The following is a 72,089-nucleotide window of genomic DNA, read 5'->3' on the forward strand; positions in this document are numbered from 1 at the left end:
GAATTCCTCTATTTTCCCTCTTACCGCTAACTGATTGATCGACTTCTTATGTACCAGTTTCTTGCGTTCCCTCCTCAAGTCTAGGCTTATTCGAGTTCTTACTATCCTATGGTCACTGCAGCGCACCTTGCCGAGCACGTCTATATCTTGTATGATGCCAGGGTTCGCGCAGAGTATGAAGTCGATTTCATTTCTAGCCTCACCATTCGGTCTCCTCCACGTCCACTTTCGGCTAACCCGCTTGCGGGAAAAGGTATTCATCATCCGCATATTATTCCGTTCTGCAAACTCTACGAATAACTCTCCCCTGCTATCCCTAGAGCATATGCCATATTCCCCCACTGACTTGTCTCCAGCCTGCTTCTTGCCTACCCTGGCATTGAAGTCGCCCATCAGTATAGTGTATTTTGTTTTGACTTTACCCATCGCCGATTCCACGTCTTCATAAAAGCTTTCGACTTCCTGGTCATCATGACTGGATGTAGGGGCGTAGACCTGTACTACCTTCAAATTGTACCTCTTATAAAGTTTCACAACAAGATCTGCCACCCTCTCGTTAATGCTATAGAATTCCTGTATGTTACCAGCTATATCCTTATTAATCAGGAATCCGACTCCTAGTTCTCGTCTCTCCGCTAAGCCCCGGTAGCACAGTACGTGCCCGCTTTTTAGCACTGTATATGCTTCTTTTGTCCTCCTAATCTCACTGAGCCCTATTATATCCCATTTACTACCCTCTCATTCCTCCAATAACACTGCTAGACTCGCCTCACTAGATAACGTTCTAACGTTAAACGTTGCGAGGTTCAGATTCCAATGGCGGCCTGTCCGGAGCCAGGTATTCATAGCACCCTCTCCTGCGTCACAGATCTGACCGCCGCCTTGGTCACTTGCTTCGCGGCTGCTGGGGACTGAGGGCCGGGGTTGGAATATTGTATTCATTTGATTGTTGTGTTCAATAATACCAAGCATTTGACTCGCAAACCATACTTAGTTCAAGGGAATTTTCCACGTCTCAATAATTTCTCTCGTCGTATTAGAGTGCTGATTGCCATGTTATGGGTTGTTCACGAAACTTTCTCTCAAGTCTCTAAAAATTTAAGACATTTTGTCGTGTGCGTATCATGACCACGCACGCTTATATCTCCGTCCGTTTCTCTACGGCGGTTGCGCTTTAAAATCACGGCGCTGCAATTATGCTTCAGAAATTTTCCTTTCTTCTTCTCCTCCCTTAAATTCGGTCTCTGAACTACTACACGCAGCGACAAAGCAAGAGCGCTCGCATTTCTTCCGATATATGAGATGAATATATATATGTATACATATACATATATATATATATATATATATATATATATATATATATATATATATATATATATATATATATATATATATAGAGAGAGAGAGAGAGAGAGAGAGAGAGAGAGAGAGAAAATTATCAGTCATAGCACTCATAGTCCAGCCCTCTCGGCCGTTCTCTGTCCGAATAATCCAGCTCAAATCGAAGCAATATGCTATCTGGCATGGATCATTTTTAGACATTGCAGAAATCTTTAAAACGATCAGCCCGAAGATTCCAGTATTATTGTATGATCTGCTTAATTAGTTTGTAACTACGTATGGCCTTAATGACAAACAACAGCCGCAATCTTTCAGTGGAGCTTAGCAGCAGCGACCATTTCTTGCACAAAATATGTTTCTGCGGTTTTCCTGTAATTATGTTTCGGTAATGCAGATGAACTTGAACCGGTTTGATCGCGTTTGAACCGTTATTTCTTCGCTACGGAGTTGAACCGCAACTGAATTCTTCGGTGTGAACCGAAACGAAAACCGGAACAAAAAGTTTCGGGGCACTGTGCTCTCGAAGCCCCAAAATACGTAGATTTCCGCGCACATGAGGGAGGCGATTGGCGCCGAGCGAGCCTCCCTCGACATGGTGCCCATCGCAATGACTGGAGCTGTGCTGGATCACATCTTTGCCCGAGAAATCAGAAACTTTAGACCTCACAGGTATGCATGCGCCGTACTTCTCTCTGCATCACCCTATGCTCGTCGCCAGCAACGACACAGAAGTTGCGCAGCTGTCTACTAGGGCTGTGTAATCGATGGGCATTTCGTCCTATACTGTACAGATGTAAAGAGCATACATTTCCACGCGTACATTCAAACGTGCAAGGTTGTTCTTTAAATATGTATTAGATAGCTGCTAAACTAGAGGAAAATAAATTCTGCTTAGCTCGATGTCGCAGATTCGACGACTCCATTTCAATGGAGGCGTAATGCTATTATACATTTATTAAAAAAATACTAGTATAACAGTGTTTGAACTTCAAACATTTTTCAACTTAATATATCACACAAACCTGTCTCTGGCTTGTCAATTTCACCATCACAAGCACTCATCATGAATAGGCGATATTTGCACACCTGTCACGAGGAAGAATATTAATGTAATTGCCGGCGCGAATCATGTCTTAATACGCCGCCAATATTCTTTTTCTTCGCCAGGTTCACGATTACGGCGTGTTGGGACGTGGTGGCAAGACAGAGCGATGGTACATGTTTTCGAGAAATACTTCACGCTTGGCCATGTCAAAGCAGCGGCTGTCGAAGCATGCCACAAGTGTGTCACTAGAATGCCAAGTGTACTTTGCTCCCCTTGGAAATATAGTTTATCCCCAGAAAGGTTCACTCTCACCCGCCGCAGTAGTTTTGTGGCTGTGGCATTGCGTATATCGCGGGGCTCCAGGTCGCCGGTGAAATCTGGCTGGCGGCAGCGACGCTTCAACGGAGGCGGAAATGCGGAAACGCTCATGTGCTTACATTTCCGTGCACGGTGAGGGAGGCCAGGTGGTCGAAATTATTCCGGAGTCCCCCTCTACGACGTGCTACAAATTACGATCGCAGTTTTGCCATGTAAAGTCACATCATTTTTTTATTTAACTAATTAGGATTTCGCGCTTGCTGTCCGTGTCAGCGCAGGCTTTTGACTTCGCCTTTGTCACGATGTTCTTGGAAGAGCTGTTGAGGCCTCCGCCAACTGCATGGTGTAAACCACTGCGAATGAGTGGGCTTAGAAAGCCCCAGGCGGTCAAATCTGCCTGTATGGGGTGCCTCATAATCGGATGGTGTTTTTGGCGCGTAACTTCCGCAACTTCTTTGATGCACATGACGGGGTATGTTTATGTGGATGACCGGGGTGGTTGGAGAAATATGGGAGAGGCCTTTGCCTTGCAGTGGGCGTAACCAGGCTGCTGATGATGATGATGTTTATGTAGAACATCTGAGAGGAATCGTCATAACAGTGAAGTTTCGTGTTTCTACGTTTACAAGTGGCCACGTGGACCGAAACAACAACCGACAAATGATTCCTACAATTTAACTTATTGCACACATGGCACGGCGAAGCGCAGCTCGTACTTCAACCTATCTGGGATGCAGTGGGGCAGAGTAAAGAAAAACTCGCCGTAGCGCGATACATCAGCCTGTGTGAAACTGCGAATGGCAGTGAGCTCTTAAGAAGAAGCCACTGCGATGGCGGCTTCATTTTACGCCACGCTTTTACGTCACAGAGGTGTCGGACGAAGTTCCGTGCTTCGCGTTGACGCATGCGTAATTACACAAATATAACGAATTATTTCACGCCAGTAAATACAGCGAAGCGATACAGGGCTAGCCGATACGTCCGTCCTTCGATCTATCGTCTGTGCGCCGAAAAGTCCTCCGGCGCAACCCCATGCGCATGGGCGGAAAAAAAAAGAGGCGCAAGATTGTCTACGACAACAGTGACGTCGTTGCTGTCCGTCGCAGCCGAGCGCGCGTGCAGCAGTTTCTCTCTGGCTCCGAAATGGGTAGCCCACGCGTCATACGTAGTCCTGAGGAGCAGGCAGCTTTCCGTCAGCATCACCGTGAGCATCACCGCGAGCAGAACCGCGAACGAGCTCCTCTGCGCCATCCCGATGCTGCAGCCCGTGCTCAAGAACGGGCTCGTGAAGCCGAGCTCAAGCAGCAACTGCGCACCGAAGATCCGGCAGCCTACCAAGCCGTCGTTTAATGAACTGTCCGGATTAACCGAGCGACAAACATCGGGGCAGCACGTTTAGCTTCGCTGTGTGACCATCTGTACGGAGTGCTTGGGCGGTGATGTTTTGTCCTACATCGCCATTTCTAGATGAAGAAACCTACAAGTAGACTATTACGTCGATTGCCTGGACCATTCTGTAAACGAACGCTTAAAGAATGTTGTTTGATATTCTTGGTTCAATGTTGGTTCCTATTTGGTTGTAGAATGTATAATGTACGCATTGCAATTATTATTGGCCTTTAAGGGCCATATGTTGCGTGCGAAGAGTAAGAATTATACACGAAGTCTTCTATTGGCAGCGAATGCTCAAGTTCGGTAATAAATGGCTGTTTGCGTATGTCATATCGCAGAAAATCCCAGGACGAGACAGCGGCAACCATACCGGCGAACCTGCTGCTCGTGAGTCCAATGAAGCCCTGGGAGGGAGCCAGAAGCGCTTCCTTGCTGTCTTGGGAAATTGTGCAAGCTAAGCTGCCGTGGAGCGTCATTTTACTGATTGGCAGCGGGTTCTCCATCGCCGAAGGCATGCGAGGGAGGAGCACTTGGCAATTTGCAGATGCGCTGCATGCAACGCTATTGTGACGCCTATGGCGCCGCCTACTGATGATATTGCATTTTTATTAATGCGACGGCAAGGGTCGCTTTGTGAAATATCAATTCATAAGACTACCTTTGATGTTAAGCATGTCAAGAAAAAAAAATCACATTACCCTTCTACAGTAACTCTTCATTTTTTCGAACACGTACAGCTCAAAAAAATATTTACATTTGTGTATTATTTGTCTAATACTGAAGAAAACGTGTCTTTACCTTGGAACTTTCTAGAAAAAAATGAAACTTGCAACAGCTCTAAGCCCTGTATCCATATGAAGATGACAATGTGAAGACATTTTGGCAAATATTGGCGGCTAACCAAGTTCCATAAAGTCCATATATTATATGGAACGTATAATAACAAACATCGTCGTACCACACAGAGAAGTATATTACCTCTCCCATGCACAATTTACTTGGCCAATGAAGATGTCCTATGACAGCTGCCTAGCGTGCTCTCACAGCAGCTTCAGTTTTGTGAAACTGCGCTCTCCTGGGCGCCCGGCAGCTAAGATTGTCGCTGACGAGATGGTGACGTACGAGTATGCCTGCGTCCTCGTGTTACAGCAGTAACGGTGCGCTTATTCGATGACCCGCCAATACCGATGTACGCCGTACGAAACGATGGAAAGGACATTTATTTTACTCAGTTTTTCTTTTATATAGGGACATGTAGCTATCTAACACACAGACGGATGAAGATATCGTGGTGATTGAACCGGCTGACTAAACATGGCTGTTTACCGTAAACAACGCCAACGGTGCAAGGGGATAACAACAGCACGGGACGTGCTGCTATGGCACTGTTCACGCTGAATATAGATTACTAATCACCGGACTCATCAACCTTACTAAAGACAGCTGGTGAATTATAATGCATCCTTGATTCTGTTCTAGTCACGGCCTTCAAGCTGCAACAGATGGGGTGCTTTAACGTAAAGCAATTCCAATCCGCCTCTATTCTTTCTCTGTCATTAGCCCTTCCCACTTAGTCAAACACCTCGGGGTCATGCCGAAGCCTGTCTCGCGATGTCACGAAAACTACGAAGACAGTTTTCTGATATTAGGTTGCAAAGGGATTACCTATGATGAGGCCTGAGAAATAAAAAAGAATGATTTCCGATTCGCCTAAATTAGATAAATTAGGGATCCGCTACCACACACTACACGGAGACAAATGGGACATACCCAAGGAAATAAGGGCCAAGCTCACGGTACCCCCTTATCCAAGAATATGCATCCTGTACACCACGATGGCAGAAGAAAGATCAGGGCAAAAAACATGGCGAAGAACTACGGAAGAAACAAGCACGCGTTCTTTGTCGACGCTGCACGTTACAAACACAAACGAAGCTTCGTCCCAGCAGTACATAACCACCACAGGCAATGCTGCACAAGCTCGACTATAAACATGACCCGCTTCGAAACGGCGGAGGAAGTGGCTGTAACGTTAGCCATAGCACAAACCAACGCATACTATATAATCAGTGATTCCCAGACGGCAGTACGCAACTTCACGAACGGCCGGATCTCAGCTGAGGTGCGAAACAAACTCGGAAAACACAAACTAACAAGGGAAGACAGATGCGTCCAAATCCTACGGGTACCAGCCCACAACGCCGACTCAACGGGAGAGGACAACCCTAACGCGGCGGCACACAACCTAGCTCGAGGAGTCATTTCCGACCTGCGACGAACGTAGACCTCTCGACAGGGCCCTCTGAAGTATGGCAATGGGAAGACTGAATGGCCATGTTCAACGACGTCACCAACCATGACAACATGCAAGGATGCACTCATCCACCACCCCATTCACAACTCACTAGATCGCAAGCTGTGCAGTGGCGACAACTACAAACCAAATCATACAAGCGTCCGATGCTAATGCACGCTATTTATCCAGACATATACACCGCAGATAGATGCAAATTGTGTGGCTCCAGAGCCACGCTAGAACACATGCTATGCGAATGCCAGGGAGTAATACAGGACAATGAAAGCGAAGCCTCCATCGACAGCCTCCGCGCGCAATTGCAGGCCGCGCTGCTCAGCTAGAACCTGGAAGACCAACTCTGGGCAGTCCAGCGGGCCAAGGAAGCCGCCGAGAGGCAAGAACTCTTGGCCGTAACCTCGGCGGATTCCCCAGTCCACTAACTCGCCGGACGTGAATCGTTCTGATTTGAAATGAAGTTTTCTCACTCACTCCCTCTATGCCCTTTCCCTCTTAGCTCTCTGCTATAGGTCAACAATTCTGTGGCTGCACCCAGTTCACCTGATTGCCACGCGTCATCACAACACCGCGAGAACTCCCCACGTCAAAGAGACGTGTACACTGTAAAAATGCATTAATGTACCAAGCAAAACTACAATATTTTCAGAATAGCCGGAAATATCCCTGCTACAGAAAGGAATTGCAGATGCCTGCCTTTGATCGATCTGGCACTGGCTACTTGTAGCTGCCAGAAAGCATGGACTTCATTGTTTAGGATAAATATTTGGGTGGCGGAATAACGTTGTCGAGTGTTTCGGCACTGTTATGCCATCATTCTGTCAACTCTTCTTTGCGAAACATCCCTTTTATAGGCGATTTACCTCCCCGCTGCATATTGCCGCAATTTTCGACCAGCCCCCGCAACCTAAGGAAGGGGAAATTGTCCAATAATCAACGCCGGCACTACTCCCATGACTCGCTTATCTGCTTTCACTAAACTAGCGCGGCTCCACGGACATCCTCTCCACTTCTTAGCGCTTTCATGCCTCTTGTCAAAAAATTAGATAAGAAAATCCTGCCAAGGTGGGGAATGCTATATTCGGTTTGAAATCAAACTAAAGTGACGTTTTATCGGTGTAGACAGCGTTTTATTGGCCAGCTCAAACAACGCTGTGGGTCACCGCCCGATGTTTGGGAAAGCGTTTACGTAAATTTCGTGTCAGTCGATTGCAATAAAATAAAAATGGGATAGTTTTACGTTATAGGGCCCATGCTTTGCAACGCGTTGAAGCTTCAGCGTGTCATTTTATGCGTTTTCTTTATAACACTTCAGCTTCGAATAGAATGGCTTCTTTGGGTCCTAGCTGTAAAGAAGTTCGAAAGAGTGGCACCTTTAAATTCGTCATCTGCGCGCAAAATTGGCGGACGCATAATTGCCTTAGAAGGTGCAGTCATTTGGGAATATAATGTTAACAGCTGATCTTTTTCTTTCTTTTCTTACAGCGTCTGCATCTCAAGTGAACCAAGAGCTAGAATGCAGGTGATGACAATGCAATTTTGCAAACGTAGTGGCTGACTTAACGGGCATTCATTTCCTGCACGTTACAATTCATCTCTTGTAGCGCTCTCTAGATTCGGGCCCTTTCCAGTGGTGTAGAAAATAACCTGTAAATAGCGGAGGACGCTTGGAACAGTCAGACGTAGGCTTCTGTAAACATAGTGGCAACCACTGTTACATCAAAGGCAGTGCGCGCGCGATGAAGGCCCGGCCGCGGCTGCAGCGTTTCTTTGAGCGCAAAGTGCTTGAACATTGTGTACCTGCGCATTTGGTGCACGTTAAAGAGCCCCACATGGTCGAAATACTACGCCACTACGGCATGCATCATCATCATCATATAGCGTTCATGGTACGTAAAACCTCAAAATGCATTTTTTTTTTCAAGGCCAGTGGGCATAATTTACAATAGCTCAATACATCGCGCAATGCCGCTGGCAAGCGAGCAGCTGCAGATTGCGATGCACATTTCACTTAGCACACTATCCGTTTACCCGAAATCTTCGAATTTCACCCATGCCGTCGAGCGTACTGGCCGGCATCGCATAGGCGATTGGTTAGTTACGTGGCGTGAAATTGTTCGTTAAGTTTACCTAATCGCCCATGCCGCACGGCGAAGGAGAGAACTTTGTCCAACCCTTCTGTGACATAAAAATGTGGCGTAAAATGAAGCACCGCCCTCTTCCCACGTGCTCATTCCAATTCGCGGTTTGCGGAACTCGTGTTTGGGCGCTAAGTCACTTGAGCACCAGGGGTGAGACAGAGAGATTTATCGCACTAGAGCGAGTTTTTCTTCTACGCTACCCCAGTACGTATCAAGTAGGTTGAAGTACGAGCTGCGCTTCGTGGTGCCTTGTGCGTAATCAAATGAACTGGACGAATGATTTGACGCTCGTTATTTCGGTCCAGGTGGCCACTTCTAAGCGTAGAAACACGGAACTGCACTGTTATGACGATTCCTCTCAACACTTCACTATGAACATATGCCGTCAAGTGCAATAGAAAATTAAGTTATTGGGTGTTACGCGCCAAAAACGCCAGCTGATTACAAGACACCACATAGTGATAGGTTTGAGTGCCTGGGGCTCTTCAACGTGCACCGAGTGTGCGGTACGCGGGCGTTTTGTCCGGGATTCGATCTCGCGACCTCGTGCTTAGCAGCGCAACGCCGTAGCCACTACGCCACCAAGGCGGGTGCCGTCAAGTGCGTAGCTAAGAAGCTAATATAATGTAACTTTATTAATCTCTTGGTGCCTGATTTCTTTTAAATTCGTGCAGCAATTGCAAACTTTGTGGTTTATTTGGATTTTACCATTTTATGACAAACTACACTGGAAAACTTCATTGCAATGCCACATTTATCAAAATTGGCATCTCCTGAATTCTCGACACTGGCCATTTGTTCCATCTCTAGCCAATGGCAAAAATTTATTCATACAGGAACGCACTTAACTAAAGCCTGGTTCTTGTCTTCTGAAACACTTTTCATCTTAATAAAGCTTATAAAGTCGCTGTTACAGGTCACAAGTGCTCATCAATATTGGGCATGGAGTTCTTGCGTTTACTGAGGCTGAGTAGGGCACTGCACTTGGAGCATACGAAAACCATCTGTTCGTTACAGCTGGTCTGCACCTCTGTCGCGTGCCTTTCTGTAAGTGCCCCGTGGCCCGCATGCTTATGCTAGCGTCCCAAGTTGGCGCTGGCTTCATGAGATGCATCGTCGATGTCACTAAACTCTTTTCGTGGCCGCTGTTTTGATGAAGGAGCCGTCTGTGGAGAACACGCGAAGATCAAAACTGGCCCGTGATTTCCGTGAGGTAACTTGTAGTCGAAAATTATGCGGTATGTCGTGGATACTACAAACTCGGTTAATTAGTAAATGGGTCAATTTGGTTTCTCTTAAGCATTTATTAAGTGAACCCGGAAAAAAAAGGAAACTATATACAGTTGAAACTTGATTTAACGAAGGTATTACCACGCTCGAGTTATTTTGTTAAGTCGAGAAGTTTGTAAAGTAGGGAAAGGAATTTTTTGGTCCTTCGAAATCTAAAAGTGTAAGGCAGCGTCACGCAAAAGCTACCGCGGCATCGTATTTGCCGAAAATCCAGTCACCTGCTGCATAAACAATAAACTAAAAGCAACCACCGCCACCCCTACAGAGGCGGTTTAGCAGTTCCTTGCATGGGTGCGGCTCGCATCCCCGTCAAAATAAAGCTTTGGCCGCGAATAGAGCACCCAGATATTATAACGCGTTATCTTTAGAGCGCACGGTCGAAGAAAAACCCGTCTATATCAAAATTAGAAAGAAATCACTGCTTCTTTAACTAATCCGTTTCAGGAAAAAGTTCGTTAAATAGAATTCGGTCAAGTTAGTTTGGTTAATTCTTGTTGATGACAACATTAAACTCTAGGGGCACCGTCCGCGGAATGGAAATTTCTTCATTAGATTGGGAACTTTGTAAAATCGGGTTTCGTTAGATCGAGTTTTAACTGTATACTAAAGCACTACAGGACGACACTACAATTGCTCGTTTGCAGTTCCGCCAGACAGCGTTTTGGACTTGATATTAGTCATTCAGTTGGCAAAAGAACACAGAGAACACGCTATTAAGTCTTTTAATGAGCAAGTGAATGACTATTTCAAGAAGAGGCCGTATTATAAGGATGATAGCCCTGCCGTGCTCGCAAGTCTCCAGGTGGTGGTTCACTGATTCCAAGGCGACCTTTGGTGAGCAGCCTGACACTTTGTTGGGGCAGTGGACCAGCGAAGCAAGCGATCACCTTGGTCACGAGAGGAACCACAGGTACCACTTGCAACACCGGGATCTGTCGGCGACACAAGGAATAGTTGCCAGATCAGGGAGTCATGCGAGCCAGCCATAGACGCAGATGGAGCAGAAGACGTGTCGGCAGGGGCATACCACACACCAGCTCCGGCCGTGGCCTGGGCTCGAAGTTCTCCACGGAGTAGACGGCCGGCTCACTCGGCATATCGGTGCGCTGGGTCGATCTCCGGCTATGACACGGCGCGGCCGGCGGTTGAGGAGCTAAATTGCCGAACTGGTCCCGTTCAGATGAGCCCATTGCCCAGGTGCCGTTACATGAATGGGAGCTGCTAAACGCCGAGTTGTGGAAAGATCCCAGTCTCCAATACTGTGATGCAGAGCGCAGCTTACGGGGCTCTTCGTCGCCGGCATTCCGTGGTGAGGACGTGATCCGGCGTTGGAGAGGCGCGCCCGGTCTTCGGTCGGCTTGGGCAGTTGCGGGTACTGGAGTGCACCGTACGTTGGACACGCCTGGTCGAACCGAACATTCCATGACAGAGCTCAGAAACGTCCCGACCTGAAGCAGCACTTCGTCTTCTAGCCTCGCAGCTCGCGACACACGCGCCGGGGCGCGCCATATATACAAGGCGGCCGAGGAAGACGACGCTGCCTACTAAAGTGCGCTTTCGAAAGATGCGCAAATGTACCGCACATACCCTGGCGAATGTGGGGTCCCGTAAGAGCCAGAGGAGCCCCAGAAGAATACAAAGCAGCAGAAGGGCCACCTCTTGAATGCGACGTTGTATACCACCAACGGATTATTGTTGGCACGTCATGGTTCAAAATTAATGTATTGGATAGAAGAAGCGAGGAATGTTGACTGTATACTACACCAACTTTTTCTTTTGCTCACGAGGTGAAACTGAGAAATCGATCTGGCTATCGACACAAACCGTGTGGGCGCCGTAGGCGGCACTTTTTTCTTCCGAAATATGCAGACTTACGTGTCCCTCGAGTGAAACGCGCCGGTTTTGTTCACTAATCAACGTCCTAGGCTGCATACAATGAATTCTTCATTGATGACATCTTCATAAAGCTTCGAAAATCATATGCCCTTCGGTCCTATCAACGCCTTAGCGAGGTCAACTATCACATGGCACGCCTCACAAACAGTGGACTACACTCGGCCAAAACCTAAGTCATGCACCTTGCCCGCCTGAAGCCTTACAATCCACGAGCGACTTACTGACTTGTCCGGCAGGCTTCGTTTGCTAACAGGGAAATGTCACGAGGCCTCGTGAAAAAGGGCAGAAGGAGCACGGATGACAAAAAAAAATTATGCAGATCCCGTGTATTGCGGGAATCGATTTTTGGGGGGGAATCGATCGCATTGAGGGAATCGATGCTTTGATTGACGATAATTAGTTGTGACATGTTGACAGCTTAAGCTTAATTTCTTCAACTTTTAGGCTAATACTAGAGTGGGGAGTTGATGTTAAACGCTACTTAGCGTGCATCACTGCTGTTTGTTTGTGTAGTACACAGAACACACAGGGAGAGGTGTTTGCTTGAGGCATGCTGGTGCGTCATATTTTATAACCTCTGAGAAGGTTGAGCGTTGTCATTGCCTCACGTGGCACATCGCATTGTGGCAGAACTATTAAACTTGAATTTGATGATGGGGCTGCACCTGCCAAAAGCACGCTCTTATTATGAGACAAGCCGTAGTGGCGAACTCCAGATTAATTTGACACCGTGATGTTGTTTAACGTGTCCCAAAATCTAAGTGCACCTGCGTTTCTATTTCCCTCCTGTCGGATTGTGGCCGCCGCGATTGGGATCCAATCCACGACCCCTAGCAATGCCATAGCCGCAAAGCTAACGCGGCGGGCACAGAAGTGTTGATTTGACGGTCGACCGCGTCCGGACTGTCTCGTGGACCCTGCGGTGCGCTTTAATTAACGCGGCTCTACTTCTGCACGCCCAGCGTATGTTGGCCGCTTGACATATTTGCATGGCGTTTATTTTGAGAAATAGCAGCAACGTACTGTACCGTACCTTGAACTTAAGCTTATCCTGTGTCCCCGCAACCACTGTTTCAGTGTCTTCTCACATCACCTCCCCCCTCTCTTGTATGGGAACTGCCTCTTCTCAACCCTCTTCTTCTCCTCTTTACAGTCCTATCGGCGTCCCCTCTGGCCACGCACGTTAGTAAAAAGGGAAGCGCTGCAGTTTCTGCAATGCTTCTGAGGGGAGTCACGGATAATTACAGCTGTAAAGCGGCCAAAGGTGCGACGGCCAGGGAGCCCCAGAGGGTAGTGTGCACGTTCGACGCGATGGGGTGAAAACGAGTTTCTCCCGTCACTTTTCCTCTCCTACTCGCGCCTGTCATATTTATACACACTCTGAACCAACCCCGGACGAGGTGTGCACGACAGCAGCAGTCACAGCAGCCCACAGTAGCAGCAGCAGCAGGAGCAGCAGTAGTGGGCAAGTCGAAGGAAAAGTCAAATAAAGCTTCACTTTGAAAGACGGAGGGTGGAGAAAGGGGACGACAACGTTCGGTGGGCTACCTTTGGACCGCTCCCGGAAAAACACCAACCGACTCCCTTGATGTACCTTGCATTTCTAAGTCAAAGGTTCGCGCGTAATAATAAAATCCAACGTGGAATAAAGCTTTTTCTGCAGTTGCTGATCATCTCGCTTCGAGTCATGTCCATTACACAAAACTAATAAGATTTGGCAAAAAAAGATCAACATTAACAGATGGCGTTCCATTCGCTATTCCCAAACACATCAATAAATAAGTAAACATCGCAACAGAGAGCGCTCAGAGCACAGCTAGAATGTTATATTGCGATATTATTTCTGTTCCCGTCTTGGACTATCTGACTCATTCATGACAAATCCTCTTTGGTGGGTTTCAGTTATTACAGGTTGTAGGGATATAGAAAAACCCCGTCAACTCAACTCAGTAGGTTACTTACCTGGAGGTATTGCTCTTTTTTTTTCCCTCAAGTAGCGTCCTAAAAACTAGTTTAATCAATAGTATATTTAAACAGCAGGGTATGTTATTTTCAGAAAACAAGTTCAGGGCCACTGAGCTTCCACTGGGACCATCATTCCTCTAAATTTCAAGAATTTTTTAACATATTGTCATTTATTCAGTTGCATAAACCACAAGCTTCACTGCAAACTGAGACCGATCCTTTTTAACGTACATCTTATCCGTAGGACGCTCGCACACAACGGGCTAAGTACCACCCTCCAGAGTGGTTGTGTTTCTCTATGCAACCAGGCTCCTTGGCGACTTCTGAACTTTCTACAAGAAAGAAACATCGCTACCCGTTTGTTGGGCATTTTTTTAGCAAAGCACAAAACACATCTATTTCTTCTTTTTTTTGCATATTATACATTTTACATTCTACTGTAATCCCTATGGTTTGGTATGAAGAACTTTATTTAGCTCCTGAGGGATCAGTCTGGGACTGATGCGAGACCTGCGTTTTTTATTCTCTTTCTGCGTGACTATTCTGTTCCCACTGGGTCACACTATGCTTGTCGTTGTTTTGCTTTGGTCAATGTGGCTTGTCATCTATCTCTTTTCTCGTTTAATTTAATTTTCCTCCGCCAATCCCCCGCGCATACATACTGCGAGGGATTGGCGAATATTCATACAGTATTAGGAAATTGCAGTTAGTACATAAATCAATGAAAATGATCAGGAAGAAACGAAGCAAGAATGAAGTATGAAACCCGTAAGAAAATCTCCCTGAAACCACTATAAATTCCTCCTCACTTACGCTGGTCACTCACCCTGCCTTTCCGACACGTATAGGGACGTCGACGTGTAGGGATACTACTCCTGACCTCTGCTTTGTAAAGAACGCAGCCAAGCCTAGTTGGTACAATCTTGCCGAAGACCTAGGCAGTGATCATTATATTAACCAAGTTGTTTTTGAGGTTGAGGGTAGGCGCCCTAGGGCGTTAACGTTTATAGACTGGGATAAGTTTCGGATGATCCGGGAGGAGAGAGGAGAAAGGGGGAAGGAATTTGAAGGCCTGTACCGGCCGTCCCTGGAGGATTGGGTCACCCAGGTGAGGGAGGATGTAAAGGAGGCTACGAAGGAGATCACTACGGATTTGGAGGTGGATAGTGTTCATAGCAGGCTGGCCCATCTGATTGAAGCCAAGCGGTCTATGCTGGATAGGTGGAAGGGGCAGAGGCTTAATCGCAGGCTGCGTAAAAAGATTTCCGAGCTGAATAAGCTGATTGAGGAGCACTGTAAGCTTTTGTCTAGGCAACAGTGGGATGAGGTATGCAACTCGGTGGACGAGCAGGTGCGCAACGGGAGGTCGTGGGGCTTGCTTAAGCATTTGCTGAACGACTCCAATACGAGGGTTAGTCAGGGGCACGTCCTTGCTAGAGCTGTACACGAAGCAGTGGGGTCTGCCTCGGAGGAAGAGCTGGTTGAAAAGCTGGCCAACAAATACCTTCCTGTTGCGGACCCGGATGCTTTTCTGACGGAGCAGGCCTACACGGGAGAGGACAACTTTTCCTTAGATGAGGACTTTTCTGTGGAAGAGGTACGCACGGTTTTGCATAACCTTAAGAGCAAGTCGGCTCCCGGAGCGGACGGGATTTCGAACAAGCTTTTGAAAAATCTGGACGATAGGTCAATCAAGTACCTTACCGGGGAGGTTAACGCTATGTGGAGAGACGGGGTGGTTCCGGAGCAGTGGAAGACAGCTCTCACGGTGCTGATTCCCAAGGCTGGCAAAGTCCCGAGCATCGATAACTTAAGGCCTATTTCGCTCACTTCGTGTGTGGGCAAGGTAGCCGAGCATGCGGTGCTTAATCGGCTTACAAGGTACCTTGAGGAGAACCAGGTCTACCCCCACACTATTGACACGTGTACTTATCTTTATCGGGCAACCACGTTTCGCCGCTTAACAACTGTAATCGCGCAGCGAGGGACGCGCCTGGATGTATCCGACGTTTCTGGAAAGTTATCGACGCTTCTATCCGCGTGTCTGTTGTCGCCGAACCTTGTGTTATCAGATTTCATCGCGTGACACGAATGGTGTAGAACTTTGTGGAAGACACGCGGGTCCCATCAGTTAGTCTGGAACATTCGACGACTGTTGTATAAAAGCCGACGCGCTTGACCCGCTGATCAGATTTCCGACGATCGCCGACTGTGTTCGCCGCTTTCGTTGTGCTAGAAGTGTAGCCTGTTTTGTGGGCACAAGTTCGCCCAATAAAAGTTAGTTTTCTCGTTCACAGTATTGCTACTGTGTTCTTCTACGTCACCACCACGTGACATCTGGTGGAGGTGCTTTGCGTTCATGTACCGGACGCCCCCACAAAGCCGTGACCCAAGCCCTCACTCGGAAGACACCAACGTCGCCAAGAACCAGCGAGGTAGCCGCAGGCTGCAAGGACTGCCCCCGGAGCACGGACTTTTGCCTGAGACGACTAGGAAGATGGCCACCACGTCCACCCCAATGGCAGCCCCAGCGTCACCCGTCGTGCTGCAGCAGCCCAGGGAGCCTCCGACGTTCCGCGGTTCAACTTTCGAGGACCCGGAAAGCTGGCTCGAGACGTACGAGAGAGTCGCTACCTTTAACAACTGGAACAGCGACGACAAACTGCGATATGTCTTCTTCGCTTTGGAAGACGCGGCCAGGACGTGGTTCGAGAACCGAGAAGCCACCTTAACGACCTGGGAACTTTTCCGAAGCGGCTTCCTGCAGACGTTCGCAAGCGTCGTACGCCGAGAACGAGCCCAAGCGCTATTAGAAACCCGGGTGCAGCTACCTAATGAGACGACCGCGATCTACACGGAAGAAATGAGCCGTCTCTTCCGCCACGCCGACCCTGAAATGCCCGAGGAGAAGAAAGTCCGCCTGCTGATGCGTTGTGTGAAGGAGGAACTTTTTGCCGGAATGGTACGAAGCCCACCGAAGACCGTGGACGAGTTTCTTCGCGAGGCCACCAGCATCGAGAAGACACTCGAGATCCAAAACCGGCAATTCGACCGCCGCACAAACTCGACGAACTACGCCGGAGTTCAATCACTGGCCACCGACGACCTGCGCGAGGCTATCCGAGCGGTCGTGCGGGAGGAGCTACAAAAGCTGTTCCCACCATCACAGCCTCAAGTGGCTTCGATTGCCGACGCCGTGCGTGAAGAGCTCCAACAACAACTTGGAGTAGCCCCTGTATCGCCCCAGCCTGAGCCGCAAGCGATGACCTACGCCGCCGTCGCACGCCGTCAAGGTCCCCCTCCGCGACCGCGCCAGGGCCCTGTCACGCCGCAGTTCTGTCGTCCGCCGCCGCCAGCGCCAGCACGACCACCCGTCGCCCAGCGGACCTACGCGAGGAAGACGGACATTTGGCGCGCTCCTGACCACCGCCCGCTCTGCTACCACTGCGGAGAAGCGGGGCACATCTACCGCCGATGCCTATACCGGGAGATGGGACTGCGAGGTTTCGCCGTTAACGCGCCGCGGCCACAGATTGGCGAACGACCTCGCGATATCGCCGACTACCTCGCCGCCACTCAGTGGAGCCCTCGACGAGCTTCCCGTTCGCCGTCACCAGGCCGCTACCTGTCGCCGCAGCGCCGACCATACACTGGCCCAGCCCGGGGCCGGTCCGTCAGCCCATATCCGGAAAACTAAAAGCAGCAACCGATGGAGGTGCGGTTGCTGTTCGTCGAACTGACGAAGATCCTCCGCCGCCGACGAAGACGACGAAGAAACCATCTCGACGACTTAATGACGACACGCCGCCGTCCCGAAGAAGTCGGGAAGCCAAGACTACACCGACGAAAGACGACTTGACGACGCGACGTTCCAGCTTCAGATCAACACGACGCAGCCGTGATCCGACGCCAAGACCTAACTGCAACGCCAGACAAAGAACCACCGACCTCGACGTGCTTCTCGACGGCCACGCAGTCACTGCCTTAGTCGACACAGGGGCCGATTACTCCGTAATGAGTGGACACATCGCCGTCCAGTTGAAGAAGGTTAAGACTGCATGGGAAGGCCCTCAAATTCGGACCGCTGGAGGACACCTGATTACGCCGACAGGAATGTGCACGGCAAGAATTACCATTCACGACCGGACTTACCCTGTCACCTTCGTTATCCTCCAACAGTGTTCACGAGACGTCATTCTCGGCATGGACGTCATTCTCGGCAGTCATCGACCTGAAGTCGAAGTCAATAACGCTGTCGGAAGATCATGCAATACCGCCGGAGAGCCCTCGTAGTCACCACGCCTTGAGTGTGCTTGAAGATCAAGTGAGCATCCCGCCTCGCTCCAGCATTGTTATTTTGGTCGGCACCGAAACACCCGCTGACGTAGAAGGCGTCATCGAAGGCGACCAACGTCTACTGCTCGACCGTGAAATTTGCGTCGCAAGAGGGATCGCTCGACTGCACGGAGGAAACACGAAAGTGTTGCTGACAAACTTCAGCAAGGAGTTCAAGCACATCAACAAGGGCACGACGATCGCATACATCGAGGAAATTGTGGAAACCAGCGATGCCTTTGTCCTCTCGGATTCTATCGCATCTATCCCGACAACCGTAGTTCCCGAGCCAGACTTCGACATAAGTCGAAGTCTCCCCGTGATTAAGCAGCAACAGCTCAGAAGTCTGCTTCGACGATACAAAGGCTGCTTTTCGACGTCATCGAGGATTCGACAAACACCAGTCGCAAAGCATCGCATAATAACCGAAGAATGCGCTCGACCACTACGCCAGAGCCCTTACCGAGTTTCGACGCGGGAACGTGAAGCTATAAGAGAACAAGTCGACGAAATGCTGCGCGACGACATCATCCAGCCGTCGAAAAACCCGTGGGCATCCCCTGTTGTCCTGGTAAAGAAAAAGGACGGAACCCTACGTTTCTGTGTCGATTATCGTCGACTGAACAAGATCACGAAGAAGGATGTATACCCCCTCCCACGGATAGACGACGCATTAGATCGGCTCTGCAACGCTAAATACTTCTCGTCGATGGACCTTAAGTCTGGCTATTGGCAAATTGAAGTCGACGAAAGAGATCGCGAAAAGACCGCCTTCATCATGCCAGACGGCCTCTACGAGTTCAAGGTTATGCCATTTGGACTGTGCTCGGCGCCTGCAACGTTCCAGCGCGTGATGGACACGGTTTTAGCAGGATTGAAGTGGCAGACATGTCTCGTTTACTTGGATGACGTCGTTGTCTTCGCCGAAAATTTCGACGATCACCTTAGGCGGCTCGCAACAGTACTCGAGGCCATCAAGTCATCAGGGCTCACTCTGAAGCCAGAAAAGTGCCGCTTCGCCTACGATGAGCTTCTCTTCCTAGGCCACGTCATCAGCAAGTCTGGAGTCCGCCCCGACCCGCAGAAGACAACTGCCATTGCAAAGTTCCCGCAGCCCATCGACAAGAAGGCTGTGCGTAGATTTCTTGGCATGTGTGCCTACTACAGGCGATTTGTCAAGGACTTTTCACGCATCGCTCAGCCGCTGACAAAGCTAACTAAATGTGACGTCGAGTTCAAGTGGGAAACGCCGCAGGCCGACGCATTTGAAGAACTCAAACGACGCATGCAGTCGCCGCCCGTACTTGCGCACTTCGACGAGCTCGCCGATACCGAAATCCACACTGACGCCAGTAGCCTAGGCCTCGGTGCCGTCCTAGTGCAGAGAAAAGATGGACATGAACACGTGATAGCTTACGCTAGCCGGTCGTTGTCAAAAGCGGAAGGCAATTATTCCACAACGGAAAAGGAATGCCTCGCCATCGTTTGGGCTACAGCGAAATTTCGCCCCTACCTATATGGCAGGCCATTCAGAGTGGTCAGCGACCATCACGCGTTGTGTTGGCTAGCTAACTTAAAGGACCCTTCAGGACGGCTGGCACGGTGGAGCCTCAGACTACAAGAATACGACATCACTGTAACATACAAGTCCGGTCGAAAACACTCACATGCCGATTGCCTATCACGCGCCCCCATTGACTCGCCGCCGCAAGATAACGAGGATGACGACGCCTTCCTTGGAATAATAAGCGCGGAAGACTTCGCTGATCAACAACGAGGGGACCCGGAGCTAAAAGCCCTTGTCGAGTATTTGGAAGGGCACACCGACGTTGTCCCTAGGGCATTTAAGCGTGGATTATCTTCGTTCACGCTTCAAAACAACCTACTCGTGAAGAAAAACTTTTCACCAGTCCGCGCCAACTACCTTCTTGTTGTTCCGTCGGCGCTGCGTCCAGAAATACTGCACGCCTTACACGACGATCCCACTGCTGGGCACCTCGGATTCTCCCGGACGCTGTCGAGGATACATGAAAGGTATTACTGGCCGCGTCTTACCGCCGACGTCGCCCGTTACGTCAAGACATGCCGAGACTGTCAACGACGCAAGACACCACCGACAAGGCCAGCAGGGTTACTACAGCCGATTGAACCTCCTCGTCGACCATTCGAGCAGATTGGGATGGATTTGTTGGGGCCGTTTCCGACGTCAACATCCGGGAATAAGTGGATCGTCGTGGCGACGGACTATCTCACCCGATTCGCTGAAACAAAAGCTCTACCGAAAGGCAGCGCAGCCGAGGTGGCGAAATTTTTCGTCGAGAACATCCTGCTGCGACATGGCGCCCCAGAAGTCCTCATCACCGACAGAGGAACGGCTTTTACAGCAGAGCTCACCCAAGCCATTCTGCAATATAGCCAGACAAGCCACAGGAGGACAACTGCCTACCATCCGCAAACTAATGGTCTCACGGAGCGCCTGAACAAGACCCTCGCCGACATGCTAGCAATGTACGTCGACGTCGAGCACAAGACGTGGGACGCGGTCCTGCCGTATGCCACCTTCGCCTACAACACGGCGGTGCAAGAAACAACACAGATCACGCCATTCAAGTTGGTTTACGGCAGGAACCCGACGACGACGCTCGACGCCATGCTGCCGCACGTCACTGACGAGGAGAATCTTGACGTCGCTACCTATCTCCAGCGCGCCGAAGAAGCCCGACAGCTCGCCCGCCTACGGATCAAGACCCAGCAGCGTACCGACAGCCGACACTACAACCTCCGACGACGCTTCGTCGAGTACCAGCCCGGCGACCGTGTTTGGGTATGGACCCCGATACGCCGGCGAGGACTCAGTGAGAAGCTGCTGCGACGCTATTTCGGACCCTACAAGGTCATCCGACGTATTGGCGCACTAGACTATGAGGTCGTGCCAGACGGCATTTCGCACTCACAGCGGCGCCGCGCACGACCTGAAGTGGTCCACGTGGTGCGCCTTAAACCATTTTACGGACGCTGATGAACTTCCTTAGTTTGTTGTTTTCTTTGCTACGAGTGCTTTTCTTTGTTACTTTCGTTTGTTAGCAGCATCGGGTCGATGCTTTTTAAGAGGGGGGTAATGACACGTGTACTTATCTTTATCGGGCAACCACGTTTCGCCGCTTAACAACTGTAATCGCGCAGCGAGGGACGCGCCTGCATGTATCCGACGTTTCTGGAAAGTTATCGACGCTTCTATCCGCGTGTCTGTTGTCGCCGAACCTTGTGTTATCAGATTTCATCGCGTGACACGAATGGTGTAGAACTTTGTGGAAGACACGCGGGTCCCATCAGTTAGTCTGGAACATTCGACGACTGTTGTATAAAAGCCGACGCGCTTGACCCGCTGATCAGATTTCCGACGATCGCCGACTGTGTTCGCCGCTTTCGTTGTGCTAGAAGTGTAGCCTGTTTTGTGGGCACAAGTTCGCACAATAAAAGTTAGTTTTCTCGTTCACAGTATTGCTACTGTGTTCTTCTACGTCACCACCACGTGACACTATGATTGGTTTTAGGGCCGGGCTGTCGACTCAAGACGCAATGAAGCTCATCAAGCATCAGGTCATTGATGGAGATGGAAGGGGCGTTAAGGCCATCCTAGGGCTGGACCTGGAGAAGGCTTTTGACAACGTTCGGCACTCTTATATTCTTAAGTCCATTTCGGATCTTGGCCTCGGCGCGCGCTTTCATGACTATGTCAGGTCCTTCCTGTCAGGCAGGAAGGCTACCTTGAAGGTTGCGGAGCTAGAGTCAAAGATGTTCAATCTTGGAGACAGGGGCACTCCTCAAGGGGCCGTCATCTCGCCCACATTGTTCAATCTGGCCATGGTCGGATTGACCAAGAAGCTCTTGGAGATTGAGGGGATTAGGCACACCATGTATGCAGATGACGTGACCATATGGTGTCCCGGTGGTAGTGAGGGCTATATCGAAAGTGTTCTGCAGGAGGCAGTAGATGCAATTGAGAATTATTTGGACCCGACGGGGTTAAGGTGCTCCCCCTCCAAGTCGGAGCTGTTGCTGTACAGTCCCACTAGAAGGGGACGCAAGCCAAGGGGATGGATCCCCGTGGACCAGCTGAGCATTCAGCTTCGTACAAGAAATGGCGATCTCATACCTAGGGTTGATAAGATCAGGGTTCTGGGGATGATTATTGAGTCGAACGGTGCCAACACGCTGACGATCCAGAAGATCATTGCCAAGACAGACAATGCGGTACGCCTAGTGAAGAGGGTGGCCAACAGGCAGACGGGGTTCAAGGAGGATAGTCTCATTAGACTTATGCACGCGTTTGTATTGTGTCACTTTGCTTATGTGGCGGCAATGCACAAATGGAAACCATCGGAGAAGGAGAAGCTTGACACGCAGATTAGGAAGATCACGAAGAAAGTGTTGGGAGTGCCAATGTGCACCAGCACCGACCGACTTCTCCAGCTGGGAATTCATAATACCTTGGATGAGATAGCTGAGGCTCAGGAGAGGACGCAGATGGTGCGTCTCTCTACGACTAGCACGGGTCGGCAGATTCTGAGAGAGTTAGGTGTTCCTCAGGAGAAGATTTCGCAGCTTCATGTCGGTATTCCCGTGAAGGTCCGTAATCGGTATCACGTCAAGCCTGTTCCCAGGAATATGCATCCGGAGCGAAATGTTGGTAGAAGAAAGGCCAGGGGAGCTTGCCTACTGAGACTCATTCGTGCTGAGAATCAGAAAGTTGGCTTCGTCGATGCTTCTTTTAACGAGGAGAGAAAGGTGTTTACCATAGTTGTCGTGGACAATGAGGGCAGTCTCGTTAACGCTGCTACCGTTCGGACTGATAGGCCAGAGGTCGCGCAGCAAGCGGCTATTGCGCTCGCCTTGGTTGACAGGCGCAGGCCTTTTGTATATAGCGATTCAAAGTCGGCCGTTAGGGCCTGTGAGAAGGGCTCGGTGGCTAAGGTTGCTTTTAAAATTATGCAGACATGTGAGATCTCTCAACATTACTTATGTTGGTTCCCTGCTCACCTTGGGATGATTGAGGGAGCCCCTTCGAATCTCAATGAGTCCGCTCATGAGGCAGCGCGAGGTCTTACCCTCCGCTCTGCCCCGCGCAACGGCGTGGCGGTACTCCCCGAGAATAGAGACTCCCCTTCCACATACAATGAAATCACGAAGTATTACCTTCTTAATCGCAGGGTTTACAGTTTGCCGCATCCTAAACTAAACAGGGCTCAGGCACTTACATTACGCTTACTACAGACTGGTACTTATCCTTGCCCACGGAGACTGAACATGTTTTATCCAGAGACGTATACAGAGCCTTGTTGCCAAGATTGTGGTGCTTTAGCCTCGCTCGAACACATGCTCTGGTCTTGCGAAAGAATTGAAGACTCGGCGATCAAGGATGCGTCCAGGTGGGAGGCTGCACTTCGCAGCCCGGACCTGGATGAACAATTCTGGGCTGTCCAGCAGGCTCACGATGTGGCCGTGAGGCTTGGCCTTCCGGTCCCAACGTGGGAGCGGCCCGCTTAGTGATTAATTATCACTACTTGCAGGACCACATAAAGTTTTCCTTCCTTCCTTCCTTCCTCCTCACTTCACTTCTTCCTGTCCTAAAGTTCTTTTTCTGTTCGCTCCTTCCTAAAGAATAAGCAGCCGTTTTGTACCTCTCGGCCGTTGCCAGCCTCCTGCATCAATATTTCCTTCTGTGTGCAATACATCTTTCTCACGTGGATAAATATAATAACAGTAATACTACTAATAATATTAGTGATAAGAATAGGTCTCCGAAAAAGAGGTAACTGCTCAAGATATTTCCTAGAATGTGTTCGATGCGCGTGGACAGCAGAAAATGAAGAACGCGGCAGCCAACTCTCTCGTGCACTGCGCATCCGGCTTCATTTTATGGCAGCAGCTAGGCTTCTTCGTTCCGCAGTGCTTCATCTAAAGTATCCGGCGAGACCTTAAGGCCCGGCCAGTTGGAAAGCCGTCTGTGCAGCCAAGTCGCTGTCAACGTCGTTCTACACTCTTCGGAAGCCTCGTGTTTCATCGTGATGCAACGGCGTCAGTCCGATTGCAGCACCTTGCACCAGGATACGATGACTGGCCACGGATTTAGACACGCACTTCAGCAAGACGACACGTGTGGCGGCACTCGGAGACCAGCAACAGTGTCCGCACACGGCTACTCGCGGGCTCAGCTTTCTGGTCGGTGCACGAAACGCCGCTGGCATCCCGGGATCATTCCTTCTCGCGGCTACCCCGTTTCGGCGTTGCTTTGGTCCATGCACGGTTGGCCACGCGCCTCTGTCAACCGGTCAACGGACAGGTGAATATTCGTACAAGTTCTGTAACTAAAACGATAGTGTTTCAGATCGAGATAACTGACAAGTATAGCCTTCATGCAGTGCTCAGGCGAGAGTTAGCGCTCATCTCGGTGGACCCATAGGCCATGGGACGCGGGGGACCATCGCGCGAGCGCGATTTTAGGGGTTATCTCGAGTACTTCCTCTCACTCAGTGGTAATCTTAATATAAACCTGCGTGTTCTTTGTACACTGGTTTCGCAGTATCCTTAAATTTGTTCAGGCATGGCGATGTTGATATTTACTTAAGTACGTTACATGTACTGCAGAAAGACAAACGCAACAGCACCCGACAATGTGCTTGCATTACTTGGGTGTGTTCTTCTTGTGCTTGCATTATTGGATTGCCTATAATATTTTAAAGTAACAGCAGCCGAGGAAGCACGGGCCTTTTTCTTGTACACCGAGTGTTTGCCACTAGCAGGTTGCTTTCGCTAATAAAACGTCGAAAATCATGGTTGGCTGATATCTGCTGTTGAGAACATTTCTAGCGTAATGACAATTTTCGCAATATAGCTACCAGGAGTTAAGTGGATGTTTTACGATTAAAGGCTTTGATTCGATGTAAATAAAAATAAGATACGCGTACATCGAAGCGTTTCGTGTGAGTTGTGAATGCGAATGCATCGATGCACAATCGATCAACGCTGAGTGGTCCTTCGAGTGATAAGCTCTTCGCGGTCAACTGCGCTACGCTCGGCCAACGCCTCCTAGATAGCACAAGGCCAGCGCACGTCGATGCATGACGTCACGCTGCTTTGGCCAACTGCCATATAATATAATAATGACGCTGCCGAATTGGGCGCGGTGATGTAGACGTCAACGCTTTCGTCACGCCGGGATTGGCAATGGCAATTTCGGTCAAAGTAGTATGATGTCAGTAAGCAGAGTGCACACACCTGAGGCCCTATAACGTAATACTATTCCAATATGTTTTATTCCAATCTCCTGACGTCAAATTTGCGTAACCGCCGACGCCAGCATCGAGCGGTAACCCGCAGGGTTGTCTGAAGTGACCAATCAAACGCTCTCCTCATTCATCGGAAGTCGCTTCTGTTTCCTTGAAGAACGAATAACATTGCTTACACTGAGCGCATTGTCTTATCTAATTGGCTGACAAGAGTTAAGGAGCACACTCAAGTAGAGAGGGATTCTATGGGGCCGAGCAAGTGCACTGATAATCGAGGACAGGATCAAGAGGGTGGTGCCGGCGTCTGTGGTTGGACCGCTTTACCTTACTTAGCTTGCGGTGTCTCGTCGAAAATCGTGGCGGCTAAAACGTCAGCTTAAGAATGACGCGGAAACGGATCCTCAGCAAAGAAGATTAGGCAGAACTGGGTCACAAACGTGCAGAAAGTGCTCGAAAACGTTAAACAGCCACGCAATACATTTAAATATACGCAATTAAACACATGCCCTCCGGTAAGTGCGAGTCGCCGGTGCCTGAGCGATCCGTGGCAACCATCTTCAGTTTCTTTTTCGGCATAATAATGCGTCTTCATCGCATACAGGTCACTTTGACGGGTGTGTTCTTGCGGTTTTGTGACGTCGCGTGACAGGCAGGTGAAGTGGGCGCAGCACGAAAACTCTTCACCAATACACGAGAGCTAATGACGAAAAGGGGTCGAATAAGATATAACTATTTTTCTTTTGCTCCATCAAGTCATGCATAATCAGGTTGTACACGTCATATCAGATTGGGAGCTATCTAGGTTTTCGTGACGTCGCGTGAGAAACCGCTTAATTGGGAGTGTTCCAAAAAACTTTTTGACCAATCGCGAAAGGCTGATTTCAGAATTGGAATAGAAAAGCTTGGAATAGTTTTACGTTATAGAGCCCTTGCTATACACGAGGCGCTCGTTTATTCCAGTCCGTAAGACATGCTGCTTCTGAGCCTGAGTGGTAGTTTCGAAAGTCACTACCGTTAACGTTTTTCATTTCGAATTTTTTCCTGTATTTCATATATTAAGTTCTTTATAGGGATTATCGAGGCGAACTTTGAACGCGGGCAAGAGCTGGCGTGGACTACGAACGCGCGGATAGCGCCGGCTTTCGAGAGAGAGGGTGACGTGGCGTCGGCCTATGCCCTCTTCCCTCACGCAACTCATGGCGCGGAAACGCAGCAGCAGGTGTGCCCTTTCCCCCGCTCTGCTCCGTCGACGCGCGTACGTCACGTGACATCGCAGGTAATGGGAATTTAGGTGTTGTTTCTCCGCTACAGACGCCGGTTTTTTCGGTCAGTGGACCATTTGAGGCTATTGCACCAAATAGAGTCATTGAAAGTGAAAACAATTTCATTTTTTGTCACCATCGTGTTATTTAGGTGCTTAGTACTGAAATTCATGGTACGAACGAAAAGTATTGTAGTAGAGAACAAAAAACTATAAACTAATCTTTTGCAACAGTGATGAACTGTGCGATTTATTGCGAAATTTATATATTCCAGCGGAAAGCACCACCAACGAGTCAGCCGAAGACATTCTGGTCGCGTATCTGCTGGTGCAATCTCGGCGTGGCTTCTCGCTGCATCTGCAGCAACAAACACGATGACCCACACGAGGCGGAAAGAGCTCGCAGCTGGCACAGCGTGTCATCGAAGGCGATCTCTAAACCGGCCCCGTGTTGTCGAAGCCTCCGCCCACCGCCTGACCATCGCAGGAGCACTGCGCACTACTGGCCACAGTTCCAGTGGCGGTGCTTGGCACAAGGGCGACGTGTCTCGCTTTGATTGCACCCACAGCTTTTGCGTGGCTGGCTCAGCGCGGGGAGCCCAGGTGCCCGCCATCATGGCCTCCGATGCGCTGCCCTCTTCTCTGGCCAGCCCTACCGGAGCTTGAAGTTCCGCGAAGCCGAGAACTCCTCTGCTATACTGACTTTGGCGGAGTAACCTTCAAAGATATCGTCGCATTTTTCAAGCAGTACAGGGACGTCCTGGCATTTCCTTCGAATCTTATAGGCTTCCATAAAATCGGCTCTGCAAACGTCGATCCGGAAGCCGGAATGCGCCCGTGCAACTTTGCCGTGGCGGCGCATCTCGATAATTCTGTGGATGACGCAGCTCGCCGTCGACGCGAACATTTGTGCGTTCGTTTTTTTTTCGTAGAGTCCTGCTAGGACTCGTAAGCCGCTTCGTCGTAATAACAGCGAGGTGTTAATTGTTTTATGTTTTGTAAAAATATATGGTCACGTATGCGATATTTCTCGTTTTTTCCTGAATATATTCTTTTAAGGGGGACATCGTTTTCGCATTCTCGACATTTACGCATACCTTGTTTTTATAAGAGGTATGAGCTGGCACATCTTGACATATACGTAGCTCATAGCGAACAAGTGCAATAACAGGAGAAGAGGGGAGGCATGACGCACTGTGAGCTTTGTGTGGGCTTCGCTCTCTATTTTCGCCTTTGTTTGTCGTCCACCACGTACGTGAAGATGTACCAAGTCGCTCCAAATGTCCACATCCGTCAACATAATTACTCTTTGCCTGACAGGTATAACATGCGACTTACTACCTTATACATATATCTGCTGTTTAGTTTTTAGTTAGGACGTCCCATAACTCTCAATTCATGAAATCCTGAAGGCAATGCACTTTTTTAAGATGGTCATTCAAATGGTCATTCAGCTTGCATTGCTTGCTAAAGTGAGATTGATTATACTTCCTAAGAGCAACAACAGGAGAACAAAGAATAAAGGTTAAAACATCAATATATGCATTGTGTCAGAGCTTAGGCGCTATGCTAGTATACTCAAAATACTCTTACAGTCGCTCTGTGTAAAAACGGAGGATGATCGTGTACACTGGCTTGCTTTTCAACTTGTAGCAGTCTTTACGGGCCTTGACCTCTGCGCCATGGAGAAATAGGAATATATATAGGCAAATAGAAGCCTTTGAACACTTGGGATTCCCACAGTATATCCTTCGTATGTGATGCTGTTCGATAGCAACGTATGGGAAAATTCTGCCGTAGCACCTGTCAAGTCTTGCAAATTCACAATACTGTTATGAATAAGTTAATTATGAAGATAAAATGAATTTAATTAGGGAATTTCTGTTAATTATTTCAAGATGTGTTTCCATTTTTCGCGCTAGGAATGCCTGCCTCTACGAATAATCTAGCTAAAATCCAAGAAATGTGCTTTCTCGCATGTGCAATTTTTTAGACATTCCTGAAAATATTAAAGCGATCAGCCCCTAGATTCCACCATTATTGGTTGATCTGCTTAATTAGTTTGTAACTACGTACGGTCTTAATGAGAAATAACAGCCGCAGTCTTTCAGTGCAGCATAGGAGCAGCGTTGAGTTTTTCTACGAAATGCATTTGCGCTGTTTTCCTGTAATTATTTTTCGGTTATGCAGGTGAACTTGAATCGGTTCGAACTGGTTTGAACCGCTATTTTTTCGCTTTGAGTTTAACTGGAAGTGAACTTTTATATGTGAGCCGAAACGAAAACAGGAACTAAAAAAAAGTTTCAGTTCTGCACTCTGCTGCGTAGCCCCAAAACGCATCGTTTTCGCAGCGTTTGGCGCCGAGCATGCGTCCCTTGACATGGTGCCCATCACAAGTACTGGAGATGTGCTCGATCCACATCTTTGTCCGAGAAATTAGAAACTTTAGACCTCTCATTTATCCATCGTACTTCTCTGTCCATCCCCCTCTGCTCGTCGCCAGCAACAACAGAGATGTTGCGCTGCCGTCTACTAGTGCTGTCGAACGAATGGACATTTCGTCCTAAAGAGCACAAATGTATACAACATGCACATTCTCTGCATCAATTCGAATTGCTTAGTGCGCTATTGTTTTTTTTTATTATGTATTTAGGCACCTACTAATCGACATGAAATTAAATTCTGCTTAGCTCGATGTCACATATTCGATCTCGCACACGGCCAATATAATTCAATGGAGCTGGAATGCTGCTTTACATTTATTTTTTAACAAAAAAGTAACTAGTTTAACTGTATTTCAACTTGAAACATTATTCAACTTAATATATCACACAAACCTGTCTCTGGCTTGTCAATTCCACTATCACAAGTATCCATCACGAATAAGTAGTATTTACACACACGCGACGAGAAAGAGCGGTAATGCCATTGCCGCCGCCAATCATCCCGATAGAATGAATGCGCCGCCAATTTTTTTTCTTCGCAAGGTTCACCATTATGGCTTGTTGGGACGGGGTAGCAAGACAGAGTGAAGGTACATGTTTATCAGAGATACTTCACTCCCTGCCATGTCAAAGCAGCGGTTGTCGAGGCATGCCACAAGCGTGTCAGTAGAATGCCTAGTGTAGTTTGCTCCCTTTGGAAATATAATTTATTCCCTGGAAAGGTTCACTCTCACCCGCCGCACTAGTTTTGTGGCTGTTACATTGGGTAGCGGGGCCCGAGGTCACTGGTTAGATCTCGCTGGCGGCAGCCACGTTTCAACGGGGCCGCAAATGCGGAAACACTCTTGTACATACATTACAGAAGGCCAGGTGATCGTAATTAATCCGGGGTCCCTCTCTACGCCGTGCTACAAATTACGATCAGAGTTTTGGCATGTAAAAGCAGGGCATTTGTTTATTTAGCCAATTGAAGTTTCCGTCTTGCAGTCTGTGTGAATGCAGGCGTGTGACTTCGCGTTTGTGACGATGTTCTCGGACGAGCTGTTGAGGCCTCCGGTGACTGAAGGCCGCAAAGCACTGCTGAGAAGGCGAGCATTGCTTTGTTAGGATAACGGCGGTCGCCGTGCGTAAAACCTCTTGATCGACATATCTGGCCGGTAGAAACCTTATGGATGAACTTTAGTTTTTTTTTTTTTTTTTTTCTGAAGACAGCGCCGAGGTCATTACAGGTGGCCAGGTGGAACGTCGTGAGGAAAGCTCTATGCGATTTCTTGTTTTCAGGTGCGCATCCTCTCGAGGGCAATCGTGCGTTGCACTGCGCTTTGGCTTCAATTTCTTTCAAATAAGTTACATGTCTTTTTATCACAGTTAATTGCAAAGAAAATAAATTGGTGATTTCTCCGACTGTACTCATTATAAAACTCAGAATCCGCCGCTTCTGCATCAACCTGGTTTAACTTTCACAAATGAAGCGGTCCTTAATTTATTTACGATAAAACATGTTGGCAGTCAGCGCATTATTTATTGATTTATATCTTTGACAGCCTTCCCAGCAGTGGTGTACTTGTGACCGTGAACCGTAGAGATGCCCAACTCTTAACCCTATTTAGGGTTAGGGTGCCAAATTTCTGGACGGAAGTCGGCCAGAGAGACCTGAGACGCAGTGCAGAGTTCAGTGGCTGCGATGCTGTAACCGACGACCTGATCGATTTTCTGCAGTGCGGCACCAAGATCTCGCACGCCACATTTGAACCACCCGTTCACGGAACCCGATCACGGATTCTACTACGGAAACACCAACATCTCGGGTCTCGTGGTTCGGATGGGTCGAGTGATCGACCGTAACGTGGCCTCCTGCTGTCCACCGTGTTCACCGAATGGCGCTACCCCCGGGACGCAGAGCTGGCCTTCGCCACGCAGGCTTCTCAAGCCTGGACGCAGCGCAGAGCTATCGGCAAGAGCCCCAGCCTGTGCTCCCGCTTCTTTGGCGATTGGACGTTCAATCACCGCGTGGCGACCGCCTTAACTGACATGCTGCCGAAGAGTAGCACCCTCAACCAGGTCACGTTCGACGCGGTGTTGCCGGAACGCGCCCAGAAGCCGCCGAGGACGCGCTGCAAGTCCTAAGAACAAATTGCACGATCTTGTCCATCAGAGGCTACGAGCAACGCTACCACGCGATGAGCGTGTGCCGCATTAGCGACGGGGTTCGTCTTGCCGTCCGGGTATACACCTCTCAGATGGCAGCGCCGCTACTGAGGAAGCTGCTCGAGAGCGGCTGCCTGCTCGTTAACATGTGCCCAATGGCTGGCCTGACCGAAGCCGAATCGGCTGAGGGCATCACTCGGCGACAACGGTACCAGGACATGAACTTCGTGGTAATCGCTGGTGTCGCCAGGACAAACTTGAGTGCTATTGCGACCCAGCCACTCGCCAGCAGAATGAAATTAAATTCGATAACTGGATGAAGATAACGTACGTCATAGCGGCGCCTTCATTAAATGCGCGAGATATGACTGTGGTCATGCGCCACTGTACACCTCGCCTACATTGCATGTTGTAGCTAATCCGGCGGCGATGCATTACGGCTGGCCGTTCCGATAGTGCTAGAGATATCTAAGCCGTAGTATTAGCTGTAGACGAAGCGAAACTCAGAACATGAAGTGTGCCGTTTTATTTGTGATCTTTGTATCGTTCTTCTGCTGTAATGCACGCTAATGAGTTTTTGTTTAATAAAAGGTTTGTGGCAACATGCGTTTTAGCGCCGTTGGATCGCGCCACTGGGAATGGCACTGGAAAAACCCGTTTCCGGGCTTTGGCCTTTACTGCCAGGTTCATATTTGACGACACCATTAGTCATGATCAAGTTTGAAAGCGAAATATTATCGCATGTAAATTTCTTGCAATACTGCTGAATATTCAGCTTCACTTCTATTCAGTGTTGTTTTTCGCGGCAACGCATTTTTAGTGTGGTGTTTTTTGAGCCGTACATGGCAACCAAAGCTGCAGATAAAATTTTGTTGATATTTTTTTACACATGTCTTGGGATGCCAACATTAATGCAGCATATTGGTCGCAGTGAAGAGTTCATTTATTCAGTTTTTTTTTGTGGGGGGGGGGGGGGGGAACATAACACGTTCTCTTTGTTTAATGCGCGACAACTCTTTCGGCCTTAGCGCGTCGTTCTACTTGAGCTTAAAGGGACACTAAAGTGAAAAATGATTTCTTCTGCATCGGTAAATTACCCTTCTACAACACGAAAAACACGACTCTTACAACGATAAGACGTTTGGTAAGCCAGAAAAAGCGCAAGCAAGAAATACGGGTGGCGACGCCTACTTAAGTTCCCGCACCTGCGGGCTGTGACGTCTTGCATTTTGATAGCATCTTCTAGGGCCTACTAATCATATATAGTGGTACAGATTGACTACATTGTGTTCTAAAGGAACCAAATATTAAACATGGCAAGTTTCGGGAACCTTTACTCAGCCAACGCGGCCCAAATGCGAAAACTTTGGAATCCCTGACGTCACGCTGACGTACCGGCGCTGAGGTTTCGGCGCGAAATTCAAGTACTGATACTTGGACCTTCATTTTCTCATCTAATAATCAAATTATTCTTTTGAAATGACTGCCTGCAGGGTTCTCAAACAATGCTTCATTAGTCTAAACTGATTTATTGTTTCCCTTTAGAGTCCATTTACCGTGCCAGAATTCTTTTGGTGTGCAGTAACGCAAAGTCTAACCGATAGTTATGATGGTATTGTTCAGAGCTGGCAATATTTTGTTAAAATCCTTATAGCAACAAGGATTTCTGAAGTATAATAAAATCACTCGCAATAAAGGGTTAACAAATAAGAAATTTTTTTCTTAACAAGGCCATAGCGTCGCATTGTAGCTGCAAAGAGTTGAACTCGCTACCCAAAGGGCCATCACCCAAACTGATTCCTTGCCAAATTCAGTAACTTAGCAGTTTGGGTAACTTAGCAGTTCGCTACAGCCAGAACAAGATAACAGCATCGTAGGCGCGCTTATTTCAGGGGCAATGGCAAGTACATTCACGCAGGTAAACTACGTTTGTATGTCGCTGTCGCTTTTTAACACTTGTAAAATGGTCGTTGTTGCTGGCCATGTAATCATATATGGCAGGTAATATCATGGTGGCACTCGAAGGTGCAGTGCCATCAACCTGAAGTCGGGGCTTAGAGCGTGCTTATGTAAATCCTCCTCTGCACCCACACCATTGAATCCGGCAAGGATGAGATATGTTCATAAAAGCACTAGCGAGGGCAGGGAGTCAGAAAGAATAAGAAGAGCCCCAATACCCAGGTCCAGATAATAGCGTCGTCGACAGTGTTGTTTCGGTGGTATGAGTAAATACGTCCACCTACATAATAGCTACGTTAATGTAGAGCTGCCGCTACCTAAAACTTGTAAAATGGTCGTTATTAATCTTTATATAGTCATTGATGACAGGAAATTTCATGGCGGCAGTAGCAGGCATGGTGTCAATGAGACTTCAAGTAGGAGCTTTGAAAATGGTATGTGGAGCAATAGTCTTACGTCGACATAAAGTTAGGTTATTACAAATTTATGAGATGAAAACTATTTGGTTCTGTAAACTTGTGATCACAAATAAATACTACTACAGCTGTGATTCTGACTGTCGGGTGGCGATTTCCGTGGATTGTATCCGAGTGTCATTCGCACAAACGTAATTCGTAATATGAGGCCCTATTGAAGGCGCACAGTTGTCCAGACTCCTATACCAAGGCAAATGCGAAATAATAGGAGGCATTATTGTTTGCCTGTGCAGTGTGAGAAGACAACTTTGATTACACGCAATAGTTACTTCGTGTATATGTAACTTCATTTTTGACGAGCGATAGAAGTGTCATAATTGTTCAGTCAATTCAATTGCATGTTTCTTTTTTAGAATTGCAATGATACAGAAGACTACGCTTTGAACATGCGTGATGCACGTTTTGGATACAATTTTTGAAGTTTTTATGAACGTTTTTTTGTTGTTTATATAGTTACGTGTAGAAAGACAAAGACGGAAGGAAGAGGCTATTTACAGGCTATTTACTTTGGGCTGGATCCAGAGCGCAAGGCCGACATTCGCTCGCGCCAAGGCCACAGACCCACTTTGTCGTCGTTCTCGCGGTGGCTCGTCTCTTGAGTATCTGCCGATAATATCGTAATACTACACCCAGGCGTCAAAAGCGCCGCCACGGTGCTCTTAAATGTCCCAGGAGCGTGGAGAGTTGTAGGGCTTGAGTCAGGCGACGTGGACAATGTCACTGGTTGTCACAGCAGAGGACGTAGTGGGCGTGGCTAGAACAATTTCATAGGTGACAACGGTCACTTGGCGGAGCGCGCGATACGGGCCTGTATAACAGGAAAACAGTTTCTCACAAAGGCCAACTTTACGCGATGGCGACCAAAGCAACACGAGGGTGCCGGGCACAATACTGTTGCTCGCGCGGGTGAAATTTTCTCTATTATTTATTTTTTGTTCTGTCCGTTACTATCAATTTCGTTTAGTTCATTTAGTTTTACTGAATTTTCTCCTTGCGATTGTATGATTTCCTGCGTTAGTTTTATCGTACCTCCCAAATTCACAAGTACCGTATTTACTCGCGTAATCCTCGCACTTTTTTTCCCTGAAAATCAACGCGAAGTTTGGGGGTGCGATAATTATGCGGGGAAAATTTTCAAGCAAATGTTTCGGAGTGTTAAATGCAAAGATGAATGGGTACAAGATCAGGATTGTCAGGTCCGCAATTGTAAATATAACGAAAACATTACTTTCAAGCGTAACTTACCTTCGTTATGAAAGTACAAGGTGAACGTAAGCTCAAGCTGCTAAAGCACTTTATTTGCCGCGCGCAACCTCCCCGTCACTACTCGCGTTGCCTACGTCCTGCAGGCAATTGTACTCTTCATCAGAGTCCGTGTCGACACTGGAATCGATGGTTTCTTCATCTTCCGATGGTTTCTGCGTCTTACCAGTCGTCTTGAGTTCGTCGTGCTGCTGTCTCCAATAGCGGAGGCAAAACTCGTTGACGCCGAAGTGTCTGCTGGCGGCGCGGTTGCCATGTTCCAACGCATACTCAATAGCTTTTAGCTCAAAAGCAGCTGTGTAGCTTGCGTAGCGTCCCATGGCGAAGTGGCACAAAGAGCACGGTGCAACACGCGAACAAGGCAAACGAGGCCTACGAGACACCGGAGCGCTGGAGACACCTTCGCAAAATGGCGTAGCGCTGGTGAGTGGATGAGCGGTAGCGGCGGTGGCAGCGGATGATAGCACAGTACCGCCGCCTAGTAGCACGCGCGCCCAACCATGGCGATCGCTACGACGAGCAGACGGCTCGCGGCAGTAATTTTGGGGGTGCGATGATTATACGGGGAAAAAAATGTTGCAATTTTTGATAGCCAATGTGGGGGGTGCGAGCATTACGCGAGTGCGAGCATTATGCGAGTAAATACGGTATATCTTGTTTTGTATGCTCCTTTACTTACTTTCTTCCATGTTTGCTTGTATATGATTTTAATGTGGTGCTCCTCGTTGCTTTAGATGATGCATACTTATAAATAACAGGAAGTCCCCATACAGTCATCGACTATGGGACCTCCTGTATATTATTGTTTTTTATAACCTGTAATCTATTATGAATAAATAAATTCCAATTTCAATTCAATCAGAAAAGTTACTTTTAAAAGATACACGACCACATAAAGTGAACAGGCCAATGAAGCCAAGGAAAGCGTTGGGGAGATTAGCTGTGGTTGAAGTTAAAATGTAAGCAATATTGGGGAAATAGGAAAATATGTAAAAATGGACATAGAGATAACTACCTAGTCACCGGTGGGAGAGAATCTCCCAACCTTTCAGCGTGCGTTGCAGGTAATTGCCCTATAGTATTTACTGCTGTGACTTGGAATTTGCCAACCCCATAGGTGCAAATCGAGGTGGTAAGAGCAAGCTTACCGTTTTCATAAGTCTCAATTTTGAATCTGCCTGCACATCTACGCTCAGGTGTAAACGAAATATATTTGCTTGCCGTAGGTCACGCACGTTCTTTGAAATCATACGAGGCTAAATGCGAGCTTTTGATGGATGCTATTGATGTCCTGAAACGGTTAGCGACTGATGGCATTGAGTTTCATACATCAAGCGGCAAAGAACTGTCTCATGGGTTTGTCGCACGCTTCACAGGCGACGCCCTTGCAGCAAGTAATATAGTTGGGTTCAAAGAATCGTTTAGTCCGAATGTCTATCGTTCCTGTAGAACGTGTTCCTTGCTCTCAAAGGAGATATCCAGCAACAAATATCACTCACAGTGCCCTCTGATAGGCGAAAACTAGATTTAAATTCAGCTGAAGACAATCGAAAACGCTCGAGATGACAAAAAAGAAATCAGAGATTATCGGTGGAGTATGGGATCAATGGCATATCAGTGCTGAGAATGTTACCGCATTTTCGAGTAAATAAAGAGCTCTCGTATGATCCTATGCATGTTCTTCCAGAACGGATCATTCCTAGAGAAGTCACTCGGTTAGTGCGCGTCGCCATGAAGAGTGTGGGGATTTGGGGAATTCGACGCGCCATTGCGCGGGCGCATTTCACCTATGTTCTGCAACCCTTAAGCCACATCGTCCTCGCTCCGAACCATTTGTCAGCGGTGGCGCTCCACTCGCGGTGGTTCGCGGTGAGGGCGGAGCTAGTGACGTCACGGAGCGGCCCCTGGTGGCTACTGCCGTGACGGTAGCGGCTCTCTTTCTCCTTGGTACAGCGCACGGTACGTACATGCTTCCTCTCGTCCGCCGACACCTTTGTGACTAGGACTGAGCTCACGCACGGTGCATTTGCCCGTGCGGGGAGCCCGTACCTCGTGTTGATCCTATCCCGACGCTAAGCCGAAGAACGGGTGCCTAGTGCTCACGCGAGGTCGTACCACGGCGAGCCACACTCATCGGAGGCGAAAGCCGAAGGAGATTGCCCGAGCTCTCGCGAGTTGGCCCATCGGTTATCGCGAGAACAAGTAGCATAGCCGCCGGGACTTTTCCTAGCGGCGTGTCGCAGCTTGAAACTGTGCTCTCGCATCGACGTGCTACAGGCGCCCCTAACTGTATTTTCCGCCCTTGTTGCGGGACCCCTTTGGTTCACCGCCGTCCCGGGACCGGGCATTTTTTCAGTGTCGGATGCCGTCAGACACAATAAACGGTTTCCTTCAACTTTGGACAATACTGTGTTCTTGCGTGGGTCGCTCGGTAGCCCCTTGTGGCCTGAGCTCGCGCGCAGCGGCGCTAGAGGCTGACGGCTGACGCGGCTCTGTGGATCGCTAAGCTCGAACCCGCGGTGGCAGGTACTCCTGTGAGACCCTAAGACCCCACAAGAGGGAAGGCGTTTTTTCGCGACAGCACCTTAATGACGCTGTAACAGAGATCAAATTTCACTTCTACGTCTAAAGAAAGCTTCCACTCTATGGGCTATTCTAAGCGTGACTTGCATCGCATCGCCTCGGCGAGCGGCGCACCCGCTTTGGTTCTGCACTTGGCTGTCGTATTGCAACCGCTGTTGCCGCCCGCAGTCTGAAGAATTTGTGAGATGCCTCGTGCTTTCGGCTCAAATAACTCAAGTGTTGTTTGTCACCAATTGTCAACGCTGATACAATCTGCGATCTAGAAGAACTGATAGCAGAGCACCACCAACTATACTGTTTGTGCCATGGCGTTGACGTGCTCACCCATTCCGTGAAGTCGATAGCTACAATGACGCATTGCCGGTGGTGAGCTGTGCGTAAGCACGCAACATGTGCCGTGCCGTACAACATAGAGAGAGTAGCCAGTGAATTAATGAAGGCTTGTCTTTACTTTTGCTTACTAGCTCAACTATATATCGCATTCCGTGTTTATAGTAAACATGGCAAGCTGACGTTACGCTGTCGCAGTGAAGTTTTCTCTAGTTTTCACATGGGCAAGATGAAAATTGAAAGTTCACTTTAAAATTAGCTATTTACGGGCGGGCATTAGTACACTCTCCAAGCAGCCGCCAAGCCCATAAATACGGTACAGCAACTATATCCTTCAGCTTTAATTTAAATGGTTTCTGACGGCCAGAAGCGCATCTTACAGATCAGGAGAATGCCGCATCAAGTAAAATCCTCTCTTTCACCTTCACTAAGCGTTAGGAAGGTCGCCAGTCACGGATGGCAAGCGTGACCGGTCAGCGTGAAAGCGCACCACGCCTAAAACAAGCATACAAAAAATAGCCTTGACACCCGCTTCGCAAGCGTTGCGCATCCCGCGAGTCATGCTTAGGAAGCGCGATTTTTTTAGCGTCCAAGCACAGCACGTTTAGAACAAGCGTGCGAAAAATCGCCGCCCCTTCCAGTCCGTGAAGATGGTCGAACAGCGAAGCTGTGTCTCTTAGACCGAGTGTTCTACCATGGAGCTCAAACTTCGCAAGCAGTCTATTTTGTAAATATTTTGTTTCGCTATTCTTTCACCTCATTTTCGGTTTTGCTTGCTTCGCGTAGTGCGCATTCATTGAGAGAAATTTATTTATTTATTTATTTATTTATTTATTTATTTATTTATTTATTTATTTATTTATTTATTGCGGGTGAGGCAGGCCCTACGACGACGAGCCCGTTCACGAGCAAACTCTCGCCGACTCTCGCGTTAGGCAGCTTCTTCCTCAGGAGTACGGACTATTCGGGGTCTTCCCATAGTTGTAGCTCGGATGGAATGTGCGGAACCACTAATTCAAAGCTCCGTATATTGGGCGCAAGGCCCACCACTGGAGATGCGGGCGCTGCAAACCTTTTGGCGATTGATTGGATTGGTTTGACGATTGACGTGGTTGCCGGCACTTCTTGCTGTCGCAAGAAGTATCGGCAGCCACGCGCTCCTATAGCATCGCGTTTCAATCGCAGGGCCCCGTTTGTTGCGCGCAAACCGCCAGCATAACATTTCTTTCTTTCGCGGCAGGGCGGAATCAATCGTCCATAATTTCCATGCCGATCTGACTCTATCGGGGAAAAGGCACCGTGTGACAACCTTACAAGATTCGTGTATAAGATAGCATTCTCACATGGGTAATTGGGGCTCTACAACCCATTTCCCTCTGTTGAGCTCTTCTTTTTCTCTCCCGCTAGATCACGTGCAACCTAATTAGCGAAGTCCGACAACGACGGCTCAGGGTCCGCATAAACAGCTTCGCTGTAAGACACCTCCATCTTTTGTAGATCTAAACAGCGTATTTTCGCTTCAGAAAACGAGTAGAGGGCCACTGTAGTTCCAATTGGTACGTGATATCTGGGACTTATAGTTAAATTTTTACATAGAGTTTCCACTTTATATACGGGGTTTTACCTGCCAAAACCACGATCTGATTATGACGCACGCAGTAGTGGGGGACTCCGGAAATTTGGACAACTTGGGGTTCTTTAATTTTCGTCTTTCGTCCCCATCGCAGTGCAGCCGCCGTGGCGTTCGCAATTTATTTGTAATAATGCACCGTATGCAACGCACCCTGATATCTACCTGTGCTTTTTCCTTGCGCACATTTTGTCCTCTCGAAAAGAGGTAACTTCGCAAGATATTTCCTCGAATATGATTGACGCGGGTGAGTAGAAGAAAATGAAGAACGCAGCAGGCAGCTGTCTCGTGAACTGCGCGCCATCCGCCATTTTCCACGCGCACTGCTCCCGTCTACCAGCAACTAGTTTGTTCGTTCCGCAGTGCTCAATGTTAAAAAATACGCCTAGGTTGTAGGACGGGCCCACCGGCAAGGCCTGCTTTACCGCCCAGTTATTGCTAGCGCCGAGCTGTGCTGTAGCGACGCTTCGTGTCGATCGTGGAGCTATACGTTCTCAATCGGACGCCCCGGCTCTGCAAAAGGATGCAATGACGACAGGCCGCGGATTTCGCCACGCTGCTCAGCAAGACGACAGGTGCGGCCTCGCTCAGCGATCAGCAACAGCGTCCGCAAAGGGCTACGCTCGGTCTCAACCTTCTTGTGGGCACACGATACCCGGCAAGCATCGCGGGATTTTTCGCATGGGCGGCGGTCACGTATCGGCGTTCCTTTGGTCCGGGGACGGCTGCCCACGCGCCTTCGTCAACGGAACAGCTGACAGGTGAGTATTCATACGTGTTCTGTAAGCGAAAGGAAAGTCTTTCTCAGAGAGAATATTGAAAAGGTAGCTTTTAGATGCAGTGCTATGTCGAGAAGTGGCGCTCTACTTGATGGCACCGCACATCGAGGCCCGCAGAAACGGTCGCGATAGTGATTTTAGCGGCATTTCGAATACTTGTTCTAACTTAGTGGTAATTGTAAGAGAAACCTGCGTGTGATTTGTAAACTGGGTGCGTAGACTCCTCAAACTTGTTCCTGGGCAAGTTGAGCGTAATATATTTGTATTTCAGTCACAGCAAAAAGACAAACTCAAAAAGAGCACACTCCGCAATCTACCTGTAACACTGGCGTGTCTTTCGTGTGTGTGTGTGTGTGTGTGTGTGTGTGTGTGTGTGTGTGTGTGTGTGTGTGTGTGTGTGTGTGTGTGTGTGTGTGTGTGTGTGTGTGTGTGTGTGCGTGTGCGTGCGTGTGTGTGTGTGTGTGTGTGTGTGTGTGTGTGTGTGTGCGGTAGCCTTATCGGACTCTCTATGCTGCTTTGAAGCAGCAGCCCAGCAGGCGTCGGCTTTTCGCTTGTAAGGTCGTATTTGCCATTGGAAGGCCGCCTTCGGTAATAAAATGTACGAAATTATCATCGGCTGGCATCGGCCCCCGAGCACAGTTCCGGCTTAATGCTAATTTTGTGAATATGCTCCCCGCATTCAAGTGCCAGTTATACCATTATTACAGCCGAGCTGTCTTAGACAAATTTTCATTGTTTCGTCATGGGCGTAGGCAAAAAATGTTGGCGGCGTCTATAGAGGTAGAATAGCTTAAGCATAAGGCAAATTCTATCAGCGAATGTGTCCCAGCTCTGCTTGAGGCCAGACATGTGAAAACCTGTGATGGATGATGGTTTTTTGCATAGCGATCTACGCAAGCAATGATAGCGTGGCCGTTGCTATCTATGCTTTACCGATGACCGGCCTAAGCCTTTCCGTGAGATGTGCCGACTCCTGCTCCGTACTGACTGGGGACGGAATCGTCGTCGCCACCGTATACCTTCATCCCGGAACGTCAAAGACGGACCTTGAAGGTTTTGTAATCGACACGTTTGGGTCGATCCTCCGGGTGTACCCCAATAGCGCCGTCATTGCGGATGATTTACCCGTCGATGTGTCACGCCCCGACGGAAACTGGTTCTTGCCGTTTCTCTTGGAACGGTTTGGCCTTCAACGGTTCCCCAAGACCAATGTCTCCACTACTCCCCACCAGTGGTGCATAGACCTAATATTCGCTAGGAACATCTGCACCAGAGCCCACGCTGCGGCTGCACGGCCAGAGCCCATAGCCGTATGTCATGGCGACCATAAAGCCTTAATGACTGCGGTCAGGAGATAAACGTAAATGCAAATAAACCTAACAACGCGCCTACTTGTGTTATATAGATATGTTGTTTTCCTTTATTTCCTTTACAAAGATATACAGGTGCGCTGGTGATCCACATTTAAAGAGTGGAACGGCTCTGAATTTTATAACGGAGACTGGGCTCAAAATATTTTCGGAAAATAGTGACGATTTCATGTCGTGTTGCTTTTGTGTAATTTAGGCATTTAATATCTAAATTTATTAAAAGAGCCTATCTTCTTAAACAATATGATCCGATTATTAACATGATTAGAAACATGATCTGATTATTAGGCGCGGTGGAGTGGGATACCCTACACCCCACACCAGCTCGCATTACACAGCACTAGAAATAAACTTGGTAATATTCTTAAGCAACGTTGATGTGAACATCCTGATGTATTGTAAAATCTAAATATTTCAGCGGAATGGACCACCGAGCAGACGGCCCGTGTCATAATGGTCGCGGATCGGCTGGACCACCGACGGCGTCGCTTTTCGTTCCCGCTTCAGCAACCAATACTATGGCTCACCGGAGGCGGAACGAGCTCGCAGCCGGCACAGCGCCTCATCCCAGGAGACCTCTACACCAGCCCCGTGTTGTCGAGGCCTCCGCCCACCGCCTGACCATCGCACGACCACTGCGCAGTCCTGGCCAGTGTTCCAGCGGTGGTGCTTGGCGCAAGGGTGGCGTGGCTGGCTTTGAGTGCACCCTCAGCTTGCGCGTGTCTAGCTCTGCACGTGAAGTCGAGGGGCCCGCCGTCATGGCCTTCTACGCGCTGTCCTGTCCCACGGCGAGCACCACGAGACCTTCAACACACGTGCGGGGAGTTCCAGTTCCGCCACGCCGAGCACTGCGCCGCTATACCGACTGGGGCAGAGTAGTTTTCGCAAGAATTCTCGCATTTTTTTCAAGCAGGACAAGGACGTCCTGGCTGCCGTTGTGGAGGTTATAGGCTTCCATAAAATCGGCTCTGCGATCGCTGACCTGGAAGCGTGGCTTCGCCGTGGAAATTTTGTCGACGGCGTGCCACTAGAGAATTTGGCGGATGACGCACCTCCCCGTTGACACGGATATTCCTGCGTTGTCTTTTTCCGTACTCTCTTTCGGGAACTCATATATCGGTTTTCGCTAATTACCGCGAGATCGTGCATGTTGTCCTGTTCTCTAAAAATACATTTTCACGTATGCGATATCTTTAGTTTGGGCTGAATATCTTCTGTTTACAGGACACCATTGTTGTATTCTAGGAATTTAAACATATACCTTGTTGTTATAAGAGACATGAGCTGGCATATTTTGACGTCGCATATACCTAGCGCATAATGACCAAAGCCAATAAAAGTAGAAGAGGCGGCTCACAGTTCGTAGAATTGTGAGCTTTGTCTCCCGTCGCTCTCTGCTTTCGTCGTTTATCCTCCACAAAATACGTGAAGTCAAGATGTACCACCTCGCTCAAATTATCCGCGTGGTTGCTCAGTGGCTATGGTGTTGGGCTGCTGAGCACGAGGTAGCGGGATCGATTCCCGGCCACGGCGGCCGCATTTCGATGGGGGCGAAAACGCCCGTGTACTTAGATTTCGGTGCACGTTAAAGAACCCCAGGCGGTCAGAATTTCCGGTGTCCTCCACTACGGCGTGCCTGATAATCGGAAAGTGGTTTTGGCACGTAAAACCCCATATATTTTTTTGTTTAATCTCGCTCGAATCGCTACACTAGTGAGGTGAATTGCTCTTTGCCTGGTAGGTATGCCATGTGACCTACTAGCTTATAGGTATGTGTGCTCTTTAGTTTTGTGTTAGGATGCCTCATCACTCTCAATTCAGGCACAAACGCAGGAAGCGCACGTTTAAATAGGTCGGTCAGATGATCACTCCTGATGTGAGACTCATTAGACTTCCCAATTGAAAACTAAGCAAGCAGCCGCAGGAGAGAAAATACTGATCAAGCAAAAACGAAAGAATCGGCATCATATTGGACTCCTACAAATGTTAAGGCGAAAGCCTGCTGCACACTTGGTAATGCGTTAGTTATGCAATCACAGGGGTCACACTCCTTGAAAGATATGCGCTGCAGTGGGAAGTAAACTGATGGCGCTGTATGTCTACCTTCTCAATGACTTATGCGAGCTCCTAATGATCTACCAAACGGTTCTTTCTTTCTTCCTTTTCGTCTTAATTTCGTTCTTTCACTCTTTCTTTCTTTCTTGCTTGCTTGGTTTCTTCACTCCTTCTTTGTTCTTTCTTTCTTTCTTTCTTTCTTTCTTTCTTTCGTTCGTTCTTGTTTGCTTGCTTGGTTTGTTCTCTCCTTCTTTGTTCTTTGGTTGTTTCTTTCCTTCGTTCTTTATTTCTTTCCTTCTTTCGTTCTTCCATTCTTTCGTTTCTTTCATACTCAGCCATTGGATCTTTGCGTGGGGGTATGACCATTCCTGATGTTAATGTTTCGTTTCTCTCTTTCCTTCATTCTTTTTTCTTTCGTGTCTTCATTCATATACAGCTATGGCATCTTTGCTTGCTTACGGTGGTATGAGCCACAGCAGATTATTTTTTTTTCTGGTATGAGCCGTTCCTGATGATGATATTTTGTAGCACTCGTCAACTTCTTCTTTACCACTCGACTTGATGCTGATATATTTGAACCACTCCACTAGACGCCGCTTTTTTCGGATATGAGCCATTCCAACGAACCACTTCAGGCTCTGGTCTTATGAGGAAGCTTTAGCTCGGGCCCAACTCCGACGCGGCCTATTCAAATACATGTAAAAGCGCAAAAACGTTTTTCTGAGATAACCCCTGGTCTGATTTTAATGAAATTTGCTGCATTTTAGAGAGCAAGATAAATTCTAGTGACTGTTGGTCACGGAATTTCTATTTAGGTCTTCAATTTTGTTAATAAGATTTTCAAAAATTCGAAAGTTTAAAAACAATAGAAGCACGAAGTTTACAGATTCATAGCTCTGCATAAAAAACAGATATCTTGGTTCTCTAAGCGGGATCCATTACATCAATGAAAGCGGACAAATTCGGTACATCATTTCATATCTTACGTGAATTTGTTACGTTGTATACAAGGGTTCTGCAAAAGCTATATTTCCATATTACTAAATTTTTTAATTCATGTATAACATATCAGTTTCGTCCGCTTTAGATGTACTATTATATGCAATTCACGGAATTGCGTTATCAGTTTTCGTTGCGGAGTTAAAGAGTTCTAAACTTGATAGTTTCCTTTTCTGAAAATTTTCGATTTTTGCCAATTTTTAATAAAAAACTGACAGCCTAAATCAAAAATCCGAAACCAACAGTCACTAGATGCAACAAACCTTTTCAAATGTGGTGCGGTGGTTCACGAGAAAAACGAAATCTGTTTTTAAGTGTATTTAGATAGGAGCACCCGAGCTAAAGCTTCCTCTCAATAGATATATTGATTGCCGCTGAGCCTAGGCGTTATGTGATTATATATATTTATATATATATATATATATATATATATATATATATATATATATATATATATATATATATATATATATATATATATACGAGAAGACAGGGGGTTAACCGAGGGGCCCGATATTTATTAGTCATATCATAAGAAGCCAACAAACACTGACACCAAGGACAACATAGGGGAAATTACTTGAGCTTCATAAATGAAATAAAGAAACGATAAATTGATGCATGGAAATTAAAGTGGATGAAAAAACACCATCAACTTTATTTTCCATTAATTTATCGTTTCTTTATTTCATTTATTAAGCACAAGTTTTTTCCCCTATGTTGTCCTTGGTGTCAGTGCTTGTTGGCTTCTTCTGATATGACTATATATATATATATATATATACACAGTCGCTCTTTATAAAACCAAGACGATTCGAGTAGACTGGCTTGGTTTTCAAGCTGCAACCTTCTTTATAGGCCTCCTCCTCTGCGCCATGCAGAAAGAGACAGCTACCGACGTTCAACGCTTGTTATTCCCACAAAGCGTGCTTTATATGCAGTGCGGTTTGAATGCAACATATGGAATAATTCATTTGTTATCGTAGTGTTAGTTGGCGGTAAAGATTGACTGCAGTACTGCCCTGCACGGATTGCCATGGAGAAGTTAGAGCTGGGTTTGTTGCTGCACCATTTATTGCGGGTGCGACACAGTCACGCTGCAGGCGATCGATGCCTGGAGGCTGCGAGGCATCATAGGAATTCTACAGGTGTCCCCGTGGCTTGATTTCGTTTTCTCTGGTGAACGCCTTAAGTACCTCAATATCCCATTGGCCTTAAATAAACGCGTCATCATCATCATCATCATAATCATCATCATCATCATCACATAAACAAGCAAAAATGCGCTGGCTCACCCGCCTCGTACTGCAGGCCCTACAATCACTCAGCAAAGTGAAGTGTACAGTGTATGCATTCGCTGGAATCACGGATACAATGTACAGAAACGCGGCGTCTAGTGGAATGCTAGAAAAAAAAAAGAAGCACGTGACCGTCTAAACCACTCAAACCGCCGTAAGCAAAGCTTATACCCCCGTAAGATGCAGGCTACAAACTCGAAGCAAAGTTAAAAGAACAGCGCACAGATTCATTGAAATCGCCTATACAACACAACACAGCACAAATTCCAATCACCTGCTGAAAGCATGCAACATAAAGTCGAAGAGAAACGTCGTTGGCGCTAGTCTGACTCCGCTATACGGGCGCGCGAAGACACAGCTAAGTCTCGAAGACGAGCCGAAGGAGCTGAACTGCGAAAGGAGAGACGCGACGATGCGAGACGGCGCATTACCTCGCGTGCAGCAGGCTTTCACCTTCACATGTTGCACTAGCGTAACATGCTGGCGAATTGTGATTCTGTAATGCAGCCTATCTCATAAACTAGAGTAATCTATTATAACGAAGTTGCTTCAGACAACGGGGATTATTGTGGCCTGTTCGTCAACTCCAAGTGTGACCTCCAAGTGTACCCTCCAAGTGCACCCTCCAAGTGTACCCTCCAAGTGTGTCCTAGTATGGAGCTATGCGTCACTGTGTCCGTCTTCCACTGATGCAGCAGTGTACACACGAAGCGGGATGCGTCATGCCCTTAGCGTGGATAATGTGCTGATACCAAGTTCTTTAGCTTTAGTAGCCCTTTTCTTTAGAAGATAGGAACTACTTAGGAAAGCCGCGAAATTTTAGTCAATAACGCAAATTGAGCAAAGCGCACTAGGATAAATAACTTGATTTACTAATTGCCTTAATAAAAGGTCTCGCTACAACACAGTTTGGCAAGTGCGTGGGAGAAAGGTCGACGTCACCAATGCCAGTGAAAATGGGGACTTCTTAATATTACGCAGACTAGCAGTGCAAAGAGTGGTTGCATACACAGTTTACTTTGATACAGGAGGAAGAAGAAGTGAGTTCGAGGCATACGTCCCATGAAAGACAGAAGCTCTTAAAACGTCTTGAAACGGCTACAAACGGCTATAGACGTCTTGGTCTACGATAAGACTGAAGATATAATCTCTTCTAAACATAGCACAAGTGCCTCATATACACTAGTACATATTCTATCTGACGAAACAACAGACTACTGGGGTTAACAGAGTCTGTTTTGTTGAACGCATTCAGAATGACCAACTCAAAAGCTTTTTTAGATGTTGTTGTCTAAAAGTGCCCGAAATTCCAAGCGGCACGTTAGAGGCGCGCTGAGTGTCGGCGTTTACGAATAAAACATGCCAGGGACAAAACGATCTCCTAAGACGCAGTACAATAAGCTACCTTCAATGTTGAATCATTTCACACTGGAACTTCAACAATCAAGAGTATGTTATCGTTTTCAAACCAGCACGCGCACACGACGCCTCGCAACCATTCTTCCATGCTCGCGCAGCAGGGGCTGACATCAGGAATGAATGACGAATAAAACTTTATGTGCAACGGTTAGGAGAGAAACGCCGGTGTCCGAGTGATCGCAGTGATCTTCAACAGTGATCACAGCCCTGTGGAAGTTATGCAGATAGGTTCTAAACCTGTTAGCCATCTCCGTCCGCGCTGAAAACTCTGGGAGGCAGGAAGTTGGGAAAAAAGAAAAAAGATTCGTAGGACGCTTAAGCTTCGCCTTTAAGAGTAGAACGCGATAGCATTCAAAGATGGCTGACTGCTTCTTATGCTTCCCCTCAACTGCAGCGTATGTAACCGTAATGTTTACCGGGAAACGCTCGCGGCGAACGCTATGCACGAAGGCGGGCTTTCTGGTAGAAACGCGGCCTCTTCCATGGGCCGCAATGGGGTGGAGGCCAGTACCACCTGGAAGTGTTTCAAGGAAGCGGGTGCGCCGCTCCGCGGACTCCGAGATACTTACCCGCCCTCGTACGCAAAGTACGGACGCCTTGTCAGCTCTATGCGTTGTAGGGAACACTGGAAAAGGGGTTTGTTAGAGTTTTCGCGTAGCAGAATTATCTTTTCTCGTATTTTCAAATTACAATACGAGAGCTATCGCGTCTGTAGGTTGTGTGTGACTCGTAGTTTACGAATTTTTCTTATTTTAACTAGCAAAATTTAAATAGTTCAGTCAATTCATTGCGTAACATGGAAGGCCTGGTTATGCGTCGTTCGAAAAAATGTGTACCGTAGTGACGTGAGACGTCCGACGCGGAACGCCGAATGTTCTGTGACACGGTCTCGTTAACGCTATCGCGTTGAAACGGCCACTGGCGCACGAACTGTCTCGGTCGCGTGTTCGGTTGAGTGGGTTATGCTAGTTGCGTGAGGTTCTCAGCTGATTTGTACATTTATTGGATATCAACTGGCATCATTTAGCTGTGCTGGGGCTGTATGCGGTGTGTATTGCATCATTCTTTCAAGACATCGGCTGTATTGTGCATTTTCGCCGACGTCATTCTACCACAATGGCGGGATCTGCGTTCGCCGCCTTCGTTGTTCTCGATGCATATGTCTATGTCACACGTTCGAATAACATTTTATCGGTAAGTGAAATACTTTGCACTTTGTTTTTCGCCAACAATGGTTGAATTTTTCCATGCGTTAACCGCCACAATTATTAATGCTTGGGCTCTCCTACCCTGTCGGTTTTCGTCATCTTTACCTTTTTAAACGAGGCTCCTGCTTGTTTGTAGCCTTCGGGGTTAACGTAGCACGAAACAACCGAAGGCAGTGCACTAAAAGAGGACGCGCTTGCCGTAACCAAGGACCACATTGATGTCGCCCTATTTTACGTCCTTTTCTTCTTGCATGGGTTAAAGCGTTGCGAGCTTGGGCGCGTGTTCATATAATCGCATGTTGAATAACGCTTCTCAATCAGTTGCTGATCATGTGGCCCCGAGTCACAAGTTGGCTACGAGGTAGGCAGCCGGCCGGCGCAGGCCTATCCAATGCGCGCGGGGCGTTGCTAGTCAGCGGCTTCGAGGCGTACGTCTCGGGTACAAGCGCGTGATAGCACGAGTACGCAGAGCGACTGGAAATGTTCTACAAAGCCAACAAGCTCTCAAAGGACGAAGAAAGCGGGTGGTTTTGCTCAGGTCCTGCGCGGAAGAAACGTACAGTCACATCGTGACGATGGTCAAACCCGAAAGGTCGAAAGCTGCAACCTACGATAGCATCAAGAAGTCGGTCCGCGAACGCATGCATCCGAAGCCGTCGGTTCTGGGTGTTTTCTTTTTTTTTTTTTTACAAGCGTAGCCAAGCCCAAGGTGAAACCGTCGTAGACTACGTGACAGCGCTGAGAGAATTGGCTGAAAACTGCGGTTCTGGAGGCGAATCTCTTCCATTGGACGAGATGATGAGAGACCGTTTCGTCTTCGGCATCAGCAACGAGGCGGTGCAACAACGCCTATTGCCAGAAGGGAACGTAACATTCGCTGTGCCGAACGGCTCGGCTATGACAGCAGAAGCAACTCAGCGACAGCAACGAAAACTGACGACACAGAGCCACAGTGACGCGAGCTGCACGAACCACGCGGTTGTCCACGAAACTCGCAGAAGGCAACCGGCTTTGTCCACAGTAGTCGCCTGCTACCGCTGCAACGGTAAGCATAGGTCTGAAATTTGCAAGTTTAGTTATGCGGCATGTCACTACTGCAAGAAAACATGCCGTAACGTCACAGCTTGTCTCTTCGCAAAGTAAATGCAGTCAAGTCTAAAGCGGACTGCTGCACAAAAGCAAAGAAAAAAAAACCAGGAAAGAAAGCAAAACCAGGCAAGCAGACCGATTCACAATGTAGAGCAGCTTTCCTCCGTTTACGAAGTTAAAGAGCTCACAAAGTTTGTCGCCACTGTACTGATTCAAGGAACAGAAGTGCAGATGAAAGTAGACTCGCACTTGCTGGTCAGTCAACAAATGTTTCGAGCGATTGAAGGCAGCTAAGGCAAAATTCCGCTTTAGAGTACTGAAACGCAGCTAGTGACTTGGAGGAAAGAGCCACTTGACATGCTGGGAAAGGCGGTCGGAGAAATGCGCTTCAAAGAAAAGTGCGCGAAATTGTCTTTACTAGTAGTGAGCAAACAAGGCGGGAAGAAGTCTGCTGGGAAGATGATATAAGGCTTTAGGAATCAAAGTTCGAAACGTATATAATTGCTGGCTTTTCCACAATCCAGAGTAAATGTAAGCATGAAATGGCTACTCGCAAAGCAGATCAGTTGATGATGATACTAGCCAAAATCTTGAAATTGGTATCGTGCATGATCGCAACGGCACACCACACCATAGCATACGAAACTGTTTCGAACTGAATCTCATTGCGAGAGTCATCTCAGCCGAACAGCCATCCGCGGCACGCAGGACGCTGCCGGCTTGGTAACGCAGCGTAGCGCCATCTCTCGAGCCAGCGCATAACCCGCGCCGCGGAACTCGCGAACCGTTGGTGTTGTGCAGGCAACCCTGTACCAGCGCCAAAACATGACGGTAAAGTGTATGGTGCACTGTATCTGCTTTTTCAACGTCACTATTGGAAATGACAAAATAGAGGTAGCGTAATATATGTTATAGCTTGAGCGATATTGTGAGCAAACATTAGAAAAAACTTCATAGCTATATTTCTTGGTTCTTCTTTGGGAGTAACTAGCGCACGTAATGCGGCACTGTACACAGGGTTGGGGGCCACAGACCGCATTTTCTCAACTTTTGACTATTTGCTCGGATGATCTCGCTTTGTTTTCACAAATTTATTGGCTCAAGGTCACTTGAAAGTCGCCGAACACGGTGGCTAAAAGCATTTCAAACTGATGTGAACACCCCTACAAAGACATGAGCGATTTCTTAACGCTCCGATAGTGCCCAATACTGTGGCTAAACGCATGAAATGGTTTTACCACAGTGTTAGCAAGTGTCGGAGGGTTCAGAAATCGTTCAGCGCTTTGAAGAGGTGTGAGCTGGTGATCTGCCACGCTGCACTCAATATCCAGTGCAAACAGATCTAAAAGACGAAGCACAACCGGTGTTTTTGAAGAGAATAGCAGTGCGTTCGCGCTGGGAGATGACGTCGCAGCAGAGATAGATAGAGTAGTTAAACAAGGTGCGTGTGAAGCACTACAGTACTCTACTTGGGCAAAGCCCACCGTAGTCGTGAGAAAGCGAACTGCTTCCATAAGCTTCTCCGGTGATTATCGCAGCACGGTGAACAAGGCAGTTCAAAGCAGAGTCTATGCTTTGCCCACAACCGAGAAGGGGCTTGCATCACACGGGACAATCGAATTTTACGGCGGAGCTGTTATGCTCTAAGTTCTGTCGGTTTGTGTGCGTAGGCAAAAAATATAGCGGCCACCCTAGAGCTAAAAGTAGTAAAGCATGAAGCGAAGGCGTATAGCGGGGTGTGCCCCGGCTGCGTTTAATCGCGAGAAGTATCAAAACGTATTGTGATAAAAAAATATCGTAATAAAAAATAAGACCGGTATGGACAGTGTTTAGTGTGGATTGGGGTTTTACCCGGAAATGCACGCAAAATCGCCACGCGACTGTCCGCTCGAGGCACTTTGAGTGTATTCACATGCTTCTTTCACGCTCGGGAAAACACTTATGTAGCACGTATTGAACAACCGGAACCTGTATCGGTAGTTTTTTTGTGTCGCTCTACAATTTTATCATTGAGACTTTTCATCTAAATATAATATTTGAGAAGTTGATTAAGACTAATTATCTGATTCGACGGAATTAAAAAATAATTTGAGCATCTTCAAGGGAAGCCTAGCAACGTTACCTTGGTTCTGTCCAGCTACGTGGCATTCGCATATTTTTAAACTCTGGCTAAAGTTAGCTGGGACCTCCTGCCTCCGCTGGTCAGACACCTTCACAGAGTGGAATGGCTCGGAATTTTTCACGAAGCTTAAATTGACTCAGGCCTATCAACAGCTTGTTCTAGATGACGAATCAGCTACAGTCCTTACTGTGAACACAAAGAAAGGCTTCATATTGCGGCTCAAGCATATGCAGTACTGTCGGCGATAAATCATTTAAATTTCTTAAAAATATTTACTCACCTTCTAAGTGTGGTTACATCTCTGATGTCGATCTGTGAATGTAAAAATCATCTACTTTATAATCTTTATGCACTCCTGCGCACGACATACACATTTAACCAGCATGCAACAATGTGCTAAGTGCCAGGGCACAGAGAAATTAAGGGCAGCGGTCTCGCAGACGAAGCCCATCACACGCAGAGCAACACTAGCTTTTAATCCTTCCACTGCTGTACCCGCTATAGACGTAAAGCCCTTAATTCCTAGAAAACTAAGATACTATTAGCAACGCGCGTGGGATGCTGAAACGTCTAACAGTCTCCACCTGATCAAGTCATTTGTAGCGACTGCACTCCCCACAATAAAATCAAGACAAACCGATGCCTTCTTCCGTCAAATGTGGTATAGAGCACACATCCGGCGCACACAATTGCCTACTCACTGGCAGCGAATCCACACTATGTGCAACGTGTGGGGAAAGGCTGACTGTCTTCCACGTGCATGTGCAGCATAGGGAAGCCGAAACTGAACGGAAAAAGTATGTACATTGCGCAAGCCTTTTGTTACCCTCTGCACCCAGCATTATTTCTTGGCTCTAACATTTTTTAATGTGAAAGTTCTGAATTATGTACGCGCTGAGGTGCTACATGTTATTAGCCCAGAAATCTCGTAGCGTTCCTCTAATCAGTGGGTGCTCATGCGATAGTATTTTTTGTAGAGCACACGCCTCCGTATCTTTGCGTTTAAGGGACATCCTGAGGTGGTAGTGCCAAGTTCCATGTTCTTAACTTTCATTCCATGGCACACAGTCATGTTCATTATTTTAGTAGCTATCTACTTTAAGCACTTTACAGCGACTGATCCTTAGGCCCATTTACCGCCAAGTAACATCTACCCATCGCAATACATCGGTCTATCTCATTGACAGATCCTTGACACCACAACCCCACTTACATGGCGCTCTTTGCGCATATTTGGCCCTTGCGCCGTGAAAGAAAACACAGAATCATCATCCGTTTAACATTACGGAACAGCCGTCACGAGCGAGCTTTCCTAAAGTTCAACGGAATTCGTTCAGTACTCACAGCGCCTTTTCATCCCGCTAGTAAATGACGGGTGAAACAAATGATACGCGAAGTAAAAGTGTCGTTGAATAAACAGTCGGGAAACGAAAGCCAGTCCAGGTTATCTCGCTTCTCATTGAAACAACATAACACCTCGCATTCAGTGACTGGAAAGAGCCCGGCGGAGTTAATCATGGGTAGGAAATCGCGCTCAGCCTTAGACAAGCTGCAACCAGACCGCTACCGGGCGACCTCCAGCGTTGTAGTGAAATGACTCCGTGTTGTTGATTGTGTCTATGGTGGAAGTTTCGTCGTCGCTGGATCTCAGTGGAAACAGGCTGAAGTCATTGACGTCAAGGGCCCAATCTCGTACTTGGTGAGGATGGCCAATTGCGACGTATCACGCACGCACCGCAACCAACCTCGGCGCGCATGGCGAACAGTGGAGCCTTCAGGGCCACTACCGGACTACCACTTCAGCCTTCCTTCGGTATGAGCACTTAAGACGTCAGGTCCGGCGCCCCTAGTCCGAGTCCTCTCTACACGGCTGAAAGCAAAGAGTTGACAAGACCTACATATATCCGACGACCAGTCGTTCCTTATAGACTATACCGTTTGGGACTATTATCTGGTCATAAACTTACACGGAAACAGTGTTATTACCGGGCACCAAACGCTGCTTTCTCTTTGTTACACATATAACCCAGGTGGCAATTACGTCATCGGTTTGCTGAACATATAATAGCCCGCGTAACAAAGGTTTTAACAATTCGCTCATATATAGTCTGTCTCTTGGTCATTATGCATTACAGAAATACCGTTTGGCAAAAATAAACATTAATTGATGGCGTTCCATTCGCTATTCCGACAACGTATAAGCAAACAAGTAAACGTCGTAACAAAGACGTAGCCCTCAGAGCAGTGCTAGACAGTCCTGTTGCCATGATATTTCTGTTCCCTTTTTGTATTATCCGACTCCTTCTTGAGCAATCCTCTTTGGTGGGTGTCAGTCATTGTAAGATGTAGGAATATTGAAAAACCCCGGCAACGAACGTATTAGATTGCTTATTTAGCTGTATTTCTCTTTCTTGGCCAGCAAGTAGCAGCTTGAAAATAAGTTTTATTCGTTGTTTCTTTAAACAGCGGAGTGTTATATCTTCACAAAAGTTGAGGGCCAATTCCAGTGGGAAGATGATTTCTCGAAATTACAAATAACTATTTAACATGGTGTCTGTGATTGTATTGCATAAACCTCGACCTACAATGCAAACTGACACCGGTGCCTTTTTGCGTAAATGTTATCCGTAAGAGAGTCGCACACACCGTTCCAAGTACGACCCTCCAGAGTTATTGTTCTTCTCAATGCGACCGGGCTCCTTGGCCACTTCAAAACTTTCTACAAGAAACTGACATCGCTACCCGTTTGTCCAGCGTTCTTTAGCGAGGCGCGAAACGTTGCTATTTTTGTTTTGTATGTTTTATATTATACTGTGATCCGTACGACCTGGGTTTTTATTGTATTACTGCCTGACTATCCTGTTCGTGCTAGGTGACTCTATACTTTGCTGTTGTTTTAGTTTGGTCCAGGTGGCTTCTCATCTTTCTCTTTTTTCATTTAATTTCATTTTCCTTCTATGATCGCACATGCTTACTGCGGGGGTTTCGCGAATATTCCAATGGTATGTGGAAATGGCAGTTAGCGCATAGATTAGCAAAACTTACCTGGAAGAAATTTATAAACTTTGACGTATGAAAAACGTATGATGATCTCCCTGAAACAGCTATAAATTCCTCCTCAACTTCTCTTCTTCCCGCCTCAAACTTGTTTTTGTTTCCTCCTTCCTAAAGAGAAGGCAGGCGTTTTCCACGTCTAGATGGCTGTTGCCAGCCTGCTCCATCAATATTTCCTTCTGTGTGCAACGTATGTATGTTTTCACATCGGTAATTCAAGTAATAGTATTATTAATAATAATAACATTAACAAGAATAAGCCCTTGAAGAGGTAACTACTCAAGATATTTCCTCGAATGTGTTCGATGCGCGTGGACAGAAGAAAATGAAGAATACAGAGCCAACTATCTCGTGCACTGCGAATCCAGCTTCATTTTGTGGTAGTAACCAGGCTTCTTGGTTCCGCAGAGCTTCATGTAAAATATCCGGCAAGACTTAAGGGCCCAGCAAGTTGGAAAGCCTTCTGTGCAGCCAAGTCACTGTCAACGTCGTTCTATACTCTTGCGAAGCTTCGTGTGAATCGTGATACAACGGCCTCAGTCCAATTCCAGCACCTTGCACCAGGATACAAAGATGACTGGCCACGGATTTCGACACGCAGTTCACCAAGACTTCACGTGCGGCGGCACTCGGAGACCAGCAACCGTGTCTGCACACGGCTACTCGCGGGCTCAACTTTCTGGTCGGTGCACGAAACGCGGCAGGCATCCGGGGATCCTTCCTTCTGGTGGCTGCCCCGGGTCGGCGTTCCTTTGGTTCAGGCATGGGTTGCCACGCGCCTCTGTCAACAGTTCAGCGGACAGGTGAATATTCGTACAAGTTCTGTAACTAAAACGATAGTGTTTCTGATAGAGATAACTGACAAGTATAGCCTTCATGCAGTGCTCAGGCGAGAGTTCGCGCTCATTTCGGTGGACCCATAGGCCATGGGACACGGGGGACCATCGCGCGAGCGCGATTTTAGGGGTTATCTCGAGTACTTCCTCTGACTCAGTGGTAATTTGAATATAAACCTGCGTGTTCTTTGTACACCGGTTCCGCAGGATCCTCAAACTTGTTCAGGCATGGGCACGCTGATATTTACCTAAGTACGTTACATGTACTGCAGAAAGACAAAACCAACAACACACGACAATGCGCTTGCATTACGTGGGCGTGTTCTTGTGGGTGCATCATTGGATTGTCTGTAATATTTTCAAGCAACAGCAGCCGAGGAAGGACGGGCCTTTTTCTCGTAACGTAAGTGTTCGCCACTGGCAGGTTCTTCTCGCTAATGAAATGTCGAAAATCATGGTTGGCTGACCTCTGCTGTGGAGAACGCTTCTAGGGTAATGACAATTTTTTGAATATAGCTACCAGGACCCAAGTGCATGTTTTACGATTAAAGGCTTCGACTGGCCTTCCATAGTCTATAAAAAACAGACACGGACATCTAAGCACTTATGAGTTGTCAGTGCGAGTCCATGAACGCACACTTGATCGCTGCTGATGTGTCCTTCGAGTTATGAACTCCTCGCGGGCCAGCCAGTCACCAACTTGGCCAGCCAGTATGGCCAACGCCTCCTAGATTGCACAAGGCCGGTGCACTTCGATGCATGACGTCATGCTACCTTGCTCAAATGCTATAGAATCTAATAAAGGCGCTGCCGAGTAATGCGCGGTGATTTATATGTCACTGGTGGCGTCAAGGCACCATTGGCAATGCAAATTTCGGTCCAAGTAGCATGATGTCAGTAAGCAGAGTGCATAGGCCTGCTTTTGACAAGGTGCTCGCTTAGTCCAGTAGGTAAGAAATGCAGCTTCTGAGCCTGGGGTGGTATTTTCGAAAGTCACTACCGTTAACGTCTTTCATTTCGAATTTATCCCGTAGCTAATATATTAAGTTCCTTATAAGGATCATCGAGGCGAAGTTAGAACGCGGGTGATGGCTTGCGCGGAGCAGCAACGCGAGGATGACTCCGGCTTTCGAGAACGAGGTTGATGTGGCATCGGGCCTATGCGCTCTCCCCTCACGCAACTCATGGCGCGGCAACGCAGCACACACTACAATAATTTAAACCCTTAAAAAGGAACAAGGGTGTAAATGTGTCTATAACTCGCACCGTTAGGGTGTTAATTATATACATCGCAATTTAGGGGTGTGAATTATAGACACAATTACACGCTTTTTCACTTTTAAGGGTGTAAATTATTTTACAGTGCAACAGGTGTCCCCTTTCACCCGCTCTGCTCCGTCGACGCGCGCGTGACGTGACGTCACAGCCAATGGGAATTTAGGTGATGTTTCTCTGCCACAGACGCCGGATTTTTCGGTCAGTGGACCATTTGCGGCTATTGCATGAAAAATAATTATTCAAGTATGTTACCATCGTGTTATAGAAGAGTTTAGGAATTCATTGCGCCAACTAAACATATTATAGTAGAAAACGAGTACACCTTAATCTAATCTTTAGCAACAGTGATGCAGAGTCCAATTTATTGCGAAATCTTCATATTTCAGCGGGAAGCACCGCCAGCGAGTCATTCCAGGACATTCTGGTGGCGGATCTGGTGGTGCAATCTCGCCTTCGCTTCTCGCTGCATCTGCCGCAGCCAAGACGATGGTTCAGAGGAGGCGGATCGAGCTCGCACCTGGTACAGTGTGCCATCCCACGAGCCCCCAACGCCGGGTTCTTGAAAACTCCGCCCCCCGCCTGACCATCGCAGGAGCACCGCGCAGTCCTGGCCACAGTTCCAGCGGTGGTGATTGGTGCAAGGGCTGCTTGTCTTGCTTCAAGTGCACCTACAGCGTTTGCGTGGCTGGCTGCGCGCGTGCAGAAGAGGGGCCCGCCGTCGTGGCCTTCGACGCGCTGCGCTCCGCGGCCAGCCCCACCTGAGCTTCAAAAGACGGGATGTTCCAGTTCCGCGTGGCCCAGCACTACACCGCCAGCACTCCACCGCCATTCTGACTTTGGCGGAGTAATTTTCATACATATTATTGTACTTTTCAAGCAGTACAAGGACGTACTGGCTGTTCTTTCGAACGTTATAGGCTTCCACAAAATCGGCGATGCAAACGCCCATCCGGAATCCTGAATGCGCGCGCTAAACTTTGCCGAGGTGGCGACTCTCGAGGACTCGGTGGATGACGCAGCTCGCCGTTGACGCGAAAATTTCTGCGTTGCTTTCTTTCATATGGTCCTTCTGGAACTCGTACAACGTTTCGTCGTAATTACAGCGAGGTGTTACTTTTTTTATGTTTTGTAAAAATACATTGTCATGCATGCGATATTTGTAGTTTGTCCTAAATATTTTCTCTTGGGGACGACATTGTTTTTGCATTCTCGGCAGTTACGCCTGCCTTGTTATTATAACATGCATGATCTGGCACATTTTGACTTCTTTTATACCTAGCGAACATTGATCAAAGGGGACAAAACAAGAAGAGGGACACACGTAGCGCTGCGAGCTTTGTCCGGGCTTCGCTCTCTCTTTTCGCCTTTGTTGATCATCCACTACGTACGTGAAGATGCACCAACTCGCTCAAATCGCCACACCCGTCAGTTTAACTACTCTTTACCGTACAGGTATAACATGCGACTTACTAGCTTACACATATATCTGGTGCTTAGTTTTTGGGTACCACGTCTCATCACTCTCACTTCAGGAAATCCTGAAGGCAATGCACTTTTTAAGATGGTCATTCAGATGGTCAGTCAGCTTTCATTGCTTCCTAAAGTCAGATTGATTATAATTCCTAACAAGAAAGTATGAGCAACTGCATGACCCCAATCAATAAAGCGTAAAAAATAAATTTATGAATTGTCTCAGAGCTTAGACGCTATGCTAATCTACTCTCAATACTCGTACACTCTTTATAAAAACTGACCGTGATAGAGTACACGGGCTCGCTTTTCAATGCGTAACAGTCGTTACGCGCCGTGTCCTCAGCGCCATGGAGGAATAGGCAGTAGAATCCTTTGATCGCTTGGCATTCCCTCCAAATTTCCATCAAATGTGGTGATGTTTTAAGGCAATGTATGGGACAATTCTGCCGTTCTACTTCTCAAGTCTTGGAAATTCACCATCCTATTATGAAGAAGTTAAGTCGTTATACTAAAGTTAATTAGGTAGTTTCTGGTAAAAACTTGAATATGTGGTTTTATTTATTGCGCAAGGAATGCCTGCCTGTTCGAATCATCATCATCATCATCACCATCATCAGCCTGGTTATGCCTACTGCAGGGCAAAGGCCTCTCCCATACTTCTCCAACTACCCCGGTCATGTACTAATTGTGGCCATGTTGTCCCTGCAGACTTCTTAATCTCATCCGCCCACCTAACTTTCTGCCGCCCCCTGCTTCGCTTCCCTTCCCTTGGAATCCAGTCCGTAACCCTTAATGACCATCGCTTATCTTCCCTCCTCATTACGTGTCCAGCCCATGCCCATTTCTTTTTCTTGATTTCAACTAAGATGTCATTTACCCGCCTTTGTTCCCTCACCCAATCTACTCTTTTCTTATCCCTTAAAGTTACACACATCATTCTTCTTTCCATAGCTCGTTGCGTCGTCCTCAATTTCAGCAGAACCCTTTTCGTATGCCTCAAGGTTTCTGCCCCATACGTGAGTACTGGTAAGACACAGCTGTTATACACTTTCCTCTTGAGGGATAGTGGCAACCTGCTGTTCATGATTTGAGAATGCCTGCCAAACGCACCCCAGCCCATTCTTATTCTTCTAGTTATTTCAGTCTCATGATCCGGAGCCGTGGTCACTACCTGCCCTAAGTAGATGTATTCCCTTATCACTTCCAGTGCCTCGCTACCTATCGTAAACTGCTGTTCTCTTCCGAGACTGTTAAACATTACTTTAGTTTTCTGTAGATTAATTTTCAGACCCGCCCTTCTGCTTTGCCTCTCCAGGTCAGTGAGCATGCATTGCAATTGGTCTCCTGAGTTACTAAGCAAGGCAATATCATCAGCGAATTGCAAGTTGCTAAGGTATTCTCCATCAACTTTTATCCCCAATTCTTCCCACTCCAGGTCTCTGAATACCTCCTGTAAACACGCTGTGAATAGCATTGGAGATATCGTAACTCCCTGTCTGACGCCTTTCTTTATTGGGATTTTGTTGCTTTCTTTGTGGAGGATTACGGTCGCTGTGGAACCGCTATAGATAGCTTCCAGTATCTTTACATATGGCTCATCTACACCCTGATTCCGTAGTGCCTCCATGACTGCTGAGGTTTCGACTGAATCAAATGCTTTTTCGTAATCAATGAAGGCTATATATAAGGGTTGGTTATATTCCGCACATTTCTCTATCACCTGATTGATAGTGTGAATATGGTCTATTGTTGAGTAGCCTTTACGGAATCCTGCCTGGTCCTTTGGTTGACAGAAGTCTAAGGTATTCCTGATTCTATTTGCGATTACCTTAGTAAATACTTTGTAGGCAACGGACAGTAAGCTGATCGGTCTATAATTTTTCAAGTCCTTGGCGTCCCCTTTCTTATGGATTAGGATTATGTTAGCGTTCTTCCAAGATTCCGGTACGTTCGAGGTCATGAGGCATTGTGTATATAGGGCGGCCAACCTTTCTAGGACAGTGTTCCCACCATCCTTGAACAAATCTGCTGTTACCTGATCCTCCCCAGCTGCCTTCCCCCTTTGGATAGCTCCGAAGGCGTTCTTTACCTCTTCCGGTGTTACTTGTGGGATTTCAAGTTCCTCTAGACTATTCTCTCTCACCTTATCGTCGTGGGTGTTACTGGTACTGTATAAATCTCTATAAAACTCTTCAGCCACTTGAACTATCCATCCATATTAGTAACGATATTGCCGGCTTTGTCTCTTAACGCACACATCTGATTCTTGCCTATTCCTAGTTTCTTCTTTACTGCTTTTAGGCTTCCTCCGTTCCTGAGAGCCTGTTCAATTCTATCCATATTATAGTTCCTTATGTCCGCGGTCCTACGCTTGTTGATTACCTTGGAAAGTTCTGCCAGTTCTATTCTAGCTGTAGGGTTAGAGGCTTTCATGCATTGGCGTTTCTTGATCAGATCTTTCGTCTCCTGCGATATCTTACTGGTTTCCTGTTTAACGGCGTTACCACCGACTTCTATTGCGCACTCCCTAATGATGCCCATAAGATTGTCGTTCATTGCTTCAACACTATGGTCCTCTTCCTGGGTTAAAGCCGAATACCTGTTCTGTAGCTTGATCCGGAATTCCTCCAGTTTCCCTCTTACCGCTAACTCATTGATTGGTTTCTTATGTACCAGTTTCTTCCGTTCCCTCCTCAAGTCAAAGCTAATTCGAGTTCTTACCATCCTATGGTCACTGCAGCGCACCTTGCCGAGCACGTCTACATCTTGTATGATGCCAGGGTTCGCGCAGAGTATAAAGTCGATTTCATTTCTAGTCTCACCATTCGGGCTCCTCCACGTCCACTTTCGGCTAACCCGCTTGCGGAAAAAGGTATTCATTATCCGCATATTATTCTGTTCTGCAAACTCTACTAATAACTCTCCTCTGCTATTCCTAGAGCCTATGCCATATTCCCCCACTGACTTGTCTCCGGCCTGCTTCTTGCCTACCCTGGTATTGAAATCGCCCATCAGTATACTGTATTTTGTTTTGACTTTACCCATCGCCGATTCCACGTCTTCATAGAAGCTTTCGACTTCCTGGTCATCATGACTAGATGTAGGGGCGTAGACCTGTACAACCTTCATTTTGTACCTCTTATTAAGTTTCACAACAAGACCTGCCACCCTCTCGTTAATGCTATAGAATTCCTGTATGTTACCAGCTATGTTCTTATTAATCAGGAATCCGACTCCTAGTTCTCGTCTCTCCGTTAAGCCCCGGTAGCACAGTACGTGCCCGCTTTTTAGCACTGTATATGCTTCTTTTGTCCTCCTAACCTCACTGAGCCCTATTATATCCCATTTACTATCCTCTCATTTCTCCAATAACACTGCTAGACTCGCCTCACTAGATAACGTTCTAACGTTAAACGTTGCCAGGTTCAGATTCCAATGGCGGCCTGTCCGGAGTGAGGTATTCTTAGCACCCTCTGCTGCGTCACAAATCTGACCGCCGCCGTGGTCAGTTGCTTCGCGGGTGCTGGGGACTGAGGGCCGGGGTTTGACTGTTGTATTCATTTGATTGTTGTGTTCAATAATTCCAAGCATTTGTCTCGCAAACCATACTTAGTTCAAGGGAATGTTCCCCGTCTCAATAATTTCTCTCGTCATATTCGAGTGCTGATTGCCCTGTTATCGGTTGTTCACGAAACTTTCTCTCAAGTCTCTAAATATTTTAAGGCAGTTTGTCGTGTGCGTATCATGACCACGCACGCTTATATCTCCTTCCGTTTCTCTACGGCGGGTGCGCTTTAAAACCACGGCGCTGCAATTATGCTCAGAAGTTTTCCTTTCTTCTTCTCCTCCCTTAAATTCGTTCCCTGAACTACTACACGCAGAGACAAACCAACAGCGCTCGCATTTCTTCCGATATATGAGATGAATATATGTATATATATATATATATATATATATATATATATATATATATATATATATATATATATATATATATATATAGAGAGAGAGAGAGAGAGAGAGAGAGAGAAAGAGACAGAGATAAAATTATCAGTCATAGCACTCGTAGTACAGCCCTCTCGGCCGTTCGCTGTTCGAATAATCCAGCTATCTGGCATGGATCAGTTTTAGTCATTGCAGAAATCTTTAAAACGATCAGCCCGAAGATTCCAGTATTATTGTTTGATCTGCTTAATTAGTTTGTAACTACGTACGGCCTTAATGACAAACAACAACCGCAGTCTTTCAGCGGAGCTTAGCAGCAGCGACCATTTCTTGCGCAAAATATGTTTCTGCGGTTTTCCTGTAATTATGTTTCGGTTATGCAGATGAACTTGAACCGGTTTGAACGGGTTTGAACCGTTATTTCTTCGCTCCGGAGTTGAATCGCAACTGAATTGTTCGGTGTGAACCCAAACGAAAACCGGAACAAAAAGTTTCGGTTTGGCACTGTGCTCTCAAAGCCCCAAAATGCGTAGATTTCCGCGCACATGAGGGAGACGATTGGCGCCGAGCGGGCCTCCCTCGACATGGTGCCCATCGCAATGACTGGAGGTGTGCTCCATCACATCTTTGCCAGAGAAATCAGAAACTTTAGACCTCACAGGTATGCATGCGCCGTACTTCTCTCTGCATCACCCTATGCTCGTCGCCAGCAACGACACAGAAGTTGCGCAGCTGTCTACTAGGGCTGTGTAATCGATGGGCATTTCGTCCTATACTGTACAGATGTAAAGAGCATACATTTCCACGCGTACATTCAAACGTGCAGGGTTGTTTATTAAATATGTATTAGATAGCTGCTAAACTAGAGGAAAATAAATTCTGCTTAGCTCGATGTCGCTGATTCGACGACTCCATTTCAGTGGAGGCGTAATGCTGTTTCACATTTATTAAAAAAATACTAGTGTAACAGTGTTTGAACTTGAAACATTTTTCAACTTAATATATCACACAAACCTTTCTCTGGCTTGTCAATTTCACCATCACAAGCACTCATCATGAATAGGCAATATTTGCACACCTGTCACGAGGAAGAATATTAATGTAATTGCCGGCGCCAATCATGTCTTAATACGCCACCAATTTTTTTTTTTTTTTTTTTTTTTGTACTTCGTTAGGTTCACCATTACGGCGTGTTGGGACGTGGTGGCAAGACAGAGTGATGCTACATGCTTTCGAGAAATACTTGACGCCTTGCCATGTCAAAGCAGCGGTTGTCGAGGCATGCCACAAGTGTGTCACTAGAATGCCAAGTGTAGTTTGCTCCCCTTGAAAATATAGCTTATCCGCAGAAAGGTTCGCTCTCACCCGCCGCAGTAGTTTTATGGTTGTGGCATTGCGTATATCGCGGGGCTCCAGGTCGCCGGTTAAATCTGGCTGGCGGCAGCGACGCTTCAACGGAGGTGGAAATGCGGAAACGCTCGTGTGCTTACATTTATGTCCACAGTGAAGGAGGCCAGGTGGTCGAAATTATTGCGGAGTCCCCCTCTACGACGTGCTACAAATTACGATCGCAGTTTTGCCATGTAAAGTCACATCATTTTTTTATTTAACTAATTAGGGTTACGTGCTTGCTGCCCGTTTCAACGCAGGCCTTTGACTTTGCCTTTGTCACGATGTTCTTGGAAGAGCTGTTGGAGCCTTCGCCAACTGCATGCCGTAAAGCACTTCGAACGAGTGGGCTTAGAGAGCCCCAGGTGGTCAAATCTGCTTCAATGGGGTGCCTCATTATCAGATGGTGTTTTTGGCGGAGTATATTTATGTAGATAACCGGGGTAGTTGGAGAAATATGGGAGAGGCCTTTGCCCTGCAGTGGGCGTAACCAGGCTGATGATGATGATGATGATGATGATGATGTAGAACGTCTGAGAGGAATCCTCATAACAGTGAAGTTTCGTGTTTCTACGTTTACAAGTGAACACCTGGACCGAAACAACGACCGTCAAATCATTCCTACAATTTACCTTATTGCACACATGGCACCGCGAAGCGCAGCTCGTATTTCAACCTGCCTGGGATGCAGTGGGGCAGAGTAAAGAGAAACTCGCCGTAGCGCGATACATCAGCCTGTGTGAAACTGCGAATGGCAGTGAGCTCTTAAGAAGAAGCCACTGCGATGGCGGCTTCATTTTACGCCACGCTTTTACGTCACAGAGGGGTCGGACGAAGTTCCGTGCTTCGTGTTGGCGCATGCGTAATTACACAAATATAACGAATTATTTCACGCCAGTAAATACAGCGAAGCGATACAGGGCTAGCCGATACGTCCGTCCTTCGATCTATCGTCTGTGCGCCGAAAAGTCCTCCGGCGCAACCCCATGCGCATGGGCGGAAAAAAAAAGAGGCGCAAGATTGTCTACGACAACAGTGACGTCGTTGCTGTCCGTCGCAGGCGAGCGCGCGCGCAGCAGTTTCTCTCTGGCTCCGAAATGGGTAGCCCACGCGTCATACGTAGTCCTGAGGAGCAGGCAGCTTTCCGTCAGCAGCACCATGAGCATCACCGCGAGCAGAACCGCGAACGAGCTCCTCTGCGCTGTCCCGATGCTGCAGCCCGTGCACAAGAACGGGCTCGTGCAGCCGAGCTCAAGCAGCAACTGCGCACCGAGGATCCGGCAGCCTACCATGCCGTCGTTTAATCAACTGTCGGGATTAACCCAGCGACAAACATCGGGGCCGCACGTTTAGCTTCGCTCCTTGACCTTCTCTACGGAGTGCTTGGGCGGTGATGTTTTGTCCTACATCGCCGTTTCTAGATGAAGAAACCTACAAGTAGACTGTTACGTCGATTGCCTGAACCATTCTATAAACAAGTGCTTCAAGAATGTTGTTTCATATTCTTGGTCCAATGTTGGTTACTGTTTGGATGTAGAATGTATAATGTGTGCATTGCAATTTTTATTGGTCTTTAAGGGCCATATGTTGCGTGCGAAGAGTAAGAATTATACACGAAGTCTTTTATTGGCAGCGAATGCTCAAGTTCGGTAATAAATGGCTGTTTGCGTCTGTCATATCGCAGAAAATCCCAGGACGAGACAGCGGCAACCATACTGGCGAACCTGCTGCTCGTGATTCCATCGAAGCCCTGGGAGGGAGCCAGAAGCCCTTCCTTGCTGTCTTGGGAAATAGTGCAAGCTAAGCTGCCGTGGAGCGTCATTTTACTGATTGGCAGCGGGTTCTCCATCGCCGAAGGCATGCGGGGGAGGAGCAGTTCGCAATTTCCAGATGCGCTGCATGCAACGCTATGGTGACGCCTATGGCGCCGCCTACTGATGATTTTCCATTTTTATTAATGCGACGGCAAGGGTCGCTTTCGGAAATATCAATTGATAAGACTGCCTTTGATGTTAAGCATGTCAAGAAAAGAAATCACATTACCCTTCTACGGTAACTCCTCATTTTTTTCGAACACGTACAGCTCAAAAAAATATTTACATTTGTGTATTTTTTGTCTAATACTCAAGAACACGTGCCTTTACCTTGGAACTTTCTAGAAAAAAAATGAAACTTGCAACAGCTGTAAGCCCTGTATCCATATGAAGATGACAATGTGAAGACTTTTTGGCAAATAATGGCGGCTAACCAAGTTCCATGAAGTCCATATATTATATGGAACGTATAATAACAAACATCGTCGTACCACACAGAGCAGTATTACCTCTCCCATGCACAATTTACTTGGCCAACGAAGATGCCCTATGACAGCAGCCTAGCGTGCTCTCACATCAGCTTCAGTTTTGTGAAACTGCGCTCTCCCGGGCGCCCGGCAGGTAAGATTGTCGCTGAGGAGCTGGTGACCTGCAAGTACGCCTGCGTTCTCGTGTTACAGCAGTGACGGTGCGCTTATTCGATGACCCGCCAATACCGATGTACGCCGTGCAAAACGATGGAAGGGACATTTCTTTTTCTTAGTTTTTCTTTTACATCGTGACATGTATCTATCTAACACACAGACGTATGAAGATATCGTGTTGATTGAACCGGCCGACTAAACATGGCTGCTTACCGTGAACAACGCCAACCCTGCAAGGTGATAAAAACAGCACGGGACGTGCTCCTATGGCACTGTTCACGTTGAATATAGATTACCAATTACACGACTCATCAACCTTACTTAAGACAGCTGGTGAATCATAATGAATTCTCGATTCTGCTCTAGTCACGGGCTTCAAGCTGCAACAGACGGGGTGCTTTAACATAAAGCAATTCCAATCCGCCTCTATTCTTTCCCTGTCATTAGCCCTTCCCACTTGGTCAAACACTTTGGGGTAATGCCCAAGCCTGATACGCGACATCACGAAAACTAGGAAGACAGTTTTTTGATATTATATTGCAAAGTGATTACCTATGATGAGGCCTGAGAAATAAATAAAAATTGATTTCCGATTCGCCTAAATTAGATAAATTAGGGATCCGCTACCACACACTACACGGAGACAAATGGGACATACCCAAGGAAATAAGGGCCAAGCTCACGGTACCTCCCTCACCCAAGAATATGCATCCTGTTCACCACGAGGTCAGAAGAAAGAGTAGGGCAAAAAACATGGCGAAGAACTACGGAAGAAAGAAGGGCGCGTTCTTTGTAGACTTTGCACGTTACAAACACACACGAAGCTTTGTCGCAGAGGTACTTAACCACCACAGACAATGCTGCACAAGCTCGACTATAAACACGACCCGCATCGAAACGGCGGAGGAAGTGGTTGTAACGTTAGCCATAGCACAAACCAACGCATACTATATAATCAGTGATTCCCAGACGGCAGTACGCAACTTCGCGAACGGCCGGATTTCAGCTGAGGTGCTAAACAAACTCGGAAAACGCAAACCAACAAGGGAAGACAGATGCGCCCAATCCTATGGGTACCAGCCCACAACGCCGACTCAACGGGAGAGGACAACCCTAACGCGGCGGCACACAACGTAGCTCGAGGAGTCATTTCCGAGCTGCGACGAACGTCGACCACTCGACAGGGCCCTCCGAAGTATGGGAATGGGAAGACAGAATGGCCATGTTCAACGACATCACCAACCATTACAACATGCAAAGATGCACTCATCCACCACCCCATTCACAACTCACTAGATGGCAAGCTGTCCAGTGGCGACAACTACAAACCAAATCATACAAGCGTCCGATACTAATGCATGCTATTTATCCAGACATATACACCGCAGATAGATGCAAAGTGTGTGGCCCCAGAGCCATGCTAGAACACATGCTATGGGAATGCCAGGGAGTAATACAGGACAATGAAGGCGAAGCCTCCATCGACATCCTCCGCGCGCAATTGCAGGCCGCGCTGCTCAGCCAGAACCTGGAAGACCAACTCTGGACAGTCCAGCGGGCCAAGGAAGCCGCCGAGAGGCAAGAACTCTTGGCCGTAACCTCGGTGGATTCCCCAGCCCACTAACTCGCCGGACGTGAATCGTTCTGATACGAAATGGAGTTTTCTCACTCACTCCCTCTATGCACTTTCCCCCTTAGCTCTCTGCTATACGTCAACAATTCTGTGGCTGCACCCAGTTCACCTGATTGCCACGCGTCGTCACAAAACGACGAGAACTCCCCACGTCAAAGTGACGTGTACACTGTAAAGATGCATTAATGTACCAAACAAAACTACAATATTTTCAGAATAGCCTGAAATATCCCTGTTATAGAAAGGAATGGAAGATGCCTGCCCTTTGATCGATCTGGCACTGGCTACTTGTAGCTGCCGGAAAGCATGCACTTCTTTGTTTAGGATAAATATTTGGTTGCCGGAATAACGTTGTCGAGTGTTTCGGCCCTGATACTCCATCATTCTGTCAACTCTTCTCTGCGAAACATTCCTTTTAGAGGCGATTAACTCCCCGGTGCATACTGCCGCGATTTTCGACCAGCCCCAGCAACCTAACCAAGGGGAAATTGCCCAATCACCGCTGCCGGCACTACTCTCATCACTCGCTTATCTGCTTTCACTGAAGTGGCGCGGCTCCAAGGACATCCTCTCCACTTCTGTGCGCTTTCATGCCTCTTGTCAGAAAATTAGATAAGAAAATCCTGCCAAGGTGGGCAATGCTATATTCGATTTGAAATCAAACTAAAGTGACGTTTTATCGGTGTAGACAGCGTTTTATGGGGCTGTTCAAACAACGCTGTGGATCACCGCCCGATGCTTGGGTCAGTGTTTACGCAAATTTTATGTCAGTAGGTTGGAATAAAATAAAAATGGGATAGTTTTACGTTATAGGGCCCATGCTTTGCCACGCGTTGAAACTTCAGCCTGTCATTGTATGCGTCTTCTTTATAACACTTCAGCTTCGAATAGAATGGCTTCTTTGGGTCCTTGCTGCAAAAAAGTTCGAAAGAGTGGCACCTTTAAATTCTTCATCTGCGCGCAAAGTTGGCGTCCGCATAATTGCCTTAGAAGGTGCAGTCATTTGGGAATATAATGTTAACAGCTGATCTTTTTCTTTCTTTTCTTACAGCGTCTGCATCTTAAGTGAACCAGGAGCTAGAATGCAGGTGATGACAATGCAATTTTGCAAACGTAGCGTCTGACTAAACTGGCATTTATTTCCCGCACGTTACAATTCATCTCTCGTAGCGCTCTGTAGATTCGGGCCCTTTCCAGTGGTGTAGAAAGTAACCTGTAAATAGCGGAGGAGGCTTGGAACACTCAGGCGCAGGCTTCTCTAAACATAGTGGCAACCACTGTTATATCAAAGGCAGTTGGTGCGCGATGAAATCCCGGCCGCGGCTGCAGAGTTTCTTTGAGCGCAAAGTGCTAGAACATTGTGTACCTGCGCATTTGGTGCACGTTAAAGAGCCCCACATGGTCGAAATAATTGCTCAGAGGCCCACTACGGCATGCATCATCATCATATTGCCTTCATGGTACGTAAAACCTCATAATGCATTTTTTTTTCAAGGCTAGTGGGCATAATTTACAATAGCTCAATACATCGCGCAATGCCGCTGGCAAGCGAGCAGCTGCATATTGCGAGGCACATTTCACTTAGCACACCATCCGTTTACCCGAAATTTTCGACTTTCACCCATGTCGTCGAGCGTACTGGCCGGCATCGCATATTCGATTGGTTAGTTACGTGGCGTGAAATTCTTCGTTAAATTTACTTAATCGCCCATGCCGCACGGCGAAGCGGAGAACTTCGTCCAACCCTTCTGTGACATAAAAATGTGGCGTAAAATGAAGCACCGCCCTCTTCCCACTTGCTCATTCCTATTCGCGGTTTGTGCAACTCGTGTGCACAAACCGGAGGTGAGGCACCTCCTTGAGCACCGGAGGTGAGGCAGACAGATTTATCGCGCTACAGCGTTTTTTTTTTTTTTTTTTTTTTTTTTTTTTTTTTTTTAGCGCTACCCCAGCACGTATCAGGTAGGTTGAAGTACGAGCTGCGCTTCGTGGTGCCGTGTGCGTAATCAAATGAACTGGACGAATGATTTGACGCTCGTTATTTCGGGACACGTGGCCACTTCTAAGCGTAGCAACACGGAACTACACTGTTAAGACGATTCCCCTCAACACTTCACCATAAACATATGCCGTCAAGCGCATTAGAAAATTATGTTATTGGGGGTTACGCTCCCAAAACGCCAGCTGATTACAAGGCACCACATAGTGATAGGTTTGAGTGCCTGGGGCTCTTCAACGTGCACCGAGTGCGCAGTACGCGGGCGTTTTGTCCGGGATTCGATCTCGCGACCTCGTGCTTAGCAGCGCAACGCCGTAGCCACTACGCCACCAAGGCGGGTGCCGTCAAGTGCGTAGCTAAGAAGCTAATATATGTAATTTTATTAATCCCTTGGTGCCCGATTTCTACTAAACTCATGCAGCAATTGCAAACTTTGCGGTTTATTTGCATTTTGCCATTTTATAAAAAACTACACTGGAAAACTTCATTGCAATGCCACATTTATCCAAATTGGCATCTCCTGAATTCTCGACACTGACCCTTTGTTGCATCTCTAGCCAATATGGTATGGTATGATGAACTTTATTTAATGTCCTGAAGATCAACCCTTAGGTTGACGCAGGCGGCTCCCACGTCGGGACAGTAAGGTTTAACCTTACCGCCGTATCATGGGCCTTCTGGACGGCCTGTACTTGATCGGAAAGAACTCCACTGTGTATGACTCGCCGCCACCAGTCTCTCTCCTTGACACAGTCTGTGAAAGTCACAGGACACTGCCAAAGCATGTGATCCAGAGTAATGATGCCATTACACTTCTCGCAATTGATTGGTATCTCTCTTTCAGGATATATCTTGTTAATAAAGTTTGGACTTGGATAAGTTCTTGTTTGCAACAATCTCAGAGTCACCGCTTGAGCTCTATTGAGCTTAGCGTGTGGCACTGGGAATTCCCTTCTGTTCATGTAGTAATGCCTCGTGATTTCATTATATGTAAGGAATTGGTCCCTGTTCTCCTCCTGTATATTATTAAGGTCCTGGTCGCGTAGTGCACGGATAGTAAGTCCTCGTGCAGCTGCGTTAGCCATCTCGTTTAAATTCTTCCGAGATGGATCGACAGACCCCATGTGAGCAGGAAACCAGCGGATTTCGATCTCTTCGCTGTCCAACTCACCGATCAGCTGGGCAGCCCTTTTGGTTACAAAGCCATTGGTAAAGTGTCTAATAGCCATCTTAGAGTCACTGTAAATCTTCGTCCACTTATTATTCCTTAAAGCCAATGCTATCGCTACTTGTTCCGCGACTGTCGTGTCTTTAGTCATGATTGTAATAGCATCCCGAGTGAGACCATCTGCATCTACTACTACTGCCGTAAAGGCTTTCTTTCCTCTGACCCACGCAGCATCTACAAATGCCGCATGTTCTCTGTCGTGTTCTATCTCTTGCAGGAGAGCTTTGGCCCTTGCCTTTCGTCTTTCCAGGTTGTGCACCGGGTGCATATTTCTGGGGAAAGGAGTCGTCTTGATTATCTCTCTTATGCTATCTTTTAGTTCTCCTGTGCCTTCACCTGACATTTTGGATTCGGTTGGACACCATCCTACCTCTTCTAGTATTGCTCTACCTGGCCTTGTTCCAGAGAGCCTCTCTCTGTGGGCAATTTGCTGAGCTTCTATTATCTCGTCTATTGTGTTGTGGAGCCCCAGTTTCATTAATTTGTTATCCGGGGTGTTAATCGGTAACCCCACTGTTGTTTTGACTAGCCTTTTAATTAATCTGTTCAACTTGTTTAGCTCTGTCTGTGTCCAACTGAGCATCCCAGGTACATATGAGAAGTGGCACAAGGCGAAGGCGTGGACCACTCTCATGGCGCTCTCCTCTCCCAGCCCTCTGTGTCTGTTACTGATTCTCCTTAGCAGTCTTATTACCTCCACAGTCTTGCTAGCGATGTGTCGTATTGTTCTTCCATTTGCCCCGTTTGCCTCCAGGAATAACCCTAAGACTCTTATGGATTCTACTTGCTTAATAGATTCGCCTGCCTTCGTGGTTAGTACTAACCTGGGTTCTTCCTCGGGAACGTATCCCCTCGGTTTTCTACCCCTTCTTCTGTTCTTGAGTACAAGGAGTTCAGACTTATTAGCAGAGCATTTGAGTCCCATGTCTCCTAAAATAGACTCTACCTCATAAATGCTCTTCTGAAGTCTGCTTTCCGCATGTCCCATACTTCCTTCAGCGGTCCATATAGTCACATCGTCTGCATAAATGGTAAAG

Source organism: Dermacentor andersoni, chromosome 1, assembly GCF_023375885.2.
Source record: "Dermacentor andersoni chromosome 1, qqDerAnde1_hic_scaffold, whole genome shotgun sequence".
Lineage (NCBI taxonomy): Eukaryota > Metazoa > Arthropoda > Arachnida > Ixodida > Ixodidae > Dermacentor > Dermacentor andersoni.